This window comes from Harpia harpyja, chromosome 1, assembly GCF_026419915.1.
Source record: "Harpia harpyja isolate bHarHar1 chromosome 1, bHarHar1 primary haplotype, whole genome shotgun sequence".
NCBI lineage: Eukaryota > Metazoa > Chordata > Aves > Accipitriformes > Accipitridae > Harpia > Harpia harpyja.
In genome coordinates this window covers 104,134,518-104,197,024 of record NC_068940.1, presented here as the reverse complement: position 1 = coordinate 104,197,024, position 62,507 = coordinate 104,134,518, and the positions used below count along the sequence as shown (strand labels likewise).

The 62,507-nt window shown below is 46.8% G+C and overlaps 1 protein-coding gene and 1 long non-coding RNA gene across 2 annotated transcripts; one reads left to right on the top strand and one right to left on the bottom strand.

Annotated features, from left to right (window-relative positions):
* Window positions 1-8,733: 8,733 nt before the first annotated feature.
* On the bottom strand, window positions 8,734-38,177 carry GARS1 (glycyl-tRNA synthetase 1). The gene is made up of 17 exons (XM_052807863.1): window positions 37,957-38,177; window positions 34,246-34,347; window positions 31,174-31,276; window positions 29,892-30,033; window positions 28,788-28,876; window positions 27,249-27,325; window positions 25,344-25,489; window positions 24,143-24,292; window positions 22,414-22,576; window positions 21,347-21,511; window positions 18,607-18,719; window positions 17,933-18,073; window positions 15,966-16,051; window positions 13,642-13,751; window positions 12,181-12,274; window positions 11,056-11,246; window positions 8,734-9,079 (listed from the first exon to the last, which is right to left on the bottom strand). Exons 1-17 carry the CDS (start codon window positions 38,125-38,127, stop codon window positions 8,954-8,956), a joined length of 2,169 nt encoding a protein of 722 aa, XP_052663823.1. The 5' UTR covers window positions 38,128-38,177; the 3' UTR covers window positions 8,734-8,953.
* Window positions 38,178-38,862: 685 nt separating this feature from the next.
* LOC128143693 (uncharacterized) lies at window positions 38,863-40,528 on the top strand. Its single transcript, XR_008235854.1, has 2 exons — window positions 38,863-39,603; window positions 39,816-40,528. It is a non-coding gene; the product is annotated as an uncharacterized LOC128143693 (long non-coding RNA).
* The last annotated feature ends 21,979 nt before the right edge of the window (window positions 40,529-62,507 follow it).

Below are 62,507 nucleotides of genomic sequence, written 5' to 3'. Positions count from 1 at the left end.
GTCTCTACAGCACAGATGTAAACATCTGAGCTGGTCCTCCCCTATTTAAAATCAAAGGAGAGAAAGAGGGAGATGGAGAAAGTGATTTTTCTGCCCTATTTAGCTGTCCACTCTGGGATGAGACTCCAGGACTTCATTGACTCTACTGGCTACATCTTCACAGGCTGCAAAGGGGAGCCAGGCTCGGAGGGAGACATCCCCATGGGTTCATGGTGGTTTTAGCCCAGAGCAGCCAATTTATTTGGGAAAAGAGCAGGGGCTGTAGGGACACAGGCTGCAATGGTCAGCAGTTATTAGACATGATTGGCGCATGGAGTCAGCACTGCAGGTACCTCCGATGCAAAAACATCCCAGCCCTTAACAATTTGTATGCTGTGCTGTGCCGCGCTGATGAAGCTCTGCCTGCAAACGGTCCCGGCTGCGTGTGGCTTCCCGAGGGAGCGAGCTGGTGCAGACAGGGGTGTGGAAAGGTTGGTATAATCCAACGTCACGTCACAGAGGGACGTGATCATTTCCCAGGTATATTTTTTATGACTTTTTGTTTTTATTTATTGGTAGGCAGAAGGGAGCCGTGCAGGAGATGGAGGAACTAGCAGGAGTTGTGGACACCCACTGAAATATTAACATATGATCGAAGGTTATTTGCTGTTCTTCCCTACATTTCTTCTACAAAGTAAAATAAATTACATTTTGCAATTGTCCTTTTTTTTTAGTATCATGTACCAGCATACTTTTGCTGCACAGGATCCTCCAGCTATGGGATTCACCTCTTTCCCCTAGATTTTTTCTGTATTATTTCCTCTGATTTACAGATGGTTTGCCTCTATTTTCATAATAAAAATCTGTACTGAACAAAGCTGTGCTTCAGTGGTGTTGGATCATCCTGAATGGGATGGAGGTGGGGGAGGTGAGAGCTTGGGATAGAAGCATCCACCTGGGACCAGGACACCAGTGTCTTCATCTCAGTTCAATCCTTCATCCCATGGCAGGTCTGAAAGGGGATTGCATGAGACTGAGGTTTCACTGTAGGAATCACTGAGAAGGGTTTTAACTTTCCAAGTCTCTCTATAAACATTTGGAAAAGCACATGCAAGGTCCTCACTCATCTTGATGTAAATCACTCTGCAAAAATCAGTCATTAACAGAGGCAAAATGCAGGTGAAAACCGTGACTGATGAGAAATCTTGTCTCCCAGTATCTGGGGCATCCTGCTTGTCTCCTCCTAAGATCGTTACTGTTTGCTGGTGATCACAGCTTTACAAACAGCAGCTCATCAATGGGGAATGAGCAGCAGGGCAGGAGACGAGAACAAGACCTCTCTTGTTCGCCTTCACACCTTGCGTCATGAGCATCCTAAAGCCACACTTCTCCATGCCAGCCCAGTGCCATGCTTCCCGGGACACGAGAAGACCCTTTTTTAAGAAGCTGGAAGTAGACACGGTGGAAAAGATACAAAACACTTTTATTTAACAAATCCTCTGCTGGTGCGCTCAGCTAAGATGCTAGTCCTCAGGCACTCCCTTCCCAGGATTTTCCCCAGACTTTAATTTTGCTTTGTGGTTTGTGATGGCACCTGGGCTACACGTTTGGGGACCTCTCTAAGCCAGATGTCTGTCACAGGCCATTCGGTGACACAATGGGGTATTTCTTTCCAGTGTCCCTTAGCTATTTTCCAAGCAATTCTCACCAACCAGGTGAATTGCCGGATCCTCCAACCTCCATCAATCCCCATTTCTGTTTGCACCAAACAGCCGGTCGAGATGCTCCTTCCCTCCTACGGAGGAACATTTGTTATTCAGAACAAAATATGTTGCCGTGTTATTTAATCAAGTCAAAATTCATAGGCAGCATCTGTGCAGAAGATAAAATGTTTGGGGACAGTTTAGTCCTTTTCTTATCTAAGTGATTAAGGTTATGTAAAGACTTTTAAACACAGAGATGGAGTTTCATAAGCAAGGGACCGAAATAGTGCCAAGTAGCCAACCATCTCCCCTTGATCACACTGGATTAGTACAATTAATCTGTAGGTATTAGTGACCAGCAGGGGTTTTGCCTGGAGGATATAATATATGTTTATTATTCATATCTGATTTCCCCCAAGAGGCAGAAAATTCAATCGTGGCCTTTTCTTTTCATCATTATATTTTTGCAAATGGGGTTGCAGGATTTGGAAAATTACCGAGGGGTTCCTGATCAGAGGGGGGACAGTTAGCAAAGGGGGGATGAGACCCCTGCTCATTTTTATGTCTTCTGAGAACGATGCAATCGGGAATTGCCTGCTGGAAGAGCATGAACCAGTGTGGGACCTGAGCCAGGACCTGCTGGGGGAGCGGGAGGGTAGCAAATATCTACCAGTATACCCAGCCCTAAAGGCACTTTCCAGACACCCCTGCTATTGCTGCTTAACACTGGAGGAAACCAGAGCTCAGAAATATGAAATTATTTACCTGGAGGAGGATCAGGAATCCTTATTCTTGGGCTCTGGTTCAGTTGCTGTAACAACACATCTCATGTAAATAGCCCTTTCACTAACATGAAGCTCTTGAAGAAAGAGCAGAGCTGTGCTCTGCTCCCAAATTGAAAACCGAAAAGGAAAGTCCCTGACAAGCTTTCTTTGCATTGGGTTTTGGGGAATAGGTGTTGAGGGTTTCTTGCTTTTCTTGCTGCAAAGCAGCTGCATTTCTCATCAATTTATAAATGAAGACGTAGAGGCCTGGTCTGAAGCAGCACCTGTTTAACCCGATTACAGATCAATGGCTTAAATGCTGCTCTTAGCACTATCTCAGTTAAAGGTTGGCATAGATGGATTTAGCTTGTCTGGGTTGATTCGTATGCTGACCACTGGGAAAACAACTGACTATGACTCTGGTTCTTCCCATACCTCCAAGTCTTCACAGACCAGACAGCGGCCACCAGAAGGTGCAAAGGAAAGAGAGGAAGAACCGCACAAATACACAGTGATTTTTCCTCCAAGTACCTATTTCGAAGCTGCCACCTGCCAATTTTATTGATTATTCACCAGTTCTTGTACTAGAAGAGAGAATAAACCTTTCTTTTCTACTGCCCTTCTTCACACACTTCCTGAATGTGGGGATGACCCTAAATACTGTCTAAATCCAGAGCTAGAGTCCTGGCAATGCAAGCTGAGATATTACTTAGAAAGGACCAATGGGCTTTGCCAGTGCTTTTCATTTTTTGCAGCTTTATGAAATGAATGAGCAATGTTCTCCCTTCCCCTTGCAGGGGAGATAGCTGCAGATTACAGCAGAAAGCGGAGTGTTACATGATCAGCTCGGATAGGAACATGGAAATGAGCGTGGCAGAGCAATGTGGAGTTAGATTGAGGTTCAGCAGCTCCCGCTTATAAATACTTAACTCTGCCTATCTGGCGCAGAAGGTGAATTGCCGGTCACAGCAAAGATAGGAATCGAAAAGGTATAAGCTGAATTTCCAAAATACATCTGTTGGAGCCTTCTTTGTTAGGACAAGCCTGTCACCTTCAGCTGTTTTTTTATCAGAGGGATTTTTGCAATGCACAGGCTAAGCAAGGTTCACGCCGCTACCTTCAGGCGTTGGCTGTGCTCCCCTCCCCGGCATCCCCCTCCATCAGCGGAACAAAACCAGCGGTTTCGTGATGCCTGTTTGCAGTGCCCACTTAAGATTGAGACAAATCATTGCCCAGACTCCGCTGATCATGGAGGCAGCCCCAGAGGCTACAACCATCCATGCTGTAAATAATGGCCTTTAATCAGAGGGATCCTCCCAACTCCATAAGCTCACGGCAGGGGGATCCAAACTTCGCTCTTACATCCCAGCTATGCACGCCCCTGAAGATGAACTGCTATGAACTACATCTCTAAGACTTTCTTAGGATCGTTGTCTTGCATTAAAATCCGGGCTGCAACAGCGTTTTCAGCCACTGAGTTAACAAAGAGCATGAGAGCAACGCAGTGCTGGAGGTCCAGGGTTTGCAGCACAAGTGAAACACCCAGAAGAGTTAAAAATAAAACATAGGGTTTCAGTGTCTAAATACTTTTCTTGCATTTGCTATTTTTTGCCTGACAGCACCCTCTTCTGGGAAGTGGGTGCTGCTTGTGGAAGGGTGCACCCTGCTCATCTCGTATGGGCTCCTCAGAGCCCTCCGGGGTGAATTTAAGCAGAGTGGCATTAGACAGTCTCTTCTGAGCTATTTTTTGCAGTTCCCTTTGAAGATCGCTGCACGATCGAGTGCTGGTCAAAGTCGCAGCACCCAGTTATTTGGTACCCACTAGCTGATGGGTGCAGCCAGGAATCAGCACAGACACCGGTAAAGCCCGGCAACTTGCTGCTTTGCAGTGCTGCAGCAGCAGGTAAATTCTGCTCCGTGCTGGTGAGGACTGTCCTAAAATTTTTAATTATGTCCTCTGACACGTCCCAGCTGTTTTATTTGTTTGCTTGAAACACAGGCGAGCAAGCAGCTTTTTGCAAATCGTGTGCATATCAGGACAAGAACACGCGTTCAGCTGGCTACACCTCACAGCGACACGGGCTGTGAGCTAAGAAGGGGATGAGCAACTCGGCTTCCCAGGGACGCCAGGCAGGGCCGGGGCAGCCACCATCAGCATCTGTCTGGCCAGGCTTCAGATTCCACCTCCTCCAAAATCAGCCTCATCCCTTGACCTCTGCGACAGCAGGAGCACCTCAGTCGTGGCTAGCATTGGTCAGGTCTCCACTTGAACAGATTTAACACAGTGCAGCTGGTTCCAGGGCTTTTTTGTATTCTAAATAACAAGGTTTTTAACTACAAACCACATGAGGGGCTTACCTGCATCCTGGGCTAACACTCCGCTTTGAAGGCCAGGCGGTGCAGTTGAGACACAATTTGCTAATTAGTTCCCTGGTGATAGTTTCCCACTCACGGCTGTGAATTTTTATTTGTTCTTACATTAGGGATATAGTGCTGCTGCATTTGTTGGCAGCGTGGGGGTGTTTAATTACCTTTTTCAAACATGGACAGCAGCAGGGGCTGGGGAGATGGATGAAGAGTAGTTGACCTGGCTTTCCAGCCACTGCTCAAAAGGCAACGGTGGGCAGTGGGAACGGTGGGAGAGACTGGGTCTGACACCTGCTTGGAGACAGGCAGGTCCCTCGATGCAGCCCAAAACCCAAGTCATGTCAGGACTCTGCTCAGATCCTCCAAAATGAGGACACCCCAAAGCACTGGTAGATTTGGAAGGCCCTGCCTGCCCTCTGTACTCCTCTCCCTGCCCGTGGGCTGCTGGCTGGGTTCATACAGCACCTGGCACGCAGGCACCTTGGCTTGTCTAGTCCATGTTTCACTCAAATTAATAACCAGGCTTCATTTATTACATTAGCTCTGTGCGTCTTGGAGCATTTGCCAAATATTATGACCCTCACTCATCCCAGCAGAGGGGAAAAATTTGACACTGTCCCACATGACATCCTTTTCTCTAAATTGGAGAGACATGGATTTGATGGATGGACCACTTGGTGGATAAGGAATTGGCTGCGTGGTTGCACTCAAAGAGTTGTGGTCAATGGCTCGATGTCCAAGTGGAGACCAGTGATGAGGGGCGTTCCTCGGGGGTCAGTACTGGGACCGGCGCTGTTTAACATCTTTATCGGTGACATGGACAGTGGGATTCAGTGCAACCTCAGCAAGGTTGCTGACGACGCCAAGCTGCGTTGTGCAGTTAACATGCTGGAGGGAAGGGATGCCATCCAGAGGGACCTGGACAGGCTTGAGAGGTGGGCCTGTGCAAACCTCATGAAGTTCAACAAGGCCAAGTGCAAGGTCCTGCACATGGGTCAAGGTAATCCCAAGCACAAATACAGGCTGGGCAATGAGTGCATTGAGAGCAGCCCTGCAGAGAAGGACTTGGGGGTGTTGGTTGATGAGAAGCTCAGCATGAGCCGGCAATGTGTGTTTGCAGCCCAGAAAACCAACCGTATCCTGGGCTGCATCAAAAGAAGCGTGACCAGCAGGTCGAGGGAGGTGATTCTCCCCCTCTACTCCACTCTCATGAGACCCCACCTGGAGTACTGCATTCAGCCCTGGGGTCCCCAACATTAGAAGGACATGGACCTGTTGGAGTGAGTCCAGAGGAGGGCCACGAAGATGATCAGAGGGCTGGAGCCCCTCTCCTGTGAAGACAGGGTGAGAGAGTTGGGGTTGTTCAGCCTGGAGAAGAGAAGGCTCCGGGGAGACCTTATAGCAGCCTTCCAGTACCTAAAGGGGGGCTACAAGAAAGCTGGAGAGGGACTTTTTGCAAGGGCATGTAGTGATAGGACAAGGGGTAATGGCTTTAAACTGACAGAGGGTAGATTTAGATCAGATGTAAGGAAGAAGTTATTCACTGCGAGGGTGGTGAGGCACTGGAACAGGTTGCCCAGAGAGGTTGTGGATGCCCCATCCCTGGCAGTGTTCAAGGCCAGGTTGGATGGGGCTTTGAGCAACCTGGTCTAGTGGAAGGTGTCCCTGCCCATGGCAGGGGGGGTTCTAACTAGATGATCTTTAAGGTCCCTTCCAACCCAAACCATACCATGAGATTCTATGAAACTGAGACGAAGAAAGCCTCCTAGCAGGATCTACAGGCACACATCGCCACAGCTTACAGGTTGCAGGTACATGGAGCAGCCCCAGGTCAAAGAAACACCCCGGTGCGTTAGCCCTGCTCCAGGTCAGTCACCTCTTTCCATTAGCCCAATTCAGGCAGAAGGCAGACCCGTAGTACTGCCAGTTTAACTCAAGGATGCAGTTTGGGGAAGCAAGGAGGAAAACAACAGTTGAAAGCGGTGACCGCATGCTGGCTGTCACCACCAGGATGAATTCACGCAACCAAGCCCAGCAAAACAAAACAAAATCAGCAGCACGGTGATTTATGGGCATGGTGAAATCCCCACCCTGTGTCTGCTCCACCCCCCTCAATGCCCCTGATCTATCTGCTTCTAGAGCAGTTTAGCTAAAACTAAAGGAAATTACTCAGAAACGTTCACTCATTACTGTTTGTCTGCCAATCTGGAGAAGGCATCAGCTGCTAGCACAGAGAAAGCAGCTTCTAGTCACACGAGTCAATTGGTATTTTCAAGCAACCTCTTCTGCATTCCTTTTTTTAAAGCCTTTCCTTGCTGAGCATCAGATCTTACACAAGGCTCTAACACAGCTAAAGCTTCCTAGAGGAGGTTTATCTACCTGAAGCTGACAAAGCCAGCAGAGGCAGATGCCTTATTTACACCAGGGCTGAAGAAAGGTTGGAATACAGTCCTCAGATTTAGTTATCGGGGACAGACAGGCAAGGACAGGCAGGTAAATTGCAACCTGCAGCTACACTGCTCAGGTCCTTCCCCTTGAAACACCAACTTTGCCTCTTCCCACTGGGAATTTTTTGGGGCATCAGATCAGAGCCTCTCAAGAGCATCCAATTTATTTCACAGCTAAGGCCCTGCGATTCAGAGGCATTTCTTATTAGTTTATTTTAGCTAAAGCTCTCAGGTCATCATTTGATTTCACTCTGCAGCATTGCCTACAGTCACATTTTAAAAAGAGCTCTCGCAAACATGCAAAAGACTTAGCCAGTGCAACGATTTCCAGCTCGGCTTCCCCTACGGCCATGTGGCAGAAAGAGAAACTGATCCCTGTAGGAGTCACTCCAGGGAGCCGGCTGCAGGCATATGGCAGGGAGAGGTCGCAGCTGAAAGCCATGCCTGCTGCCAGGGCTCCTCGAAGCTGCACGGTGCTTGCTCTCCCAGCCCAGCACATCACCTATCTTTGCTGGTCTCCAATCAGCTACATCCAGCACAGTGTGAGAGTTCATGTTTTCTAACCTGTCTTTATACGAGTGTTTTAAACCCAAGCAAAAGCTTGGAGGAGAATGCTTCCCTACCCTCTGAAGGAGAGGTTTCTAGCCCAGGGATAGAAACCCCTGTGATGGCAGTACCAGAGCCCTCTCCAAGGGCTGGAGGACATCTGAGCAGGCTGAGAAGAAATGACATGCAGACCTTGCCTCTCCGCTTCTCAGTAGCCTGAAACACAAGTAGGTGTGAGGCCTCTCCTAACTGGTCCAGATCAGGCGGGGTTTAGTGCTCCCCAAACACCAAGGTGCCATTCCCACCTCCAGCTGCAGCAACGCACTCTGACAGCACATGGGTTTAATTTTCTCCAGTGCCCAGGGCAGTCAAAGGGTACCTGGCTCTTTTCCCACCTGCTTAGGGCAGTCTCCCTTTCAGTCCTTGCTGCCAGAAGACATTTAATGAAAAAGCGACCCTGCCAGCGCTCCTACTCGCCAAGCTCCTAGCTGCTCGCTCCCTCAGCCAAGCAAACCAACCATGCCAAGAGCAAGAACTGGAACAGGATTTTCCACCCGCTCTCTGTTCTCCTGCATGCAAAAGCTCCCAATTCTGCAGAAACAGGTATTAAACACCTGCAGCCAAAAGAAAGCACTGAACCCATCTAAGGTAGCTGCTTGAAGCACTCTGCAACGGTGAAAGGAGGACCAACACTTTGATCACCCCTTCATAAACAGGAGGCCAAGCAATGAGTACCATCTTGCACAAGAGTCCAAGGTGATCCGAATCCAGATGAAAGGATATATGGTGCCTGCCTTCCTGAGGGGCTGTAACAAACCTGTAACACCCACAGCCATAAGCACGAGGGAAGAAAAAAAAAAAAAAAAAGACCAAAAAAAGACATTTCTGAAGAAAGTACAAGGCTGCATGAACACAGAGAAGCAGGTATATATAATGGCGTTTTTATTCATAACACCTTTAACTTGGACTGCAATTATTTCAGGTTTTAAAGTTAAATTCAGGCAGCAATTGAGAAAAAAAAAAAAAACAAATAGTCCCTGTGTGCACAAACAATGCAGCTTTGAATAATACACGATAAGTTTATTTCATATTAACATGAACAGTAAAAAGTGGACATTTGACAGGATTTTACTTCAGGTCCTTTTCTTTATTCCTCTATTGTGTCCTTTTTGCCAGTCTCTTGTCCCTCAAATTGTGGATACTTTGCCTCAACGTCAGCCCAGGTCACATAACCGTTCGCCAGGTCACGAATGATGGCAGGAAGTTCAGAGATCTGCAGGCAAAATCACAAAGACATATGAAACACAAAGTCATCAGAATCAAGTTGCTCTGTTGGATACTTGGGGAACATGGGTAATGTTTACATCAGCAACAGAACAGATGCAAGATATCTTCTTGCAAGATTATTTTTGGGGAGAAAACCCATTAACTAGGAGGACATCTTAAATCACAGTCTGTGTCACCTCAGCAAAGACTGCTCAGTTATTCAGGGTGAGCCCTGAGGGAAATGCAACTGTCAGTGGGGTGGACCACAGTGTCCTGGTTTCAGCTGGGATAGAGTTAACTGTCTTCCTAGTAGCTGGTACAGTGCTATGTTTTGAGTTCAGAGCGAAGAATGTTGATAACACTGATGTTTTCAGTTGTTGCTCAGTAGTGTTTAGACTAATGTCAAGGATTTTTCAGCTTCTCATGCCCAGCCAGTGAGAAAGCTGGAGGGGCACAAGAAGTTGGCACAGGACACAGCCAGGGCACCTGACCCAAACTGGCCAACGGTGTATTCCATACCATGTGACATCCCATCCAGTATAGGAACGGGGAAGTGGGGGGCAGGGATTCGCCGCTCGGGGGACTGGCTGGGTGTCGGTCGGCGGGTGGTGAGCAATTGCACTGCGTATCATTTGTACATTCCAATCCTTTCATTATTGCTGTTGTCATTTTATTAGTGTTATCATTATCATTATTAGTTTCTTCTTTTCTGTTCTATTAAACCGTTCTTATCTCAACCCACGGGTTTTGCTTCTTTTCCCTATTTTCTCCCCCATCCCACTGGGTGGGGGGGAGTGAGTGAGCGGCTGCGTGGTGTTTAGTTGCTGGCTGGGGTTAAACCACGACACACAGCAAGGCTCATCCCTGGTAGCGTTATGTTACAGTTTTGGAAGGGAAAGAAAACAATACACACATCCAAAAGATGCTGTAAGCCAAGATTTAGCCAGGCCCTATTTACTGTAAGACCAGGACAAAAGAAGCTGCTAGTTGCCTTTTCTTTGCTCCTCATAGAACACTGTCACGGTGCAAAGGATCAGCTTAGAGAAACTAGTAAATCTGCAGAAATTGAAGGATAACAAGGTCTCGTCTCTGCTGCTTGGCATTGAGAGGTCATCCAGGTGATACAGAGACAGATGGGTTCCCTGAGGAACTGGCACTGCGTGTTACACTGAACCAAACCCACAGCCAGCTCAGTAGCCCCGAGCAGTACAGGTGCTTTTGTACAGAGCGGAGCTAGAACTAATCAGCCTTGCAGACGAACGCTAACTCCTCCTCCTCCAGGAGCCAAACTGTGTTCCTGGTGGGGACCAGGGAGAGAAGGACACGACAGAGGTGCCAAGGCCACACGTCCACGGCTCCGAGCAGGTTTTGCTCGCCCGCAATGAGACCGCCATAGGGAGGTTTGCTATTCCAGTCTCTGTATTATGGCCGTACTAGCAGAGCAAGCTTAGGGCATAGCTTTTGGGCAATGGTTCACCAGTTTCTCTGGTGCTGCACAGGCAACACGGGCAGGAAGCAAGCTTTAAGGAGTTATGTCTGAGCTGCGCTTTGTCAGCCAGCCTGTAGCAGGCAAAGATCTTCCGCCTTTTGGTGCCTGTGGATTCAGAGGAGCCCTGCCTTTGAAAGCCAGACACAACCCAGCAAATGCATTTAATCAGCAGCCTCTACTTGGAAAGAAGCACTATAAAGAGCAGTGCAATCACCACAAGGCATGGTTTTCAATTAAGATCAACACCTCTGCATCCAAGAAAAACAAAAGCCTCTCCTCACTTTAGTAGCAGGGCCAGCATCTTCTCTTTGACCAGTATCTCTTCCCTGGGGATTTCTCAGAATAGCTAAATTGCCTATGAGAGCTGGAGGCAGCTCCCGAATAGACCAGAGTCATTGCTAGATCAGAAATAGCAGCTAATGCTCTCCCCTAGCCCATAAGAAACAGACTCGGCTCTGTCAGGAGCCAAGCCTGTCTGCCTGCCCGCCCTTTACCTCGGCTCGGATCTGGCGCATCGAGTCGCGGTCTCTCAGGGTGGCAGTGTGAGGCGTCCGGTTAACAGTGTCAAAGTCGATCGTGATCCCGAAGGCCACGCCAATCTCATCAGTCCTGGCATAGCGCCGGCCGATGGATCCAGAGGAATCATCCACCTTGTGAGAGATGCCGTTCCTGGTGAGTGCTTCAGCTGCAAGAAGCAGAGAAGGGGGGATCACCAAGACTCATTACATACTCAGGAGGCAACATGATCCTAGCAAAGGCCTCCGGAATCCTCATGGCACTACCTCAAGTGAGGCACCATGTGTTCTGGTTTCAAGCAGCAGCACAGACCCCTTTTTTTTTTTTTTTTGACAGAAGATCCAATGGTCCAGTCTCTCCCAAGACTACAAGCTCAAACCCACCCCATAGGTACACTGCTACTGTAACAGCTCTCCACATTGCATCACTCGACTCTCACCCAAAGAGCAAAGTCACTGACTTCTTCAACCTGTCATTACAGTCCCACAACTCTGCTTTAACTCAAAAACACGCCAGCCTTACATGTATGCAAGGGCATGTCCATCACGGGGAGGCGAGCAGAACTGTCTGTCCCGAGCAGAACTGATGCCAACAGCAAAAGGCACTGTCTGACATGCAGCCTATGTTCCTATCTTTCACTTACTCACTTTTACATGGCACCAGTGGGCATTTTGACAGAAATGCTCGGACGCTCAGCAGCTCTGGGACCAATTCAATAAATTAGCTGGCCAACAAGAGTGAAGAAAAGAACTTTATTCAAAAAAACAAACAAACAAAAAAAACCCCAAACAAAAACCCACTGCTCCTGACAGCTTCTCCTAAGCAGTGGGAAAGATATCTTTTTGACATAGAAGGAAAAAAAGAAGTCTTTTACACTGCAAACCAGCACGGGGAAGGGCAGGGAGTTGAGGCTAGACTGAAGAGTTTGATGGATACCCAAAGCTGACTAATACCAACCAAGTCAGCTGTTTTAGTTCGATGGCTCTCCCTTTGCACATGAGAGCCACGTGATCCCACTGCTATTTTCTCCCTATAGCACTGAGGAAGGGACCTCTCTTCCCAGTCCACATCCCCATTGGACCCACAGTGCTTAAGACACTTACATAATTCCTTGACGAAAGGCATGAATTCCTGATTCTGGCTTAGAGGAAGAACGGAGCACTTGAACGGTGCTACAACAGCTGGGAAGCTGAAGAACTAAGGAAAAAAGAAAAAGTACAAATAAATACAAGTTTAATGGTTAGGCCAGATTCTCAGGAGGTGAGAATAAGCACTGACTGAGGCTGGAGGCAGGGTGACTGTTCCAGGGGAGTCACTGGCCTTCTGTAAGACATTAGCATTTAGGGTCCCAGCAGTAGCACCTCACACCACTGAAGCAAGATTGATTTTCTCCAGCTGCCCTCCACTCCCCCTTCCCTCCTGACGGCTAAATGTTACCTCCCACCAAAAGAGGTCTACCAGAGCCCTCCCTGAAGAAAGTGAACCTCATCTGAATTACAGAAAAATGAAGCATAGAGGGGTCTTCCCAGGAGATTTAGTCTTATGCACAGTCTAAACCAAACTCCATTTGATTCCCACACAGACTCCACACACATGGAGCATATGCAGCTCAAAGGTTTTCAGAACCCTCCACAGACACCCTCAGAAAAGAAAAATGTGCCAAAAGGGGGAAAAGGAGGAAAAAAAAAAAATATATATCTTTCCTGGCAATCAGCAAGGCCTGTAAGGGTACAAAAGTAATGCAATTGAGACGTACCACAATACAAAGCAGCCCGGGCTATATAGAAAGTAAATGGGTACTAGAAGGAAGCTAAGTCCGATATTTTAGACTTCATGAGCAGCTTGTGACTGAACGTCAAGTGTGTCCTAACTCTGGGCTCCTGAATCCTGTTCCCCCCACTCATAACTGTATCACATCCTGTGGCAAGCAGAGACTGTTATTTTTCTTTTCTATAAACACAGTCTAGCAGCCAGAAACAACAAACGGGAACCAGCATCGAGTTTACAGCCAGCTTCCCATGGGCCACCAGCAATGGTGCAGAGCATCACAGTTTGGGCACTGGCTGCAACAGGCTGGTGTTCTGTAACACACACTTCCCTCTGGCCCCTGCTACAGCAAAGTTTCAGGCCAAGATTTTAGGGGTGCCCAGAAACAGAGAAGGTTGAATTTCATGGGGGACTGAGGACACAATTAGTCTATTGTCCATCTTGCTGCACAGAACTATGATTCCAGGACAAGCAGCAAAGAGAGAGGAAATAAAACACTGAAGAGATGCCCTTCTCTGAGCCATGGGACATTGCAAAGTGTGAATCCAGAAGGAGGAATTTCTCGCCCCCTTGCCAGTAATAGCAAGAGCCTCACGCACACACAGCCCCAGAATGCTCTCAGTGTGCATGTATAAATGACACGTACGCTGGCAAAAACAGCAATTCAACAGCCCACCTGGGTTTTCCCATCTCTACTGTGTATTGTGCAGTCTTATTTTAGCCCTTCCCCTGGATGTCAGGGAAAGGCAAATGCTTGCAGCTGGTTTAAGCTGAGGCCCAGCAACAGGAAAGCTCACCGTTCTCTGCTCGTCTCCTTCCCGGATGTGGAATGTGTGTTCGAACACTGTGTACATGATCCTCCCAATACCAAATGACGGTTCAATTACATTTGGGATGATTTCTTCCACTGGAACACAGAAGAACCCATGTCATCATTAAAAAAGAATTTACACACAAAAAAAGATGTGTTTACTGAAGCTGCCTTTTTGCTCAGAAGTTCTGATTACATGTAGCTAAGCACATGGAAATAAAAGGTTAGACATGCTCTAAATACAAATACCTGAAGTAGAGATTTGGACTTAGTCCACGTACAGAATATATTTAGGCTGTAAATAACAAGTCAGGGCCGCTTCTCTAGCCCTGAGAGCAAACAGCGTAGCACAACTTGCATCCATGCAGATAAACCCTCTTCTCCTTCACAAGAGCGAAGGCTCATCCAAACCGTTCACTGGGAACAGTCCCCACTCCACACCAAGCCACAAACTATGTCCAGGCATTGTCTGGGAGAGTGCTATTTGGCATAGACCAAAACTGCGCCAGGGAACATGCTAGCAATTAAACAGCCTGGATAACGGCAGGGTAATGCTCAATCCCTGGCACACTTTGGTTTAATGTACAGACACAGCCTTAGTATCCAGCAGACTGAGCAGAGAAGCATGGAGCTTCAGATCCAACTCAAATTCTAGCAGACTCCCTCCGTATTCTTGAGTTGTTCAGCTGCCTGCTTCAATGTTCGTCCCCTCCCTCTTCTCCATCCCCCTCCAATGTATCACAAGAGTGGGAAAGAACGAGGATCAACCAGTTACTGTTTGCAAAAATTCCCGGAAGACATGATATGCTATGTTATTATACACCCATCATTCTCTCAGTCCTTGCCACACGTCTGTCAAAGAGGCTTTTTCCTCCTTCTTCCCTCTGTGTATGAAAGGACCTCAGTGGACAGCTGCCCTGCTTAGACAGTGCAGCTTTTTAGAAAAAGCTCAGACAGCTACTGGAGAAGAAACAACAGTTATAGGCATCAGCTGCTTTTGAAAATCAAGGGTAGCATCCAGCTCTCCAGCACTGCACCCTGACTTGCTCCCACTCTATGTGCCTAGAGAGCCAATCCTCCTCAATTAAGCACCTAACTCAGGGTGGGACTTTACCTTCCCAAAAGGATGGTCTTGTTTTATTTGTGCATTGACCAACCAGTTTTCAAGACAAGAGAGAGGGAAACCATAAGCTTTGCCTTCTGCTTGCAGACAGCAGCCAAACTGCCAAATGTACAAATTTAAAACCAGCAACTGGGGTTCTACTTGCTGGCCCCCAGCAATACTATAATCCCTAACAGTTACAACTCTGATTCCTTCTTCGAAGCTGTGACAAAGCAAAGCCTGGCACAGCAGCAGCACGCGCTGACTGAAAGACACCTGGACATGTCAAAGGCTCAGCAGCTGCAAGAACAAATATATTCTGTGCATGCTACAAGTTATTCTACTCCTTCCCAGGAGCATTTATCATAGTCCCAACCTAGGGCAGGATGATCCACTAGTTAACAGTATGAACTGGGGAAAAATCTGCCTCAGTCTCCAGCTCTGTCAAAGACTTCCCAAATGACCTTGGGTGAGGTGCTTACAGAGCTGGCTGGAAAGACAAGACTTCTTTGAGGAACTAAATCCATGCATTTTGGAAAGTTACCTTCTAGCCCCATTTACCATATCAGGACAAAAGCTCTGTGGAGATGCAGTCACTGACCAAAGCTGATGTGTGATTATCAACTACCAGGGGAACTGACTGGACTTGTCAGCTTAAAGAGTCTGGTCAGGACGGCAGCCTGGTGAGCTGGCAGATGCTGGAAGACTTGGCTCCAGGCAGCAGAGTGACAACAGGAGCTCTGAGCACAGGAGATGTGGCCATAGCCCTACCAACAGACTGCCACAACCCATCTGCTACACTGCAACGGACTTGAAGATTAAAGCTCCCAAAGCTGGTGCACCTTCCCCAGCTCCTCCATCACTACAGCAGCTGGTTCTTACCACCACATGGGACCTTACAAATCCCAGAACATGCAACTGAAGCAGCATGAATATAATACACCACTCAAAGTCTATTAAATGGGTTACTGAACAGACCAGGCGAGAAGCGGCCAGACAGGCCTGCACCAATGGTCACTGAAATCCCACTGCTGTGTGAAAGCTTTCCAACTCTCAAATTGTCGAATTTCAAGGAAATAACATTTGGCATTTTTCCTGTGCCATGGTACAATACTAACAGGACAATGCAACTAATAAAGTTCACATTCAAAGTGTATCCTGATCTGCCTCTTATTTTTGATGATCAAACAACAAAGATACAAATTTACCATGTAACGTTTTCTGAAATCTCTTCACAGTAACCATGTCCTTTGTTAATTTAAAAGTTTTCCCTTCAGTTTCAACAGTGAATTCCCTGCAAAGGAAAAAGAAGTCACTTACAACTTGTTTATTTCTTGCTATAGCTTTTATTTCTTTAACTGCATCGGTTGGCTGACTTTAGGAATAGGGCAAGAGAAGCCAGGGCAAACCCCAGAGATCAAAGAAACATGTGGCATACCCATTAAAAGAAATTCATGTTAATAATAAAATTACTACATCTACATTAAAAGCAACCATTTTCATAATCACAGTGAACTTAGTTGTGGTTAACAGCCTGAAGCAAACGCAATTAGGAAATGGAAGAATCTCAGGATGAACCATATACACCAAAAGAAAAAAAGAGGGAGGCACACAAAACAGGCACTTGCTGCAGACTGTACATCTTGTCAAGTGCACGGACTTCTCATGAAAACTGACTTGTGTCAGAAGGTACCCTGCATTTTCACAGATACCAAACAAGGGGGAGGATACAGCACAGTTAGTTTATTGATTATTTCTAAAGCTTTTGATATTACGGTCCTTTAACTACTTCCTCTCGCTCCTTGCTAACTTGCAACTAGCACACACTCCTTGCTGAGGAGACCTTAGGCTCTACTGACCGACCCCACTTATGGGAAGCAAATGTCTTTATTATTATGTGTCCTAACAGAAAACTGTCACTGTAAACCTGAGGACTTCACATCATGGATTTACACAAACATGGCCATATGAAAGGCAGGTCTAACATACTGACACTGTCAACATGTACTCAGCAATGGTACCCTCCTTGCTGAAGCATTCAGATCAACATAAGATAAAACCCAATATGTTTAAGAAGTGTGCACTAATCGCCTGCATTTGGACTCAATACCAAATGGGCTGAAGCTTATAAAGGTCTTGCTCTGAATGCAGCTACAACTGGATGCTGAGTTTAAACACAGTCATGATTTGCAGTCCACTATCAATTCAAACCCAGGATACTGCTTGTAACTCATCTATTGAATCATTTCAGTGGGGTTCTGGATGAACTATGTTCACTTTCTTCTGATTTGGATGCGTGTACACATCACCATATTCTGCAACAGTTTCTCTCCCCATTTTGAGTGCTACTGGTTTTTCTACACTTTCACATTCATAGATATGTAAAAGAAATAAATCTTAGCTCAGGGGGAAAAAAAAAAGAAAAACAAACAAACAAAGAAGATGTAAACATTACCATTCTGGAATGTAGTCATTGATCCTACACCTTCTACCATTTCAAGCAGGAAATAAAGTTTATTTTTTATTATTGCAACATTAGCCTTCTCATAACATAGACAGCTGTTGGCCCGCTTCAGCCAAATTTGACAACTATAGAGATCTCTTACATTTTCAATTCCTGCATGTGTTAGGAATACAGGCAGACAGGTCGAGGAAAAACATACAAATTGCTGCCCCAGTAGATCAAAGGCTGCAACACGTCCTAAAGCATATCAACAAACATTGGAGGATACTCAGACAAGTTTTGGTTCTCATTTAACTATTTTGTTCCATCACTCACAGAATTATTTGATTGATTTTAAAATTAAGTTCAAAACCATCTGCCAGCCCTGGTCAACTCTCAAACCACAGTAGGGAAGCTGATAAACGCTTCCCATTTCGCTGAGGTGTCTCTCTTATGGGATGGTCCTACTAAAGCCAGAAGCTCATTCCCACGCAAATAAACAAATATTTGAATACCATGGTTACACATTTATGTGCCTATATCAAGAGATATGTTTGTCAATGACCAGCAATGAGTTGGCAGAAGGGACAGCACTAAAACATTTCAGATCATCCACTTAGCCTACTCTCATGAGGAAGCTGGTTTCAGGTGGCTCAAATTAATCCAGCAGCACTTTGGGAACCCTCATCAGAGGTGTCAGAGAAGGATACCATGCACACACAGCCATCTCACCCTTTGTCATTGAGCAGCTGCTCCATCTCAGTGACGTAACACTCGTCACATGTGGAAAGGTATTCCATCACCACCTTTGCATCCTTCTTATACGCTTTGCCAATGGCTCCCTTATTTGCCTCAAACTGAACAATGTTGACTGTTCTGTACGAGGCAGTTAAGGAGTCTGAGATGACAGAAAGCAGGGCCTGGTTCTTTTGCTATGTCAAAGCCAGTTGCTACGCAACACAAAGAAATCTCCTCTGCTACTGGATTAAGGAACTTCCCTCCAAGACAAAAGGAACAATAAAAAATACTGAAGGGCAGAAGGTCACAAATTTTGAAAGAATACAACTTTTTTTACAAGTACAGCTAGCAGGAGAGCCATGGAATGACGTGGAGCAACCTGGAATAGTAAATCCACGTTCACATTGAAACCATGCCTCACAGTCAAAAGAGAGCCTAGCATTAAGCTAGAAGAACCCAAGCACAATAGTAAATCCCCTTTCCCCACCTGAGTAGTCACCCACATGCTCAATTCTTTGCAGGTTACATCCCAAAGTCACACTGCTCTGTAGCTCTAGGTTTCCCTGTTAAATTTACAGTTGTAACTTAAAATAGAGCTGCACAGCTCTCCAAGACATCTCACTGTCAAATCACTTTTCATTTCAAGAGAATATGGTTTATTGTGAAAGGATATAGGTTCTTTGAGAGGCTTCTCAGCTATAAGAGGAACTTTGGTGGCACGGGCATGGCAGGAGAGGTCATAGCAGGAACGATCAGCACAGCCAACGATCTCAATCCAACCCTGAAAAAACCAAAGTGGAAGCTTTCACCAACTCACTTTTTTGTCCACTTAACCATCAAATATGTTTATTCGCCCTTAAGCCCTCCCTGCTCCCATGACTGTTTTTTCTACATAATTAACTCTGTTACAATAAGCAGCTCTCACTCACTAGTTGCTCCTTCATTTGAATGATTCCATTTGTTTCCAGAGGAAACGATCAGTTATCTAACCAGTGCCTGTGTTCACGGCCAGGTTTTCCACATGGCTTGGCAGAACACAGCACTGTGCCAACAGCTTGGGGCTGGGGCCAGAGCACACAGTCTTATCACTCACATGCTATAGGCACATGAGACATCATGCCTTCGGGGCTTTACCACTCTGCAAGTATGGAACAGACAGTAGGCAACCAGCCACGCTAGAGTGGCCAGAAGCCTGGCTTACGAGCTAGTTAAGATACAGATTATATGCAAGGGAAGAACTTCTTTCAACATTTCAGCATGTATAGCAAGGAGGAATCTCAAAACACCATTCACACATACAGAATTGATGAAGACTTCCAACAGTTGCAGCAAATACAGCCACCACCTGGATTTTCTAAAAGACAATCCCATATAGGAAAAGGCACATCAGCTGCTTTTCATTCACTCTGTCACACCAGCATGGCCATGCAGGCAGCCAGATGCTGTGTGGTTTTCCAGTCTGCAGTGATATAGCAGGGTGTCAGGACCCTGTGCTGGAAAAACCATGGTGTTCCAGAACATCTTGGGGAATTTTTACACAAATTAAACCATTAGGGTACTACAACTACTTCTCAGAAGGTTTATGTAATAACTTTATAGCATGGATTTTAAACCATTCAGTGCAGTTAAGTTCATACTACTGAGTGCTGCAAGTTGGTATAAACATTTTTGGGCAGAGTTAAGTGACAAATCGAAGCATAAGTCTAGCGCACAAGGTGGTTTTGTCATGCTCCTGGAATTGCTGTCTTCGCCTCTGGGTTAGGCTGTTGGACATACTGCTCTGTGAGTGTTGTCCTGATCCATGACAAGGCTTGCAAAGTTTATTAATCTTATTTACATGGTGTGGCCCACACATGTCCAGCCTGTTTTTGGGCTGGCTGGAAAGAGAAACTATGAACATATGGAATTCAGCTATCTACATTCAGAGGAAGTCATTCCTTCAATCGTTTCTACACGGCTTTTCTATATGAAGACAAATCACTCATCCAAGCTGCAGGTATTTTTTTTCTCATCTTAAGTTTGGTGGAATTTTACTGGCTGCTATTCCTCTAACTAGCTGTAATGAAACATCACTAGTGATAAGCCTGTTTCAGCTCCTTAAAAGAAAAGAAAGAGAGAAAAAGCCCACAAAAAACACACAGACAAACAGTACTCCACACACAACCTCCTCACCCCTAGGTTGTAGGAGGTTCTTCCTGCCCATAAATAAGGCTGGCTGAACCATCTGAAGCCTTGACCCATTCCCTGTGTGGACACCTTTGGGCTGAGCACGCTACCAGTTTGGCTATCAAACTGGTCAGGACCATGGATGGGGTCTACGCATATAAGGGTCACTGCAATGTCACAGGCTAGCCCCATAGACCTCAGCAAAATCCCTTCAATCTTTCAATCCTTTATTGGAACTAGACCACACAGAGTTCTCTAGATATTTTCAGGAATCTGCACATACTCTAGACTTCTTGGAAAGGGTAACAGGGCAGAAGAACATTTGCTTCACTACACACAAGGAAAAAATAATGAAATAACTTTTTTTTTTTTTTAAACTCAGATTCTACCTAAAAATTAGATTCTGTACCCTTGAAGAGGGGAATGACTTCATAATCAATACAGTCTAGTTACTACACTTTCTAATAGATTTCTTTTGAAACTGTCATTCCAACTGATATACTTGGCTGAGACTTACTGAAGAGGATGAAAGCTCTCCAAGAGAATCTAAAATGAGTCTAAGAGCCTTGCCCCTAACTACCTACTGCTGGTTTACCTGAAAGAAAAAAAGATACATTTTTCAAAATCAAGCCAACAATATATGAGAAAAACAAAGCACCCAACGAGGCCTGAACCGAAAAGCTCTTAGTGACTCAGCAGGAAGACAAAAAATCCTTGGGAAATTTCTCTCCCAGCACCAGCTGTCTGAACTGGCAGGAGTGAACTCTCATTTCTCACAGCTTGGAAGTGGGAAAGGAAAAGCAAGCATTCTAGCAGGAAGGAATCTGCCCTGGAATAACAACTCCAGCAAAATAAATCCTTCCCCACTGCTGTTACAGGGGTTATAGTCTTTGGAAAGCACCAGGACTTGGTTTCCTTTTATTCCAGATGAAATTCAACCTGCAAAAAGTCCCCAGGCAACTTCAGGCTCCAGCAAAGGAGTCTGAAGCATGGACCTACAAACAAGCATGAACAGTTCAAAAACTTTGTGCAAGCCCACTGGAGAGACCTGACCCATCCCCTTAGTCCTGGATTCAGAATATTTCCACTGTAGTAACTGTGTTCATACCAACGTGGGGCTGGACAGAAACATCAGATTCATAGCCCTGGTCTTAAAAACCCAAGAAATAAAACGGAGCCCCTTCCTGCACTATCAACAGATCTGACAAGGAGTGCCATTTGCTGTTTTGCTTTCCAACTTACATACGATGTTTTGGACTCTGCATCCCAGCAGTCACAGGCATAATGAGCCATCTCATTCTCCATATGCTGTCGGAAGCGCAGCTTCTCTGGGGACACACCGACCTTTGTAAGGAAGAGGTAGATTCTGCCAATGAAGTAACCGAGAACGGAGTTATTGATCACACCCTGGAAAGGGAAAAAGCAGAAAGAAAAAAAACAAACCACATAGACATTAATTCCTAAGGAAACAAAGTAATGATTTGTGGTACTTCTGCAGACAACTTGACACATTACAGACAGAACTTCTTGCAGCTGCCTGTGATAAAGTACTATGTCTCCCCTGAAACTATTACATCTTTTCAAATTCACCTAGTACCACTGGGAGTATCTCCATCTGAAGAAAATAGTAAGTTATTATTACTCTAGGACTCATCACTGTCTCTGAAGATCACCTACTTGAAAATACCCTGCTGTATGCAACAGTGCAGTCACTGGTATTACAAGAGTGCATGGGAATTGCAGTTATGGCTCAGGACCCCACAACAGCTGTACCCTACAGTTCACAGTTGCAATACAACAGGGGGGTGGTGTTCTTTTTGTTGTTGTTCTTTTGTTTGGGGGGGAGAGGGGGGAGTAGGTTGGGGGGCTGGTATTTTGGTGGGGTTTTATTTGGTGTTTTGGGGCGGTGGGAGGAGGGGGTTGGTAAACCTACTCATTCGTGATTTGCATGCATGGAGCATCAGGTCATGAAACCCCAACGTGCAAGCCACATACTGATGGGGGTCGGCAGCTGAGTATTAGTTTCCCAGTCACTGCTGAGCTTTTGGCAGATACTAGTATTCCTAACTGTTCCTCTCCCATTAGCTAAGTGTGAAGCTTAACCTCTAACCACTCTCCCAGCACCACCAGCAGCTCTCATTACTGATAACAAGGGCCAGGCTTGGATCTCAATCACACTGATTCACTGAAGAGAACTGACTTAAATCTGGGAGCAAACCCCAGCTGGCACCAACAGAACAGTTTGTAATTTAGTCATGAGAGCAATATTCGAAAGAGCAAGCTCCGCGTGCTTGCAAGAGGAACGTTACCTGTTGGACAGCATCTCCCAGCCTCATTATATGGGCGGACTGCCCGCTGACCTGGGCCTTGGAAGAGTACAGGAGGATGTTGAGGTCTGCCACATTCTGAAACTTGGGGTGATTTTTCTCACTGGGATCCACAAAGTGCTCGATTTCTGCCATGGTGAATTCCCTAATGGAAACACAAGCAAGCATGTGTATTAAATATTTTATGTGTTAGCCACAGCCCCTCTAATAAATGATTATGCTTTAGCCTCTCACAAGCAAGTCAGTAGTTTCAAAACATATGCAAACCCAGAGCCAAGACAGCATATAGACTAGAGCATGAACCAGTCTTGACACTGGGTTTAGTTTTACCTTCAAATTCCTAATAAAATTTTCTACAAATGCGTCTAGAGATCTCCATGCCATGGTTATCACCACTGTGATTCAGAGCAGAGAATACCACCTTTGGAAATGCTTCCAGAAGTCTCTGGAGTTTTTCCAGACTGCTGTGATGCCCATGTTAGAAGCATACATTTCCTACAGGGTGAATGAAGACTAATCTGCTCATTAATTCAGTAGCCTTAACTCATATCAGAAGTGCTCAAAATAGCCAGGTGAGATGATAATTTCTTGAAGATAATGATACTGCTACATTCAGCAATGGTGTACATTCTAAGAACTTGGCTTTAATACATCTATATTCATACATTGATTCTTAGCCTTCCTGCTTAAAATCACTTTACACTGAATTAGCTTGTTACCAAGAACCTTTAAAAAAAGCTCTAGGTGATCATTAACTTTAAATCACAGGCGTCAGGATGTAATCTGCTATGATAGCATAATAACGCAGTCTCCAATAAATGTGCCACAAGCGTATAATTTATATTTGACTGAAAATGCATTTCAATGAGAAAAGTTCTCATTTCCAGATGTGCAAGAGAGAACAGGAGGACTGAGAAAATTCCAAAGAGTTGCCTTAGTGCTAACGATTCCACTGCCTCTCAGTGACATTTATGGCACCATACTAATCAATTACCAAGTTTACAACACAGACAGCCTGTTGTATGGCAGAACCACACTGACTGTGCATGGCAGCTCTTGTTCCAAATTAGACAGAAGAGACTTCTGTTCAAAATAGTTCAGTTAAAAGAGAGATTATCCTTAATGAAATGCAATAATCACTTTTATCCTGAGATAGAATGCTTTTAAAGTAATTCTCAATAACCCTGAGCTTTCCTCCTTGACTGATCTTGGGACAGAAACACATGTCCCAAGTCACGTTATCTTACAACTTCCTCTCTGCAGTAAGCTGCAGAACTGAGACAAGGAAATACTGCTGCAAAGTCAATTGCATTTTGATTCCAGATTTCAGTTTTCAAGTAAATCGCATGAACATAATTAAACAAGCAAAGCTGCACGACCTGTAGAGAACACAGCTACCTTTAATATGATCCATTCAGATTACAATGGAAGCCACATTTTGTTAGTAAAACCCAGTTTAATCTAGGCGTTTCTAATAAAGCAGCTATTTCAGAGATCCTACTTCTTACCAGCCAGGCTTAGATAGAATTCTGTAGTTAAAACCTTAACTATTTGCGTTCGCCTGTGAACCCCAAGACGCACCAGGCACATTATCAGGAGTCCTCTGGGAGAAAGCACTAAAGTGAAACAATCATGTACAAACACTGGAACAAAAGGAAGGTGCTACCTGCTCCCAGGTACCCTTTCTGTTGAAAGAGGAAATTTGCAGTACCTCACTCTGATAAGGCCGGAGCGGGGTGAGATTTCATTTCTGAAGGAATTTCCAATCTGGGCAGCAGCAAAAGGCAGTTTGCCTTGGTTAAACTCCAGAAGACGTTTGAAGTTGAGGAATATTCCTTGTGCAGTTTCTGGCCTCAGATAGCTGAAAGGAGACGGGGGAGAGGCAAAATCAGGAAGATAAAAGGGTGGGGAAAGCAGTGAGAAAAGAAAAACACAGTTACTACAAAACTTAAAGGTGGTACTTTTTCTCTTGAGTCTTTTAACTCCAGACACAAAACAATGAAGCAATAGACTGAGAGGAAAAAAACCAAACATCGGCTGCAGCCCAAACACAGCACTCCACAGTTACTCCCAAAAGTAAACTGGATGGCTTGGCTGCTTTTGAGATGCAAGCATGGAACGGAAAAAGGTGTTTGAATGAAATACAGCGGCCAGTGACAACAAGGAGATCACAGGGAATGCAGCCTCCTTGCCTTTCCTATGTAGGCATGAGCTGTACCAGGCTGCTAACAAACACGGATTTTGCAGGCAAACCATGACTGCACCTCTGCTGTTACACAAACTGTGAAGTGGCTTTAGTGTAAGGCCTCTACAACCCCTACAGCAACTTGAGAGTGCCACAAAGAATACCACCTACACAGACTATTTCATCTACTACACTGGAGAACACATGCGACGTATCTCTGATCCCATCCCAGAGCATATGCAAGAACCATATTCTCCACTCTTCAGCAGAGGTTTCAGTTTTAGTTTCAGAGACCCTAAGTCAAGACAACAGCCTCTACATTCTCACACACTAACTACAAACACCTAGCAAATGATGCTACGAGTGGATCACCCTGCTGAGTAACTTCATCCTGAAACAGGTATGCTGAAGCGGGTTCTCTATAACCATGAAGTCGCTGACAATTGCGGACCCAGCGTTAATTGGCTTTATGGAAACTACTCCAAGCTATGCTAGGGCATAGCTGTGATCCACATAGTCTAGCTGCTTCAAGTATTTTCGTAATTCTGCAACAGCTCCTTGTTTCTCCTACCTTTCACCAAGAGTACAAGGAATGCTAACCTGCCAGAGAAGACCAGAACTGAAAAGCAGGGGAAAGCTACTCAAGAAAAAATTGTTGAGACTTAATTTTTATTCCAAGTGATCTATGAAGAAGGGAAAGTGTGAGCAGAATGAGATTAGCACCTACCCAGGCATGTTTCCTCCAGGCCCAATGGAGGTCTTGAACATCAGATTGAAAGAAACAGGAGGGGACAGGTCATTCCCAGTGATAGGTGATTTCACGTTGTAGTTCACAAAGAGATCTGCAAGTTCTTGCTGGCCATAATTGTCCAACTAATTTCAAAACGTAGGAGAATTGTTTTAATTACTAGACAAGATAACAGGAATGAATTATGTCCTCTCCATCTTTTACTAAGCATGACCCACAGCTCTGAATCACGTGCCCAAAATACTCCCCTTTAACCTAAATCTTCAAGCAAGCTAGAAGTTTGAACCAATGATAGAAGAATGCACTGCACAACTGCAAACCCATATTAGTAATATAGATCCACGACTCAGTCATACCACGGAAAGTCTGAAGGCTAGATAGAAATGCAAGCACTGAGCATAAGAGTGGGTGTAAAGCAGAAGAAAAGTCATTGGGACTGCATCACCACCCACTAGTAGCTTCTTTTTAACAGTTTCAGCTAAAAACATGGGGAGCAGTGTGTTGGGAACTAAAAAATACAGCAATGACAGAGGAGAAAGCTAAAATTTCTGCAGGGCTTTGTCTGCATTCATTTCTCTTTCTTCTGCTGCATGAAACACAATATTCAAGCTATGCATTAGATGCTCTCTTTCAGAGCTATTCTGCATTTTAGTTAAGTAGAGCAAATCTGCAGCACAGGGCTTCTTGGTGAAAGATTTTTCCATTTGGTCTGGAAACAATTTGGTAATGACTGGACACTTTCACAAGTGGGATAATGTCAGCCCCTTCCAGGCACCTTCCTTCCCCTCTCTCTGGAAGATGGGAATCAAGCACTAGTAGAACCAGAGATCTAACTGCAACTTAACCGCACAAGAGCTGTGACTTCTGGCATTGTTTTGTGCATTTATGTACTAGCGTTTTGCATACGTACATTTAAATGTAGTTTCTAGACTTAAGTACCATAAAGGATCTATACTGAACAGTACAGCAATGGTTTAACACTCAAGTTTAAAATCAAATGAGCTGCTTCTAGCATTAATTGTCATGATCCTTCATATATCAGAGAAAACTCAAGACAGGGGATAAAAAGCTTTTATTAATACAGAGATTCCCCTGAAGTATGGTCAAAGTTCAGTGTTGTAGTGTGGAAAACCTAATGACAGCTGCTTAGTGATGCAATACACTGAAAAAAAAAATTGGTCTTTCTGGAAGGAAACGTTCATTCTATGCATGGCTCTGGAAGCATTTATCTTAGAAGTCATGAGAACAAACATTAAAAACAAAGCAAGAAAAACAAATGAAAAAGTAAAGGCAAGTGTCTGTACAGCTGCTCAGGAATGTCAGCCGAGGGCAGCAACTCTTCTCACGGTAAACACAGGAAAAAACTGTGCGGGGTGCTACAGACAGAGGAACAAATCTCAAGTGCTTCAAAGCCGAGACAGCTTTAAAACATACCAATTCAGTGCTAAGGTCATTCAGAAAAACCCTGACAAAACTTCTCATCCATCTCTGTTCCTTTGTATCATAATCCTGCAGTGAGGGATTTACAAAGGTAAAGGGGGGACTCAGAAGAAACAGTCTTTTTGCCAGGATGTGAAGTGGAACAGAGCAGACCAGATCCAAGGACAGAGCTTTAGCCCTACCAATCCAACATTTAAGAGACTAATATAATAGCAATAACTCTCCAAAGCAGCAGAAGGAGGGAGATGCAATTAACCAGCAAGTTTACAGTATTTGTTAACCAGTAAGTTTTCCGTATTTAGGAGCATGTACAACCTACAAGTATCTCTGAGGTAAAGACTTCTGAGCATGTTTCAAGACACATTTCCTCTGGACTTGGTGCATCGCACCTCCTCTGTTACACACACATCCCTGAAGCATTCACGTGCCCATGCAGGCACCTACCTGCGTTAGAACATTTTCCATTTCTGCCTTTTTCTCTGCTGTGCACTTCTTGTCAGACATAAGCTTTTGCAGGTGAGCTGTAAGCAAGAAAATTATGTAGTGAGTTTATACTGCAACCCCATCCCTGACCCCAATCTAAAGCTTGACAAATCAGGAGGATCCTCCAGCATAAGCGTAAGTGTATGTCCACCAGTTGTCTTGCTAGGGTCTATCAGGATAATTCCACTCACGTCATCAGGGTAATGCTGATCTACAGCTGAGGCGCTACACCAGTTTGCTGTATTGGTGTGCCACTGGGAAAACAACAGGTCCTTATCTAGTTTCTTTCCAATACTTGTTCCTCTAAACCCAAGCAATGGCTTTGTAGTCCCTTTCTCCTTATTTTCTTTCTACACAGACTGGAAATTAAAAGCAACGTCTGATCCCAAGCCAGCAAGGCTAATTTTATCCAAATGCACTCAGAGGCACGTACTGACTTGGTACAGTAGGGTTAGACTGCATTCCACTTTAAAGCACAACATCCTCCATGAGATACAAAGGCATACAGTGATGCCAAGACTTCCCACTCTCATTTGAAAAAAAGCAATCTGACTTTTTAGTGGCAGCAACAGCAGGTGGCTGTTCACCAGTGATGGGCTGCAGAAGAGACAGGGACACTCTTGTTTATGATGCTGTTCAGTGTGCAAAGTGGGCAGACGTTAGATGGGCTTCTTTTGCTTTTTTTTAATAAAATGAAAATTCTAACTGAATATTATGAAAACAGCTTTAATGCCAATATAGATTGTTCTACATACTTAACTTCCAAGGAAAAGGCTAGAAAACTAGACAGCACAACCCGCTTAAACCTAGAGCGGAACAATCCTTCCTTTCACAATGGAGCTGTACATGAAAAAGTTTTCAAATAAGTTTCTTATTTGTAAGATTCCTTCATGTGACTTTTTTGTTTGGTTGGGGTTTTTTGTTGTTTTTTAAACAAATTTTAATCAATAACCAGAGAGAAGTGTGAGAATTTTGCAAACCTAAGAAATGCCTGAAGTCTATTTAGCATTCCCAAATGTCAGCCGAGTTCTAAAGTATACGAAAGTCAGCAGCTGCCATGTAACTGACCTTTGCATAGCGAAAGCATGCTCTATCCCCTGAGATGGTCATTAAATCATTTCTCAGTTCTGAACAAAAGGCAACTAAACTCAAGAAAACTAAGACCAGAATATGGTAGAGAACAGCAATGTCGTTATATAGGGAATCCTCAGCTTAGACAACACAGTAATCTTTTATGGCCTGATGACAGAGGATTTTATAAAAAGGGACCCAACTACAGTTTTACTAGAGATCCTGTACCTTGTTTAAGACACTAACACAACATTTGGGTGGAGCTGAGAACTTATGGGATCTTTGGTATGGCATGATTAATGAACTATGAATACAAGTATGAAAGACTGGCTACACCAACTGGCCTTCCTTGAGAAACATACTCTTTTCATACATTTGTACCACGGCAAGAAATTCCCAAGCCCACCTAGCCTTGGAACAAAACCAAACCTTTTAAGAGATGATCAGCACGAAAACATTCCCCATTTTTCACATCTTTCACCATGAAGTCAGCAAACTTGTCTACATGGCCAGAAGTCCTAGAAAAGATGATACAAAAAAGGAACATGAAAGCTGCCAGACGGCCCCGGGTACTGTGTGATCCCAGTGGACAGACCATTACCAAAGAGAAGTCCTTCAAACTACGTGCCCAAACTGCAGGCTCTCTCTTGCTTCAGGTTATAGATTCACACTAAGCAGTACCATCCCACAGAAAATCTGATCCGTGAGAAAGTTATCAATCCATCCAAATCTTAAAATGTGTCACTAAGATGACACCTAGTGCCTTTAGGAACTACATTGTGATTGAAGCAAGACACAGATGCAGTTGTGAAGAGTAACCAGTAGTTCAGGTGGACAGGCTCCCACTATTTTATACCAGTGCTCCATGAAAGCTTCTGCCTGTTATGCCGTGACCCATACAAAGAAACGCAGTTGACTCAGCTCAGGCTCTCAGTCCAAAAGCTCCTGACGTATTTAGCAAACCTGTGGGTAGTTTTAGTGGAGATACATGGAGGTGAAACGGTCCAGAGTCTGAACTATGCTCTCACCCTGGAAGACGGTCCCTCTACCTGGTCTGTGGATAAAAAGAGGGTTTCAATCCCCAAGGCTACAGAAGCATCATTTGCATTCAGAGCTCAGTTAACACATTGCATATTGTCATCCCTCTGCAGAGACGGGAAGGATGGTCAAGCAACATGGCCACTGTCCTAAACTATGACCCCGGTGTCCCAGATATAGGCAAGTCACCTAATTCTTTTTCTTGTCATCTTGATCTTTCAGAAAAAGGGATAATGGCATTTTCTTACCTAGTGGGACTGTTAGGAGACATTAAGACATTAGACTTTCAGACACAAGTCCCACTGCTCTCCCTTATTTATGGAACAACAGCTTCTCACACTGACCTGTGCACTGATACCTAATTATTTTGCACTGCAACAAGGTATGAAATGGGGTGACCCAGTCTCAAGATCCCTGTGGGTAGTTCTACAGAAGACTGTAAAAAGCAACTATGACCAGAAATGACGTGCTGCAGAAAAAAAGACCCATATTTACTTCAGAACCGGCTCTGGCGTGAGCATGGTACAGTCAATCTCCAGGATTTGCTCTTCCTGAATAAAGTGCTGTCTCCATGCTTGGATGATGTTGTTCTTCAAAGCACACCCAACAGGCCCAAAGTCATACAGACCACTGACACCTGCAAAGAGAAAAAAGTAAAAAAAAAATGTGGTAGGTGCAAGATTGTATGAAGCTCCATTGTTTAGAGGAAATGTCCTCCCTTTTCAGTGCTTCCATCAGTTGGTTTAAGTCTGATGTCATTTTCTAAGCATGAAGCATCAGCTTCGCTGTGCTAAACAGAATACGGAACATGGCTCACTGTAGAGAGCTTTTTACACAAAGACCCATGACGTAAAGGCTGAAAGTAAACTCTGTGAAGCACCTAGTCAGACACTGCCCTATACGCTAACCAATGCAGTTCAGTTAGAGAGCACGCTGGGGCATCAGGTAGCGGTAGAAGCCAAAACTGATAAATACCTGCAACCAACAACTGCAAAAGCCACACTCCCTCCACCAATGGATTACATTTTGTGGAGAGTTTTGTGGGAGCAATCTATCTGAAGGAGGAATCAGAATACAGAAGAAGTGATAATGCATGGGCCAAAGCAGTATTTTACTGTCAGTAATAACACGTATCTGCCAATCACCCGTTTAGACACAAAGATGAAAAAAGAAATAAAAAGCCAATAAAACAACCCAGAGTATTTATTTTAGTATCTTAGGTGAAAGAGCAGTAACCATACAGGCACTGTGCTGTCCCTCGCCTGCCCCACGCCACCTCAAATCAGCTACCTGACGAGGTTCAACAGCCACATTTGTTCGCCTGTTCAATAAAGTTCACTGGCAAAATTCACTAAGGTAACAGGTTCTAAAGTTCACAGTAGTTTTGAGCATTATCTTTCCAAAGAAAGCTCAGACAGAGATGAATGGTTACGAGGAAATAAGCCGATCACCCCCTTAAATGCCAAAACACCTTACCCTTCTGCAAAGAAACCATGTTCTACAATGTAATGCTCAGAACATGCATCCTAAAGTCTACTCACTGACATCCAGAAAGCAAAAGACAAAATTTGAGGCCCCCCCTCCCCCTAAAGACTTTAGGAAGGGGGAACTTGTGAAAGGCTTACAGACTCAAGCAGGAAAGTTTAAAGCCAACTTTAAAAAAAATTCTTTTATGTTGCATTAATATAACATTGCAAGACTACAGCGTTTCACACAGCTAGAAAGACTAGAACATTAGCCTAAAGGGATTAAAATGCAAATTTTTTCAAATCCGTACCTCCATAAATAGAAAAGGCTTGATCATAGAAAAACCTCCTTTTCAGGGTGTCTTCCATTTTAACTCTGTCCACAATGTCATCTTTGGGCTGTAAGGCCAGCTCCTGTAAATCAAGTAAACTGAAAACAGTTAATAGCTCCTGTTTCTGAGAGGAGGAGAAATCTTCTCCATTCACCACACTATGAGTCAAAAGTCTGTAAAGACCATTTTGAAGCAAAGGTATCCTGCCAACACGCTCATTTTCCAAAGAGGAATAGTGACGCTGAGATTCAAGTGCTCAATTACAAACATGACTGTCTCAATTCTGCATTTTACACACTTGAGGTGGACTCATCTGCCCTAACTTTCAGACAACTAAGTCTGAGCTAGTTATCCTCAGCTTTCTTTACAATCACTGGAAAGAAATGCCAATTTCCAAAGCAATTCTTCTGACCTATTTCCCCTCTCCTGACTATAAAAAAAAGCTTGAAGTGACTAGCTGAGGCTACAAACATCTAACTCTTGGCATATATGAAGCTTTCAATAAAGCGTACCTCACATGAAGGAATTTTGACTATGAAGATTACGAACATCATCATCCTTGTGCTCTGCCAAAGGTGTGTATTTAGCTACTCGTACAAAGAATATCTATTCGCAAAATGTAGGCTTTCCCAAACATGGCCCCCTGCACTCAGAAAATTTAGTTACAGAGTGCCTAAATGCCCTGACTAGATTCTGTGAAAACATTTTAAAACAGACTCACTACTTTATCTGAAAAAACTATGATTTTTGCAACCACTCCATTAGTGAAATCAAGAGACTTGAAAGATTTGCTTCAAGAAAGATGTTTTGATAATTAAAGTAGAGTTAAGCCAAGAAGTTCAATAAATTAATTCAGGTCCCCCTAAGAGGCCAACACTATCATTTTGAACAGCCTTTTGGTAACAAAAAGTATCATATGACCAATAATGTCAAACTTTTCTTTTTTTAGCACCTATAAAGACAAGTACACGTGGTCTAATTTTAAAAGCACTGTACCTCTGCTGCTCCCATGAATTAGCATAAGCCAAGGAATAACTTTGCAGGAGAGAACAAAAGAGTCAAAGGCAGACAGAAAGCACACATGACAGCAAGCACCAGTGTTGTCCCACACCAAAACAGTACTTTTAAAGCACGGAAAGGGAATCCATTTGGCACTCTGCCTAAAAACATAGAATCACATTTCACAATGAGCAGGGTTTCTTAACAGAAAGGATGGCTTTTGCCCAGAGATGGACAGAAGGAGAGCAACAGTGACACAGCCCAATTCTGAACTGGCAGGGAGAAATGGCCAGCAGCACAGGAGTAACTGGAGTAGGTACAGAATTCCGTAGAGCCCCTCTTCTACTACCTAAAGAGAATAGTTAATGAACTGGCGCAGAAGCCAAAGAAACAGTCTCTATCCAGCATACATTCATAAACATAAATAGATTCATAAATAGAAGGCAGAAAAGTGACTGTTGTTAGCCTTCAAGGGGAAGAATGACCCTGTATAGGAGCAGAATCATCTACTGACTTACAATATGGTTTGAGGACATAAAGCCAAGGAATTTTGAACACTCAACTGCTTTGCCCTGTTCAAAGCTTCAAATTCAGAGCCATTCTGCTATCTTTAAGTAGGAATCACAGGGCTTGAAAACTGCACCAGCAGCTGCTAAAGCTAACGAGCATTCACACTGCTGCCCTCTGCAAAAGGTGCAAGTGACTGTGATGCATTGCTGGAAACACCATCAAGAGAGGAGGACTATATTGGAGTGCTGCACTCACAAGAGCAGATGCTGCATTTGCAAGGTCATTCTTGCACTGACAGGGATACAGCCCACACAAATTGTGTAACTGGCAAACACGCCTCTACACTGCATACTACAGGCACTCTTCCAACAGAAAGGTGGGGCTCACAGGGATACCAAGACTCCTAACCTGCTTTGCTACATCACTCTATGTCAAGCTTCCAAGTGCTGGGAAACAGAATTGGGAAAACATTTAGAAACTATTTACTCCAGGACAACCTAGCTATCAATACAGGTTTCATGCAATGGTTTCAAAGCACAGTTCTGTGCTGAATACTAAATAAAAATGACATCTTTTTACTTGGGTTAAATGTATGCAAACAGGTAGCCATAATGCCAGACCTGACGGAGAACACTAACTGTTCGCCTCACATGACCCAGTAGGACAAACAGGGTCAACTGGTTTCAATTCAGGTACACTGGTATTCTCACAGTAAGTTAGTTGCAAGCAGTGATGTATTTATTTATTTATTTATTCATTTATTTTTAAGAGTACCACTGAAGCACAACTACAATCATTTTTATATGAAATACAAATTAGAAAAGAACCTCGCAGTTTCCTGGGTGAATTTGCACACTAGACTCTTTTTATACTTCAGGAGTTTCTTTTTGTTGTTTCAGTCCGAGAAGCAGGGGGAAGCTTGCAGGATAAGGAAGTGTATTTTTACTTGTTCATTGATCTAGAAACAAAACAGTCTTGAAGCTCCATCTTTTCATTTGCAGACAGACTTTTTAGAGCATCATCGCATCTAAAAAAGGGGACACGATTTCAATACATCCCTCTCTTTAAGGCTGAGGAAAACCATAGACTATTTAAAATGTCTCCAAAAACTTTGTTTAAACTGTTGCAAAGAAAGTGGTTTCTAAAGAAACACGTTCTATGCCAGTCCTGGAATTTAAATGCTGCACAAAGAATCTGAAGATGAAACTCACTACAGTGAGCAGCATGTCCTCTCACTGCACACAAAAAAGATCTATGCAGTAGACAAAGATTAGCGACATCTACACTGAATTTCCACTTTGTGAACAAACTGAACTCATATTTATTTGTTCGCACACTGTGATTTAATGCTAACAGATATTAGCATAAAAGATAAAGAATGAAACTGCCACTAGTTGGAAACTTGCAAACTATTTCAGAAGTGATTCAGTCTACCCTCCTATGACTGTTTAGTGCAAATCAATACTGTAAAAAAGCATTAAGTAGAGATTTCAAGGCTTTTCAGATAAAACTGTGGAACTCAAATTTAATTTCCAGACTCACCTTTGCTTCTAGGACCCTCTTCCGAGCTTTGAGCTCTGCTACAGCTTTGTCTATATCCACCTGGGGAGCTTTCTCTTCCTTCAGCTTCCTTACCAGTTCTCCCTAGAAGAAGGGGACAAAACACAAGACACAGATTCTTTCTCTGAACGACATAGACAAGAACTCTCCTTGTTTCAGCTCTCCTGGCAATCCGAAAGGAGGGGTTTGTCCCGCCTCCCCACTCCCCACGCAGGTGAGAGACACTTAAGCATCTGAGTTAGCAGAACCAGACATCATTAGAGAAATTCAGCCCCCCCCCACTACTGTTAAATCCCAGACCTGTTATTAAATCTCAGTGTGCAAACATACTCCTGTATGTACGACTTCACAGCAGATTTCCACAAATCCTAGTTATCTGTCTTTGAGGATGCACTAAGTGGATTCTCAGACAGTTAATACAGGCTTTGTCCTCTCTTTCTCGGTAATAAGGCTTCTTTTCCTTCTACCCCTTCCCCTTTCTTCAAAATTTATGACCATTTTAGACTTCTTTTGCTCTCATATCTGTTCAAAACTGGCCAGTAAGTACACAAATTTTTAGAAGAAGGTCTCACAGAAGACAGACATTTTTAGCCTAATGTCTAAGCAAAGAAGGCATTGCATTATCTGTAAAAACTGTTACTGTTTTTAAAACTCATCCAGTAACTTTGGGAAATAGAATAAAAAAAAAGAATTAAAAGAAAAAAATCAAAAAACCTACAAAAAAAAAAAAAGCCTAAATATTTCAGAGCAGCAAAACCCTGCCATGGGCTTACACTGAGGTCTTGACCTGAGTCAAACCACCATCACCTTGCTATGGTTCCACAAAGGTGTCTCTGCCCTGTGGGGACGATTCTCCCCCTTCATCCCAGGGAAGTTCTCAACCCCTAAATACCCAACAGCATGCTTTTCTGCATGATCCTCAGCAGTAATGCCCAGCTTGCTCTTGGAGATAAATTAATTAATAGTCTTCCTTTCAGTCCACTCTTCTTCAGCCAAAACCAAGGTCTATCTTGAATTACTGAGAAGGACAAAGGAGCTGACCCAGAAGGAAAAAGCATGGAGATGTCAATGGCTTCTCAAGTGGGATGTTCTAAGAATGGGATGCTCCAAGTTCAGCATTTTTCTTGCATCTTGCACTTCTCCATTAAACAAAAGGGAAAAAAACAAAAAAACAAAACCACAATCCAAAGAGATTACAACATTTCCACAATACCAGCTTTTTCATAAATTCTGAGCTTTTCTGACATTAATATTACAGGCAACTGAGAAACCAAAGAGAAGAGAATACAGAGACTGCCATTCAATAAACAGATCAGAAAAAGTGCCTCAGAGACTAAGGGGTTCAAAGGCTAATTTTATTAATAAAAGGAGGAAGACTCAAAAGACTGCATTAAAACAAACACACACAAAGAAAAGAAAGAAAAATAAGAATCCTGACAGGCTCCCTAAGCCCGTCAGCTACAAGAACGGAACAAATCTGCTGTTTCCTTCCTGTTAACTCGTTATACCAAAACGTGAAAGTTTCACTCTAGGGCTGAGGACTTAAACTGCCATTCCTGGGAAACGTGGCAGAGGGAGGGATCTGATCTTTTTTTTTCTCTTTTAAAGTAGTAAGTCCAAATTGCCTTTGTTGAGCTAGGGGGTCAGCAGTGGAAAAACATCAAGGCAGCAGCAAAGCAGCTACTGCTGACTCAACAGAGCTATCACCCTGCTCATTGCAGAGCATCTAAAAGCAGCATACAGCAACTCTTTGTCCTCATCTATAAGTAAAAGAGTACTCAGACATACGCAAGGAGGAAAAAAAAAAAAAAAACACAACTGAAGCAAATAATTACATTTGCTGACAGGACTCAATCTAATTAAAGCTACAATCTTGAGCCCAACCCAGAGGAGGAGTGCACAGCAGCACTCGATGTGGCAAATTTTGCTGCAGCTTTGTCCCATAGACCAGTAAAGCAGAGAGGGATCCACCCCTGGATCACGGCAGCTTATTGCATCAGGCACTGCTGCAGGAAGATATGCTGCTCACTTTCCTCCCCATAGGTTAAGTGTCCCTTAGGTTTAATTAAACCGCTTCTCCACAAGCTGTTACACAGGGTCCCCTGCATCGTAAGGTATCAACGACCCCAATCTTCGTTACTCCCTCCCCTTCTCTCTTGTGCAAACACCTCGGTGAATTACTACTGTCAGGTGCACGATACAATATCCATGGTCCTAGCTATACAAATTTACCCACAAACCTTTCCTTGGCACCCCACACTCCTGTTTCAATCCCACAGGCAGCCAGAAAGAAGGGGTGCATTGATACGTTAAAGGCAAATGACAGCACCCAAGATACGGGATTTTAAAATAAATAAATAAATTGGCTAGTTCTAGAGATCATAATTTTATTTACAAGAAGCTCTCTTGCCAAGGCATTATGCTGTACAATGATTCATAATAAAAACTCACTGAAGTGCTGGTATAATTAGAGGGCCATAAATCCACTCATTTAATGGGAAAACACATGCACAAATCTATGAATACACGGGACACACACGTAGCTATGTGTCCAGCTAAGCAGAAGACTATGGATTCAGCCACTTACAGGAGGCACGCGAGGAACCCACAAGCACAGGTCTTGCTGCTAAAGCAGGGAGGAAGGGGAACTTCCATGTGCTGTGAGCAGGCTCCACTGCCATCAGCATACACAGCAAGGGTACCAAGATCAAGGTTCACTTAGGAAATAAAAAGACAACCAAATCCTTCTCAGGTAAGAAGGAAGCTAAAGATAATAGCTTCATCTGCGAGGGAGATGGAAAGAATGCCATGCAGTCCCAGCTAATAGGAGACAGCTACGTATCTAGACAAATAAGAATGATGAAACGGAAAATGTGCAAATACATTAATACCCCTTACTGCATCAGGCAAATATGCAACTCTAAAGAATACCATTTACCTCCGAAACCCAACACCAACTCAGCTCTAAAGGGAAGTCATCGAGTGACCCTGTGGGATGAGGAAACCTACGCAGGCTGTTTTCTAGAGAAAACGTGAAGAGCCAGCTCCGGGGCCCTAAAAGCGTGACAAAGTCAGCCCTAGCCTGGGCACAGAAGACACATCAAGCCCAGGAGAGGCAAGCCAGGTAGACTGACGCACAGATCCAGTTCTGCAAGACAGCTCCAACACACACCATCGCGACGGGGAGGGGAAAGAGCCGGCTACGGGAAACCCACCCACGCTGCCACCCACGCACTCCCTGCCAGCCCCCTTCCCTGGGCCGGAGCGAGACCCACCCGAGGGGAGACACCTGCAGACCCCGCACCCAAGGGAACCGACGCTGGCCAGAAGCCCCGAGCAAACCCACGGGGACCCTCTGCTGTGGTCCCACCGCCGAAGCCCGCAGGGTACCGCAGTGCCCCGCACCACGGAACCGGAGGGTCGCAACCGAGGGCCCTGTGGGGCTCAGGGGAAACACCGCCACCGGGCCCGGAGCTCCGGGCAGGGCTCTGTCACACACCCGACCCCCCCTCAGCGAGATCCCCGTCCCCCAGCCGGGACCCCCCCCCCCCCGCCTCAGGCGGTTCCTCCCCGGCGGCTGTCCCCCCTCAGGGGCCACCCGCCTCAGCGGGACTCCCCTCAGCCGGGGGTGCCCCCCCCCCCCCCAACCATCACCACCACCACCCCGCCCTCAGCCGGGCCGAGGCGGGTTACCTGCTGCCGCACCGCCTGCCGAAGGGGCGCCAGCAGCGCCTCGGCTTGCGGACCGTCCATGGGGGTCGCGGCCGGGGCGGGCCGGGAGCGGAGCTGGGCGGCGGGCGGGCAGACGAGGCGGCGCAGGCGGCGTAGCAGGGCGGGCAAGGCGCTACGGGGCGGCAGCGGCATGGAGAGGTGCGGCGCGCCGCCCTACCCCCCCCCCCCCCCCCCGCCGCCTTGCATGATGAAATCCCGCCCGGCGTAAAGCCGGTCCCAGCCCCGCCGCCGCACTTTCCGCACGGCCGAACGGCGTCCGCCCACAGCCGCAGATTCGGCACGGCGCCGTACGGCGGGCCGGTAGAGGGAGCGCGGGGACGGCCGCCTCACACCCACGGAGCTCGCCGCCATCCCGCGTTCCCTCGGCCGGGCTGCGCCTGCGCGGCAGATACCGCCCCGCAGCGCGGGTGCTCCCGTGAGGGACTGCCGTCCCCCTTCCCCTCCGTGGGTCTGTGTGGAGCGGGGGCGATACCTGCTGCCCCCCGCCCCGGGACACACACACACACACACGTATCACCCACCCCCCGGCCCCACGCCGGGGCTTTGGACCGCTAGCACCCACCCGGGCCGCCTCGGCGCCGTGTCTCCTCGTCCCTCAGCCGGGTTCCCCCCCCCACCCCGCGCCGTGGGGTAGGGAAGCGCTGGGGGCCGTGTGTGTGGAGGGCGGTGAGGGGGGGGGGGGGGATGTTATTTTTTCAATCAGCTGCAGCACTTGAGCTCCAAAGGCTTTGTAGTTTTAGGGCTTGGCGGTGTTTTGCTTTTCGCTGATCCACGCTGCCGGGACCCCTCGGGTCGGGGTGAGGGCAGCAGGCAGGAGGCCAAATCCTGCTTTCCCCTGCGGACACGAGTGGGGGGGGGGGGGGGGGCTTCCGTGGGAGGAAGGACAGCCCCACGTCAGAAAGAGGAGCACCAAGTGCCACAGGAGAACTTCCCATCCCCAAGAACTAAAGCCCTCCGCGAAGGAGAACCCAAACACCGGTTCCATAAAACAAAATTTTAAGACCAATTAAAAATAAATAAAAAAAAAAATTACGCTTCCCACGCATGCTTTCCCCACTGCCCCCATCCTCCGCCCCATCTCCCCTTCGCCCCGGCAGCGTCAGGCGCTGATGCGATGTTGGCGTAATTTGGCGTATTCAGGCTGCTATTTTGTACCTGTCTGTTTATTTGAGAGACAGCCTCAACCTCGTAATGAACGCATCTGAATATTTATCTGCTTGCTCTGAATGGTATATTTGTATTTCAAATGCTTAATTGTTATTTTTATTTAGCTGCAAATTGCTGTTTTTATTTTGCTGGCATACCTACTTGGAAACCGCTCTAGCATGAGGCTAACACCGAGCTTTTCTCTACTCCTGATTAGTTTTTTTTAATTAATCCAACGCTGATAAGTGCGTAAGGACTCTGCAGCCCTATTCTAGATTGCCACAGCGATCTAAGATGTGAAGACAGTGGAATCAGCCCCAGAAGAAACTGGCTGATGCGGAGGAATTGGGAGAGGGCAAACCAGCCAGGACCATGGAGGAAACCTGGGCAGGACCCGGGGAGATGGGAAACCCCAGTGACCAGGAGCAGCTCAGTTCTCCTGTGCCGAACCTGGAGGACCAGGTAGCAGTGCTTCTCCAAAATGCCTTTCTCCCCCCCCTTCCTAGAAGATTTCCTCTTTTTCCTCTTTTTCTAAGCAGGCTTGGTCCCCAGAGCAGCACCGTGGAGCTGCAGCCGAGGATGGAGACGGGCCCGGCTGGTGCCTTGAGCCTTTTTCCCTCTCTAAAATCCTTCCCCGCACACGCTGCTGACCCCAGCAACTTCTCTCCTTGCAGGTGAAACGCACCTGGGACCAGTTCCCAGCACCGTGGCCGGCTGGTATGGGACAACCTCAACACAAAGGCCAAAAAGACCTTCTCCCTGCCCATTCCCATCTAGCTGGGGGTGCAGCTCTCCCACCAAAGGACTTTAAAAAGCATCTGGCCAAGAGCATCTACGGAGCAAGACTGAGCCGTAAGACCTGGCCTTGTGAATAAATCCTTCATGACACATTTGATTGCCCATGGGTATCCTCTGGGTTCACACGAGGATTGGACTGTAGAGTCAACTTGAACTTTTAAAGTTGTGTTGTTCTTTTAGGTAAATGAACAAAGCAATAAAAGAAGAAAGAAAAGGAAGAAAAAGGAGGGTGGACACATTTCCTGAGCAAGGTTAGAGGAGGGTGGGTGGGGAGTGCACAAGGAAACCCCGACTGCCCCTTTTGCAATGGTACTGCTGAAGACTGACAGCGTGATTTAGGGTCCTTGGACACAAGGCACACTGCTGGATCCTTGCTAGGGTGTGCAGGAAGGGAGGAGAATTAGGCAGTGTTTTGCACCAAACTGTAGCTGCAAACGAGAGACCGTGAGCAAACCGGACCCCCAGAACTGGGTCATACTCAGATACTGGACCTCATCTCCAAGCCAATATCAGTAGGAAGGGCTAAATATTTCTGGGAATCACCAAGAAGCTAATATCGGAGCTAAAAATAAAGTTTTATATCAGTGTGGAGCTGCGTGGAAGGGCTTCGTGCATCCACTGCCGATGGAGGACTGGGGCACAGGCCCAGTATGTGCCCGTACCATCCCCCTTGGGTCTCGGGGTGCTGCCAAACTGCTCAGACCCACTCTGGCGCAGAGGATCTCTGTTGATCTGATGCTGCAGAGAGTCCCATGCCTCGTGACGGTTTGCAACGAGGACCCAGCGCTGGCTTCATTTTTGGCACCCCCATGGGCAGGTGAACCACCAGCGCTCGCGGGCACACCATCGCCACTGGTTAACATCTCACGGCTGTCCAGAGCCCAGCTTTTCCCCCCCTTTTAAATCTGATTCCAGGTCTGTGCCTCTTTGCACTCAACAAGCACTTGGAGGGGGGGCAGTTTGAGGATGCCCATGTTCGGTCTCTGCAGCCCCCCCCCCAAAAGGATGCCATGGGGCAGGATGGGATTGTAGGGAGCGCGTTACTCCATTCTGTTCCGGGGTGGCCTTTGAAAAGCCATCTCCATTTCCATCCCTGGGTACGAGGCTATGTTGTGGGAATGAAATGGGAGATGTCACCCCTGTGGCACAGGGGAGCCCCCAGCACAACACAGGGGGGAATTTATTGCATGAGGGAATTTGCAGGAAAAGGCAAAGGAAGAGGGGGTTCGGGCATTCCCCCCACCTTCAGCTTGCAAACTTTTGGGTGCAGAATCAGAGAGCTATCAGCACCCCCTGAAAAGTCTGGGGGGTGTTAAGGGGCTGTGTCCCCCCCTGCTCCTCCCCTCTGGGTCCCCATGGGGGCCAGCAGCAGGGTTGGAGCGGAGAGGCCACAAAATGGGTGGCAAGAGGGAGGCTGCTGGAGACGGGAAGGGATGGTGTGGAGGGGAGAACCCTGCTCTGGCCGTGGGGGATTTCTTTTAACGGAGGGAATGGAGGAAAAAATCCTCCGCAGAGGCGTGAGGAGGGGCAAAGGAGCCGTGCAGGAGAGGGGGTGAAAAAATACACACGCAGAGGAGTACACGGCTCTTTGGTTCAGCCTGGCTCTTCAATTTGCAAATACATTTATGCTTCACCGCACTTACGTCTCGGTGCATTTTCCTGGCAGATGCACAAGACCCCGCTGGCAGCCCCCCCCCCCCACCCAGAAACCGATCCCCCTGCGTGCAGAAGGATGAGGGAGGGGGAAGAGAAATGTCGGAGGGGTTTGGGCTTTGCTTTGGGGTGTTTTTTCCCCTGCTTGGGCTGCGAGGGTGGGCACCCCGGCCCCGGTGCCGCTAGATGGCAGGCGGCCCCTCGCCGGCCGCCCGCTCCGCTCCCCGCAGCCCCGCCGTCCTTCCCGGCCCCGGTACGGGGCCTCCCAGCTTTCCAGCATTCCCGCTGGGTTTTTGGGAGGCGCAGCCTGGGCCAGAGTTTCCGTACAGGGATGCTTTGCAAAAAAAAAAACAAAAAAAAAAAAACGAGGGGCACCCGAGCCTAAGCAAAAGGGTCTTTCGCAATGCGGGGCGACGGTGAGGACGGTCCTCCAAGGCTCCGACGCGTCCGGGCTGCCTTTCCCCGAGACAAAATCCTTCCTTTTCCTTCCCTCCCGCCCCCGCTTTTGGTTTCTTTCTGGTTTTCTTTTCTTTTTTTTTTTTTCCTCTCCCTCTCCAAAAGGCTGCCTGCTTTTTCCAAGCTCATTTCAAGCATCAAGGTAGCAAAATCAGACACATGCATCCCTCTGAACACAAGCTGAGCCGCAGCAATGTGCATACAAGGTTCAAGACGATTTCCCAGCACCAGGGGATTTTTAGGCTAGCAGTAAACTAAGCAGGGCCTGAGGCATGCACATAAATGGCTTAACCTGGCTTTCCTGTATAGGGCTGCATTTTTTTAACCTCCAAAACAGGGTGGCTGCATTCAACCTGCTTCGAGCGTACAATCCCCAGCTCCTGGTTTTCCCCAAGCCATGTTTGAGGGTTCTCTGGGGAGAGAAATAGCTGACCTGCTCCAAACCCATGGCTCAGAGCATGCAAATAACCATGGAATCAATCTGTCCCCAGGCCCTGTTTTCATCTCTGGGTGTAAAGTTAGCTGCAACAACCATCTCTGCTCCTTTTGGTGCCTCCCTCCTCCTATGAACTGTTCAAAGGGTGATGCTGCTCTGCCCCTGGGCCCCAGGATGCTGACTACAGGAAAAGATGCTCCGAGGGTGCATCTGCATCGTGAGGCTTCCACGTGCTTTACTTTCATCAGCCCCATTCTGGATACAAAGAAGGGGGGCAGACACACTGGATGTTGCTGAAACTCACCCCTTCTGGGACAGGGCTTTTTTTAGACTGAAATAGGAAGTGCAAACCTCACCCTGAGCTTCCTCTAGGGTTTGGTTCTTCCTAGAGGTTTCTCCGTGCTGGAAATTTCTTTTCTGCACCTCTGGCCCTGATCCAGCCAAATGCTTAAGCACAGGCTTAGCTTCAAACCGCCTAGCCCCCTGCACTCCCACAAGTGCCTTCTTGGACAGGTTCCCTTGTCCCTTTTTGCCTTGGGAAAGCTCAGGCCTCTCCATGCTCCTGCTGTGAGATGTTGGGTCTCCTCCTCTCACTGCCAGCAGTGGGAGGCAGGAGTATCAGCTTGCTTTGCTGTGCACCAGCCACAAAACTAGCCCCGTACCTATGCAGGGAGAGAGTTATCAAATCCACGGCATATGCCGTGAGGGCATGTGAATGCTGCACATTAAGACCTGGGGTCCCCAAGCATGAGCACCTGCAGCCCTGAGAACTAACGTCAACGGCTCAGCCCATCCTCATCCTCTTTGCTCTTCTCACCAGGGGATGGTCAGGTAATGCTTAAGTTGCCAATAGTGCCTGAGAATATTTGATACTGGCTGAGATGGCCAAGCAAAATCCCGGTTGCTGTCACTGACAGGGATTCAAAAACTTGCCCCCGTGTCAATGATGTGCCCCAACACCCGATCTTCAGGGACTGGGACCACCAGTTCATTTTGGCACAGGCCACCAAAAAAGTCTGATCCATTCACAGCCACCTGACAGCTTGGACCTAGGCGGTCTCCCAGGTTTGGCTGTGCAAGAACTCTGATAGAAATTCAGATTGGTTTCCCGACCCTTCCACTGCTATGAATTTAAATTCTGCAAACCCTGATGTGAGGAATTGAAATGCATATTGATTAAGGGCCTTTTATGGATGCCTTGCAGAGCATATTAAAAATTATTTAAAACTTGCATTCCAGTATTAATGACTCTTGTCTCCGGCACTTTGCAGTGATTCAGTCTTGACTTTTAATTGAAACGCTTTAGTTAAGACAAATTCCTTCAGCCAGAGAAGATGAATTGCCCCTTCAGGTGTGCACCGCAGAGGGGCTTTCGACCTCAAGGTTCCCAAATTGCAAAGCGCCTGTGACACTCCTGGAGAGGAGTCTCTGTCCTTCAAGTGGGTGTGTTGTCCTCCAAGGAGCCATTTCTTTGGACTTCCCCTCTGCCTGCTGCTGATTTGAGCAGGGGGGGCTGCAGAACAAGCGTTTCGCTTCTCCAGCACTCAAGGCAATCACAGGGGAAAGATTAATAACCTCCCTCAGCGGCCAGTAACTGCACCCACGCGCAGCGCTCAGAAAACGGTGGCACCTCACCGCTGGTGATGCTCTCACGTCCCGCTTCCGACAGCACCAATGCATATACATGAGCCAAACAAATCTGAGCCAATTAGTGCTGTCTCCAGGTTGAACACCTCGTGCCTCCTTAGTCATGTTTTCGTCTGCTTCTGCATCTGGTCCCAGGTGGCTTGTTCCTAGCCTTGAAGCTCAGGTCTGAAAGGGCACCTCGGCTTGAAAACATCCCCCGAGAGGATGGGGCATTTTGTAAAAGGAGCAGCAAAAGATGTCACCTTGGGGCTGCCAGGATGAATACAGCCCAGCTCAGTGAAGACAGCAGCTTATTTAATATTTGCTGCCTCCACGGTGGCCGACATAGGAGACAGGAGTCTGCATTGCAGTTTGGTGTAGAAGACGACTATCTTTCATGTTATGGAGACTTATTTCAGTGTTATCCTCCTGCTCCATGACTGGAGCTTTCAGCACAGCACAGAAGAGGGTTTGTCTTTGTATTCCCTTTGCTTCCAAGGAGAGATAAGCCCAGAATAAGTGCAAGGCCCCAGACGGGTGGTGTGATGTCGGATCCGGTGCTCAGCCCACCGGGGTCAATGTCTACGTGGGAAGCTTGAGCCCCAACACTCCTCGCTCTCACTGTTTTGTGAATACAGACAACTGCATCTGTGAATCCGCCTCCTCTCCTGAGCTCTTAAAGGAAATCAATATTTTCCATCCAGTCTGTGGCTATTGAATGTCAATCAGTGCCTCCACGCCCATGCATGGGCCCAGAGCTGGGGGGGACTCCGAGACCACAGGGATTTCCAGGCATCAGCACAGGATAGGAGAGTCCCCCCATGCATCAGAGGGGACCTCTGACCATGAGAGCTAGAGATTAGTGACTGGCCACGACCTATTACGGTTCTGGTTTAAAAAAACCTTACCGCATCAGCTGATTGCATGCTAAATAGTCATTCGATTTTTTATGACTACACATAAAATGTGAACCAGCTGGGATCCAAAGTGCTTCTCTCTACCACAAGTGGCTTTTCTATAGGTCTCATCAAAGCCACCAGTCACCGGACACTTCCCCAGGGACTGAGTTGTCCACCCAGACCATCACACATGCAGTACAGCAGTGCTTCGTATGTACGTCCTGAGAGGAGTCAATGGCCACCAATGTAATTCAGGTGGTGAATAATCATTACCCCATAGAAGGATATAAAAAGAAAATATTTTGCTATGTGCTGCAATTTGTTTTTTTTCAGAGCCATAAATATTTGTTTTGTTCCTTCTCTGTTTTTAGCTTTTTGGTGACTTCTTGTCCCACCCATCACAAAGCAAGCCCCTCCTCATATCAACCCAAAAATTAATTTCTTGACAACAGCTGGGATGAGCCCCAACCTTCACTGTCCTGCTCTTCACAGGGACCCTCCTGAGGTGATGCAAACCCATTGCTCCCTAAATGGACCCAACCTGATCTGGCAGAGAAGCTCCTTGTGGGGCAGCAGGGAACCCCTAAATTTGAAGATAAGCTCCAAATCGATTTAGGCTGAATCTGCTAGAAATAAGCAGTGGTTTAATTTCACATCCAAAGAGGGTCCATGCCTCTTTTCTTCCCAGGTGGTAAAAATACTGCTCCATATCTGATTGTGCCATTGTGGCATTTTACAGGGCAATTGAGTCAGGGTGTGTTTCCAAGGCTTTTTGTTGTTGTTGTTAATTTTACCTTCTGAGCCACACAGTAATGGGCTTGACTCTCTGGGTCAAAAGCTTGGCTTGAAACCATGGGGTTCATCAGACAACAAAGCAAGTGTTTGCCCCTGTGATGTCAGGGAGTTAAAAATCATGATCTAAAGCTCCAAAACCCAAGCTGAGGCATCCAGACCTATTGTCCACATATTGGCCTAATTCTCTCACATTTTTAACCAACAGTAAGAGCTATAAACTCCAAGGGTAGGCAAAAGCGCATCCACATACATCTTGACCAGCTTAAGGAGCATGTGTGGTGCTGTAGTTTGGGTGTACAAAGAGGACCTTGCCAAAGACTGTCCAGACTTTCCAAATCACGGTGCTTTGTGCACATGGGTAGATCTGAATGTAGCCGTCATGAAAGAGCCCATCAAATAACTAAACACATCCTACTCTCTTCTCCTCCCCAGGCTCCAGTGCTTACAGATGACAACGGCATTACTGCGAGGCTTCCAGTGGGCTGTAAATTCTGATTAAAGATGGTCGTTATTTATAATAAATGGTGCACTCGGATGGAAAAGCTCAAGTTACTCCTCTAATCGTGCCCAAGGGTGGCTGTGTGCTGGGGGACACCCTCCCCCTCACTGTTGTACCACAGCACTATCATCTTCCAAAGTGATTTTGAAATGCAGTGATTTTGGTTTGCTTTTGCTTGGACTCAAAGAGTTTTGTTGTTCAAGGAGAAAGCAAGACTGGCCTCTTTTTTCCCTTCTTTTTTTTTTTCCTTAAAGGTAACATTTGGAGTTTCTACGCACAAAATGAGGGTGCTGGTGGTAACCTTTGCAGAGACGGTACATGTTATGTCCCGGTGGTCAGTACCCTCATGCATCTCCCATCACAGAAATGCACGCCCACAGGCCAGGATGCTGCTGTCCTCCCTCAGGTGCTCAGCAGCAGAAGGTGGTGGGTGGGATGGAAATGTCCTGCAGGTGAAGGACCAGTTGCAGGATGCCACACCTAAAGCTGAAGAACAGCCACTCAACACCACATGATGTTTTCATCCTAGTGTTTTTGCTGAAAGTTGAGTGGAGATACTGCTGCATTGCTATAATACTAGGCTGCTTCAAAACTCAGACCTACATGCAGATCCATGTTTTGCTGAAGGATCTCACCTTCCTAATGACTCACATTAAAGTACTCAACCCAGACGCTCCTTACCACTTTGGGCAATTCAGAAGCCAAAAGTGAAGTGTTGTAGCTTGAACTCATCTTTAATTATCTGGAGTTTGTTCACACTAAAATCAAACAATCAGAGTGAAATGTCCTGCCAGCATAGCCCATAATTCACGACTGTGTTGATTTTCTCTCCTAGGCTGTAGCCTAGTGACATCAGTAAATAACATTACTGTGACATCAGTAAATAACAGAAGACTGGATCCTGTCAAAGAAATCAAGGAGGAGATATCAGAGGTATTGGGCAAATGCTCTCCAAGGGACGTGGAAACTGTAGCAGCCTGCCATCACACCGCAAGAAAAATAGAGTGAAAGCACATGAGATTTAATTCATCAAAAATATGAGTTTAACGCAGATTTGTGTTCATATATTGTAGCATCTGGAGTTTCCAATGAGTGTGACCACATCCTCCTTGAATTCAGCAAGCCTTTAAAAGTGAACCACAAAGGAAACACAGAACTGATTTATTTAGGGAGAAAGAAAAGCTTTTGTTTTCTGTTATTTTACAGAATGCCATTCTGACAAAACCCTGCTTCTTCTGGGACCTGTGCTACGTAAGCAGATCCTTGTTGTCCCGAAGGACATAACCCAGTCTCCCATCTTTAAGACACGTTCCACTCTCCCGCCTTTAAGACAAGGTAATAATAGTTTCCTGACCCACCAGAATAGAGAGGAAAAATTAATAACTATTTGTGTTATTGTACTGCTAGAGCATCTGAATAGCCTGGCAGAATAAGGAAACCAGATCTTGCCTGCTCTTCTCTCTTCAACCTAGTGACAGACCACGTCAGGGCATCTTCTTTGATTTTCCATCTCTCAGCCTCCAACAGCACCTGTCAGCAGCCCATCTGTTGGAGAGAAAACCCATTTGGCTCCACTCTGTAGTTATTTAAGGAAAGGGACCACAAATGCTTACATCATTCAGGAGTCTGAGCCCCATGGGAAATCATCAGGTTTTGATTCTTAACTCATAGCATAGACAGGAAAGTCACTGAGACCAAACTTGAGCATTACCTGGTGGCGCAAAGCTGGTGGGATATGTGTTCCCATGGTCCTGTGGCCATGCTTTTTTGCCAAATCCAGAGCACGTGATGCAGTGTTCATGGTGACTGGCAGCCTGTCCATCCCACCAGCCACCGCGGCCAGCACTGCCTTGTTCCCCAGCACACCAGGACACACAGGTGCTCATGCATGGTGGAGAGGTTTGTGGAGGGCATTGCTTTGAGGATAAGGTGTTGTTTCTGAGCCACTGCCTTAGCAAAAGCCTTGGAAAAAGCAAGGAGACAGGATGCCATTGCATTGTCAGGCCATGGCATGGCACCACTTCCACAGCCCCACTTCCCAGATGCCATCTTCAGCAGTGCCATATAGGAACAGTGACCCTAGAAGTGGCCTTTCCCCAGGAGACAGGGTGGTGGAGATAAACACCGAGTCTTTGTGCTGGGGATGGCTATCATGAACGGCAGATGGTGCAAGAGGAAGCAGAGCCAGCAGGATCAGCCAGCATTTTTCCTAGATGATGATGAATCAAAGCCAGCAAGCTGCTGGCTCTTGCCTTGCATGGTGTCCAGTCCAGGAGACCAGAGAGGACTGATGGCAGAGGGTTGGGCCGCGAATGTGGGAAGATCTCCGGAGGAGGGAGAGCCTTGAAAGCAGGAAAGTGAAGCTCGGGGAGACGTGCTGAACTCACTCTGGACTGGGTGGGGCAGAAGACCAAAACATGAATCAGCTACTGAGCACTGAAACCAGGCTAGTCTTGGTCACTTGGAGTTGGCTGCCACTGGCTCACCTCATTGCCAGTCAGTTCAACGCAAGCTGGACAGGATATGCCTGGCAAAGAGCCTGCTGAAGTTGATTAAATCACCGTGCTGTTGCTGCCTGAAACCCTTACTATACCCCTTTCTGTAGTGGCTTGTGCAGCAGTACACCAACACCCTTGAGCATCTCCCAGATGTCTTCTCATTCCTCCTGGGTAGCTGCTTACAGCAATGGAGCGTGCACTTGGTTAGTGTAAAGGAAGACGGACCACTATATTGATCGTTGCTCCTGTACTGTGATCTTTTCTGTTTTGCCCTCCAGGATGTAAGAGCAAGAAGGACTGAAAGGAATGAACCGTAGCTGAGGAGAACCAAAACCACCAAGGGCTTTTGTGGATCTCTCACTGCTCTATGGGATCAGGAAGGATGAATCATGAGGCATGACAATTGGCTTACTCATGGGACTGTGGGATACCTGATGCCCCTGAATAAAGCAATGTTCCGGGGAATCACTGGCCATACCCTGGAGCAATACATCTAGCCTAACATAGTGCTCAAAGGACCTCTCTGTGGTAGGAACAGGGCACCCTACTGGTGCCAGCATATTTCCCAGTGTCCTTGGCCTTCAGACAGATCAGCCATGACTGTATGCTTCTCCAAGTCTCTAGGTCTACCCCGGAGGACATGGGTAGAGGTGGAGCAGCAGCCCCGTGTTCCTAGCCTGCACCAGTGACCAGTGGAGAGGTGGCCAGGAGGGACAGCTAGCTGAATCTACGCAAGCCAGGTAGGTCTGCCTGGCTCCTAATGGGAACCTGGAGAACATCAAGGAACAAGATGTCCCTGCAGGTCCTGTCCTATTGCTCCACAGGGGCTGGCCTGGGCCTCTCAGACTTACCAGCTCTACCTCATTTTCATTTGTGTAGGTGAGTTGAGTTGCTCTAGAGTCCCAGTGTGTGGGAAGGTCTTCCAGGGAGTTTCACAGGAAGGAACAGAGGCAAGGGCAGTCCCATCCTGAATATGAGCGGAGAGCTTTATCACGGCTGGTGGTTACAAGAAGTGGGGAAATATGGCAGTAGGTCAGGAAAGGCTGGGTGAGTATCCAGCAGAAAAGGGCAAACCCAAGCCAGTTTGCAGGGAATGACAGAGTTATCTAGAGATTTGGAGTACAGAGAGCAGGAAGATAGGTGGAAGGCTTGGGGGAGATGAGTCTGGGCTAGCTGCAGGGTGTCCCAGCAGGGACATTAGCAGAGCAGCAGTGAGATCTTATGGTAGGAAATCTTTCAAACGATACAAAATCTTTAGAAACAATAAAACAAAGTCATTTTATACTGGGTTGAAGATCTGGTTCTTGTGGTCCTAGTGTTTAGATTTGGCCCTAGAAATCAGATTGCTGCGCTGTTTGATGATAATGGCTTTAGGTGCTTTGAAAATCTCACATATATTCTACAGCATAATTGGTCTAAAATATGTTTTCCTTGTTCTTCTGGTGCCAGTGTCAGTCAGACCTCCTAGGTTTTGTAACCTGCTTGTTTACACTGCTTCAAGCGAGATCAGAGTTAAGCCCCTGGATGTGGTGGTGCCTTTCACCACATTCTTCCTTTAGTCTTTTTTTCTGTCTTTTCCGCCCCATCCCTGACAGGGGAAGCACTGTTCTTTCCGTGCTCCTTGTTTCTGTTTGAAGCAGTCATAGAAAAAGTGACAATTAGGAAATAAAGAACCTACAGTATCTGCTTTGGCAGGGACAGCACATCCCACTGCTGAGCAGCGCCGAGTCAAACCAGCGACTGCCTGCCTGGGTCAGACAGAGATATTACTGCCTTATATTCTCGGATCTGCCCGAGATAGCATGGTGCACTGCCACACTGCGGAACGAGTAATAATCCAACGTTGAAGTCGAGCAATACACATTTATAGTAGTCCTGTAAGGCACAGGGAGTTGGACTCGATGATCCTTATGGGTCCCTTCCAACTTGAGATATTCTACGATTCTATGATTTCAGGACGCTCAATTGCAATTCGGAAAACAATGCTGATTAGAAGCAAATGGCAAGGCCAGATAACTTATTATTTGGGAGATCAAGTAACCATCTGGGGCAGGGTAACAGATATAAACTTCGGCCTTCCCAGATTATTGTTCTCTGCCAAAATGATTAAAGGTTGCTAAGCAATGTCAGTGTATTTCCCCAAAACTGAAGGAGTGTAACAGAAGTGAATGAGTTCACTGCAGTTGAACTGAACTTATATCAAGCCTAAATATATATAATCATTGCTAATGATGTCTTCTGTTCCTTAAAGCATGCCGGGCACCTGCAAGATCTAATGAAAGCCAGGATCCTTTCTTCATGTCATTTATAGTGCAGAAGTCTTCTGGATCAGCCAAGGTGGACCTGCAGCCCCTTCTCCAGGTCTTGTCTGGCCCTGGTTCAGTGTCCTGGGCTGTTGCTAAATGCTGCGTCAAGCCCCCTTTTCCTTTCTTTCCAAATCCAGGGAAAATGAAACCCAATCTCAGACCATCTTCCTCCACCCCAAATGATAAAACAGAAAATCTTATCAAAGCACAACTTTATGAAAGGGAAGGCAGACAAAGAGAGAGGGAAGAAAGAGAAGATAACATCCTAAACCATGAAACAAGCCTCATTTTCCCAAGGATCCCACGCAATAGCTTCTCCCTCCTTATTTTTATGAGGCAGCAACCAGGCCGTTCCTATCAACACATCACCTTCATGTTTTGTGGGACCTCCACCCTCTTGCCCAGGGGAGGGTGCTGGGTCTGAAGGTCCCTCTGGAGCTCCTGCTCTCTGCTAGTCCCTTCTGTCCCTGCTCGTCACCTCGCTCATCTCCCCAGGACACTCTCTGGTGCCTCCATAGGACCACAAGCCTAGAGAAGACCCCAAAACCAGCATTGCCCCAAAAGGGGGAATTTCCCTAAGAGGCTTTTGGGACTATGGTAGAGTGACCAAAGAAGTCTGGAACTGCACATGGAGGTGACATGACAAACAGGGGTAGTAGATGACAGAGGGTCCAGGATAAGAGACGAGGACCTGAAATTGTCCCGTGTCACGTCTCACAGGGACACAAAAAGGAGTCTGCGGTGCACAGCAGAAAACTACCAGTGGCACAGGGACCATCAGCGCTTGCTGGAGGTTCATCTGTGCCCACCGGGTGAGAACCAGCTGGCAGTGGAGACGTTGAGTAACGTGGGGCTGGTGCGCACTCCTCCGCTGCAGCCAGCTCCGTGCAGTTCATCTCTCCAGATTTCCTAGTATTTGTTCTCTTGTTCTGGGAAGAGAGAGCTGCAAGAGGCCCATCTCACAGGGATGTTTAGAGAAAGGAAAGTCCATTGTGTGAAAGAATTTGGTATTTCAGGGTTTGTTTTCCTTCTGACACAGAACAAAACAGCACCATGTCAAAACCCTTCGTAAGGCAAAACAGAGCAAAAAAAAAAACCAACCAAAACCAACAAACAGTGGCGTTCAGTTTGGACGTGGTCTGTGGAAGGGTTTCTCTTTGCTTTTTGGCTTTTCGATCTCAGGATACCTACTACTGCAGCTATTTCAGGAAAAGAAAAAAAAAAAAGAAAAAAAAGGAAAAACAAAATCCATGCTAGAGCAGAGATGGAGAGCCTTTCCCTGTGCCAGCATCCGACCCCGGCTCCGTGGGTTTTCTGTGCGGTGGCACTGGGATCCAAGCGGCTCCCCTCTTTCTGCCCTAGGTGGGAAGCAGAGCTGCAAAGGATCCTCTGAGTCTTAAGTGGGAAAACCAGGGAACGGGCAGTGCAGCAACCCTGCAAGACATCAGCAGGGTTGTTTTACACCAGCTTTCCTCGAGCAGAAGGACTCCTGCAAAGCAGTCAAGAAATTTTAGAAAGATTGGACGTAAGTGTTGGCTCCCGGCAATAAAACTGGGGGAAAGTCACTGATCTGGACAGTGCTTTGGGTCAGACCCTGCAAACGTCTTTCAAGTCAAGAGCTCCCAGCCCAGCTTTCCCAGCCTCCCTGATTGCCCTGGATGGCCTCGTGTCTCTCCTCATGCTTTCAGCCCCTGGGACGGTGATATTTTGTGGGTACTGGTGTTTGGATGAGTTTCCCCCGTGGGGCAATCCAGGGTGCCGATGCCTTCAGCAGCGGCAGAGAGCAGCTCACCACCACCTCTCTCCGCGAGCATTTTCCGAGCGCTTGGCATGGCGCCCGGCCGCCTTTCACTGCTGCCTTTTCATTCGCGTTAATTCACTGCGTTTCCTTTCTTGCTCCTTGTGAGGAACAGAGGGAGAGCTTGTTCCAGCAGACGGGCCCCATCCGCTCCACCCGGCTCTGCTGGAGCGAGGGCTGGAAAAGAGGGATGGAGGCAATGGGGTATCTCCCACCCCTCCGGGGCCCCGCGTGCCGCCTGCGTGCTGCTTCCCAGCAAATACGGTAAGCGTTCAGCCTAAAAATGTAAGTCTGATCTCATGACACAGGGTGGCCCTGCATTCCTCACCTCTGACATAACCCACTGGGAGTGTGCTCCGCAGAAAAACACAAACAAGATGTACTCGCGGGCTGGCGGCGAGGGCCAGGCGGCTGGCAGATGTGCTCCAGAGCCCCCACGCAGCCCCCCGGGTGCCGCAGCCCTGCTCCGGCACAGCCTGTCCCCTCCTGGGGAGGGAGAAACCGCAGCCCTTGCTGCAAGGACGGAGCCGTCCGTTGCCTCTTGCTCCAGGCGACACGTGGGTGCGTGCCCCAGCATCCCCCCCCCCAGCCCTGCGCCCCAGGAAGGGGGGACGGTGGGAAGGTAACTTGCTGTGTGGTTCAGTATCATCCAGGGAGGCGGCTGAGCTCCCCTGGGATTTTGCTTGGCGAATGCCTGAGGGCGTTTTTAAGGGCTTGCGGTGCTTTTGCAGTTGGTTGGTGGTTGTTATTTTTTGCCTTGTTTTTGTTTCTTTCTGGATCTGAGTCTCTCTGGGATAGGTTCTGCTCTGGGTTTGCCATGGCCGTGGCTGGTGCAACTGCACTGGCATCAGCCTCCCGTCCCTGTTAGCCTCCCAGTCTTATCAGCAGCTCCGCAGCGATGCCAATGGCCCCGTTTGCTCTGGGTGCATCACGCCCGGGTGCAAGCTGTGCCCCACAGAGCTTGGCACCCAAAGCCTCGGGTGTCACGGGGTGGCGATTCCTCCCTGTGCCCAGACAGGGCACTGGGATTAAATGATTTGCCAAGGGTCACGCGGAGAATCAGGGCAGGGTAGCGATCCGAGTCCTGCTGCCATAAACAGGAGGCTGACTTTCCTCCCAGCCAAACCCTCCTGCAAGTACAGGCTTGTCTTGAGCAGGGGGCAGATCCTGCTCGGTGCGGAGCTGACCTCCCATCTCACCCAGCCATGCCACACCACTTGTTTACTTTCTATTGCAAATGCCCTAAACCTTGACAACGACCTATTTTCCCTTCTGTTGCGCAAAGCTTCTTTCCTAGAAAGAGGCTTTGTAACGCTCAGTCCAACCAGCCCAGCTCTCCTCCGTGTATGTAAAAGCAAACTTTAAATGACTGGCAGGTTTAGCTTAGCTCCAACACACCCAAAACCCACACGCAGATGAGTTGGGAGACTCGGTCAGATGCTACCTGAAACCATCCTGCGAGACTGCCAGGTTTGCAGAGGAATCAGATAAGCAATAAGTCAGCCTTCAAGTCCACTCCTCAAACTTACTTTTTCTTACTAGTGCTTTTCATCCGTCTGCTCCTGCTCCAGCATTCAACAAAGCTAAGAGAAAGCTTCTCACTTCTCCTCCCTTTCTGTTCTTACCTTTCCCTGGCAGAGAAAACATCTGATTTTTTTTTTTAATTCCCTTTTTTAAAAAGGGAATTTAAAAAAAAAAATTCTCCTCCTTTCTCCACAATACTTCCAAGTTTTCAGGATTACTACTCCTCTGGCAGAGGATGGTTTGCAAGAGAAAACAAAACAAACAATGGTAACAAGAGAAACAATGGTTCAAATTTGCTTCTTCAGAGCACACAGTGTTTGATCCCGGAGAAGAAGGAGAGCGCCTTGCTCATGGTTCCAAGCCTCTTTTCAGCCACCCCTTCATCTTGGGGCTCTCCATCCTTTCCTTTCCCATCCTTTTCCTTTCCTTGGCCGTGCTCAAGCTGTTGGTAGCATGAGGTTGTCTCCTCCCCACACTGGTGATCGCGTACAGCTCCTTCTACGATTTCTTCTCCATCTCTAATCTACAGCCCAGCTTTTTAAGTTAACCCAAAGTCAGTGCTGGTTTATTTTAACATGCCAGGCTGTAACCTGAAGCTAGAGACATAAATTCAGCCTAGCAAGTTCCCCTTGGCCAGCTGAGAGCACAGGTTAGAGATTAATCCAACAGCAGCAGATGGTCTGAGTTGAATGCTTGCTGCTTGCCCACGGCTGCTCTTTCCCATCCCCTCGGTACCTGCAGCCTGGCTTGGCATCTGACTGTGCTCTCGCCTGTACAGACAACTGCTCGACACGAAAACAAAACACAAATTGAAGCCTGATGTACCGGGGACAGGGTCTGGCTGTGAAGCAGTTCGTGCACCCGCCAACACCTACACATGTGCACACACGCATTTTCCAACAGTTGAAGTCCTCAGACTCCAAATCACTGCCAGTGGCTCCTAACGTCTCGGTTGTCTTGCAGGACAAGGATGCTGGTGAGGACTCGGTTTAAGCCGGAGAGGCTCTTCTCCAGGCCTTATCCCCAGTTCAAACCAGCCTGAGGTGATACAGCGAGTAGAGATACTGGGGTAGGTAACAGACCCCCTTGCTCCTTGGGAAACCACATGACTGGTGTTTAGAGGAATGAGTGATCGCATAAGCGACCTGTTCTTCCCTGGATGTAAGACTTCAGGTTGAACCCCTGGATGGGTTCTTGTGCCCAAAAAATAATAGATCTTCCCTTCTCCCTCCCTTTCCTTTCCCTCTCTACCTGGCTGCCTGTTTGCACAAACTTTGTAGGCTTCAGCTCTCCGGGACTGCAAAGGTACCATCAAACGAGGTCGGAAATGATCACCAGGTCCACAAGCGGTGAACAGGAGGCACACACAGAAATAGCCTGATCACATCTGCCTGATTTCCTGCCAAAAATGCCAGGGACTACTGGGACGGATGTTAAAAAGCCAGCACCCTCCCAAGGTGCTGATGAATTCTTTGGATATGTTACCTGTAACAGTCTATGGCAAACCCCCAGTTTTCCATGCTTCTACACCAACATGGGCACCGTGGAGGCAGCTAGAAAGTCAGCATGAGTAAAAGCCATCACTTTAATTTACCTGGAGACATATAAATCAGGTGAGGAGGTGGTGGACATTTCTTCCTGCTGTGGACCTGATAGAACAGTCTATGGGCCATATGGGAGCTTTGAGGAAAGCTTTCCCTGGTGTGAGGGTCATGTAAGACTGACATAAGCCCTGGTATGAGGGCTGGGAATAAAATAGGGGCATAATGAGGGGGTTGCTGAGCTACAAGAACAAGGCAGATCAGAGATGGTCCCAGACACTCTTCTAGGTCTTCCTATCCCGGCTTCTGGATCCACGTAAGAGAGTTGCAAAGCTGGGCTATGGCACCTTCCCCCAGCATCAGCTGGAGACACTCAGGAGGAGCAGCCTGGAGGGTAGCCAGATGCCTGTCACAGAGGAAAAGGCCACTGAAAAGGCCACATGCAGGAGAGCTGCAAGTGTTGCACTTAAAGGTATAGTGGATATAGGTGGCCTGAGGAGCCGTACAGATCCCCTCTTCCATCCCTGCTGGAATTAAACGGAGCAATAATTTCACTTGTAGTTCTGAAAAGCATGACGTGGGGATTTTCCATTACTAAGGGCAAAACTTGGAGAGGGTCACTGAGGCATGGTCACTTCCCCGATGCCTCCTGCCTGGCCGAGCAGAGCTGCCCTGCTCCTCTCCTCCCATCCTCATCCTCCAGCCCCTGACCAAGGCAGGGGGTCTCACATGTGACTGGAGAAGATTTAATACGCTTGGAGGAGGGAGCAGCCTACAAGATGGGTTTGTAGGCATTTTTTGACGTATTCCAGCTGACTCCTTTGGGGTGGTGAGATGAGCTGTGCCCTAAAAGGGCCATCCGTGGCTGTAAGGGGAGCGCAGGGAGACTAACGCAGGGACTGCAGCTGTGACCTGGTGGAGCATCAGGCAGCCCATGGCAGCACCTCTCAGCATCAGGCCACTTGTGCAGGCTCCTAAGAGCTGAAACTCTTTCCTGAAATATAACACGATCCCTATGTCACCTATGTAAGCCCTGCCTGGAAAACCCAAGAAATAAAGAGCCCTCAACTGGAGCTATTCTTTGAGCTTCGGTAGCCCTGCAAATGATTTTCCCAGGTTTGCAGGCAAGTTTTGTATGTGGCATTAGGCTGAGGTGATATGAAATACAAGTGGTCTTCAAGAGAGTATTATCCAGTCATGGTATTTTATTTTTTGCCTGCTTATAAATGCGCATTGAATGCAAACAAGTAAGAAGCTGGCTGGTGGGCTGATGTCTGTTCTTGCTTGTACAGGGATTATTGGGCACCTGGGATTTTCAGTGGCATGACACTGTTAGGGATAACAGACACTGAGCGTCTTTGCGGATCTTGGCTGTGAGGAGAATCAAGCCCCTGAGCCACAGGCAATGGACTGCTTCAGTGTCCCTATCACGTGCTGGAATAAATCATTTGTACAGCCAGTCAGCTGTACCACAGAGGCATCTACTTTTTGTAGCTGATGCGCTGTATACAGTACTTTTGCCTGTAATAATAATAATGAACAGTCAGTCCCAGCAGCCCATCTGCAAACAGAAGCTAAAAGTTGGGTCCTATGATCAGACCGGGGCTGGGATGTTGGCAGTACCTTTACCACTGAGACAGCACTAACGTATTTCCAGTTTCATTAGTTTTCTCCATTTTAAAGCTGAAACCTTTGGAATCAGCAAGTAGGGGAACGCCAATGTTAGCATTAAAAAAAGAGAAAAAAAAAAAAAAAAGGAAAAAAAAAGCCTTCTTTTAAACACCCAAAATGCACAGCAAACAGAGGGAACTAAACCATGTCCCAGAGTTATTATCTTGCTGTAATTCTGTGCACAGCTACAGGATAAATAGCCTATTCCTGGAAATGCTCTTTCCATGGTTGCATCTACGGGCTTAAATTTAAGGTCAGACTACCTGATTTAACAAATTGAGGACTATCAGCTGATCCACAGTAACTAACCAAGTTCACGTAGGATTAATACCATGCCTCCTGACCTTCTACCTCAGTTTCTGAAATCATCTCCCCTAAACCAGTAGTTCTCCAACCCCAGTGCCTGGGCTGTGATTCAGCAGTATAAGGAGCATCCTAAAAGACAGCCCCTAAAATATTCAGGCATAAGCTAAAACCTATGCTTGGTCTCCATACCAAGCTTGAAATTTCCTTTCACATTCACTTTGAACTAAAGAGTGCGAGGGAGAAAACACAGCCCTGTCTATAGCCACTGCTGGACAGAAAAGTCCCATTACTGCCTTCCCCATCGGGCAGGAAGGACCTTCAGATTGACACTGGAAGGTCAAATATTTCATTGCTATTTGTTTTCCATGAAACCGCAGCCCACTGCTTTCCAAGGCTGAGGGGCGAGCCCCTCTGGGCTCACTTGGGAGATGTCACGGACTTGCTGCCATCAGCAGGTTTCTCTGGTGAGGAGAAGTCAGCCGGCAAGCTGCTGGTCCTCGTACCGCTTGTGTGCTTGGAAATCTATTCAGCTTTACTAGAGGGCAGGAAACCAGCACAGCTTCGTGAGCCCGGCATGAAAACAGTGGCACTGCAAAGGTCTGCCATTTTTAATTTTTCACTCTGATTTCCTCTTTTTCAACCCAAATGTGCTGACAATTGGGGTTTTTTCTCCCTGAGTTTTTCAGAGCTGTAGGCATGCAGCAGTGCGTATGGGAATCAATGAGGTTTGTGCTGTTAGTTGATCCAGGAAAGGACTGATGTGGATAGCAAGGCAATTTTCAAGACCTATAAGGAGAATTGCATGGCCAGTATAATTGTGTTCAAATAGTAATTTGGTCTCTAAGCCTCTTACGGAGTGCTAAAATACTACCCCGGCCATTAGAAGACCTGGGATGTATGACATGGAGGAAGAGACCTGGAGCCAGCAACCCCAACACCCTTGGCTTGGTTGTGCCAGATGTGATGTAGGAGGCTGGAAAACCTCAGGTAATTGCTTGGATCACATTCAAACTGCTTCCTATGCAGTCTGATAAAGCCTTAAACATCAACGGGGCTGAGGGGACGGGTGCGAGCAGTATCATCCAGAACAGCAATGGACCTGGTGTGCTCTGCAGCTGGTGGGGAGCTGCAGGACCCCATTCAAACAACTCTTACATGGTGCTTTTATTTCTTCACGCTGATGATGTATAGAACTAGGGGTCTGGCAGCCCTGGAAATGCAAAGTCCTGAAGTAACCGTGGTTTTCATGATAACAGTAGGTACAGAAGTCTGTAACAAACTCCACAGCTGGCAGTTTGAGGAGAGCCCTTGGTTTTACAGTGCTGCATATGGTGGGCAAATTTCTCCCAGCCCTATACAGTGACCAGTTCTTCCTGATGTTTGCAACTGGAAAACTGCAAAGAAAAAAGCGACGTCCTAAGCCATTTGCTACAAAATAAAGCAATTAAGGACCGGAAACACTTCCAAACAAAGTGCTACAGAGACATGACGATATTGTTAATTTTGTCTGGACCTGAGCCCAGGGCCTGTGACTAGACCTGTCGTATACCCACACCTTCAAAGCCAGAGCCTGGGCTGTGCTCGTGTTCTCCTATCACAGGGTGAGAGCTTTCCTGGAGCTGCCGAAAGAGCCTGAACACTTTCTTCTGTAATCTGTCGTGACTGTCAGGGTGCCAAGAGACATGCCAGACCTAGACCCTGGGCCAAAATAGCTATGTAGACATGCCCAGAAAGGAGAGCTGGCACAAGGTATTGTATAAAGTGAGATATGTGAAGCTGCAGGCAAATAGTTTGGTAATCACGCAGGTAGGTTAGGCTTGGAAGAGGGCAGAGCACCTCTGCTCACCGAGAAAGGAAGAGGCAAAACTTTATCAGCTTGAAAAAGGGTTGGAGCCTGTTTTAGTGGGAGCTCAGGAGAGCTTCAAGGGGTTAAACAAAAATAATTGCCCCGGAAAGGTTGAGGTGAAGGACTCGGTGATGTCCCAGTGAGGCCACAAACACCTTTTAAAAAGAGGTTTTCCCAGAAAAAAAGATCACATTCCCAATACTGAATCGCATTTCACGATAAGGTTCAGGATTGACTGGAGGAAGGAGCATGCACCTTGCTCAGTGTTTGTGCAGGGGCATCCTCCACGTGTCTCTTCACCTCGATGTTGACCTAGAAAGTTAAACCTCAAAGGACGGGAGAGGACAATTCAGTCCCCACAGCTGGAGGTAACTATGGCAAAGTGAGTCAGCGAGGCAGACCACAGACACACTGCACAAAAGCATTGCACCTAATCAGCTTCAGCAAGTTGGGGATATATTCCTGAAGAGGTTGTTACCAGTGCTCACGGCCATCCAGTCTCCTGCTGAACATTTTTGATCAAAGTCTTTCCAAGCTGATCTATTTTCAGCCCAACCCACTCAATACCTTGATTGCTACACAGCTCTTTTAGCTGCTCTTAGGTAAACATGCTGTCGCTCCTTGGCATTTTGCCTCGCTAAGCCCAAAAATACAAGTGGCACAGAAAATAAGAGAAGCTGTTCTCCTTCGCCAGGAAAAATTATGCTATTTCTGAAATAAACTGTTTTTAATACACCTCACTGGCCATGCACGTATACGCATATGTATAAATATACTTGAACTGGAGGTCCAGCTGTTGGCATCATTTATGCCTATATGGAGACAGAAACAGGGAGAGAATTAACTACATATAAACCCAGACATACCTTCAATCCAGTCTGCATCTGAATGCAGAGTCTTGGTTATGCTGAGATATCGGGGTCTGACTCCCATTAAAACAGGTTCACATGTACTGGTCCAAGCTCAAACCTGTAGGTTATGGTCTGTTCTGGAGAGCTGCTTCTCCTGCGGCTGTCCTTAGGGAGGGTGACCACCACGATGCCCGTGCTGGGAAGTGCTTTGCACCCCATGGTGGAGCAGGGGGTACAGAACAGATACTCTGGGGACCGCTCTGAGCTAAGAGCTCCAACTTCACTGCTGGTGGCTGTACACACTAGACTTCTGTTGTCCCTTCCTGGCTCGCACCCTTGGTTCTCCACGGGCTGAGGTGGCCCCACGCAAGATGAAGCTCTGCACAGGAGGCATTTCATGGGTCCTTCCTCGGTCAGCATCCCTGGGCCTGAACCAGAGCAGGCTTGAGCAGATCAAAATCAGAGCTGAATCCACAGCAGATCTTATTTTTGAGGAATGACAGTGACACTGGCCAGCTCTTGAAGTCACGTTTTCAGTTTTCCCCTTAGTAAGTAAACACATAAAAGTCAACAACAGATGGGAGTATCACATGGAGTTATGCAGGTCAGCACAGACTTCAGAGACCGTGCGAGTCTGCAGAAGAAATAATTTGGAGGGGGAGCAGCTGGGAGATTATTCTCAGAGATTGAGAAAGAAAGCAAAAAATACTGGCGTGAGCAGCCTCCTCTGCGATATGCAGCTGAAAGTTTTGGTTTCGTGGAAGAAGACAAAGATGGGCAGATAACAAAGCAAGCCGACAGCTCCTGGGTAGGGAAGATTTTTTCTGTTTTTCTTTGACTGGAGACTAGAAAATGCAAGCAAAAAGGTGTTAAACCGATAACGAAACAGGCAGGAGTAAAGCAGGCAAATGCAAAACAAAAGCAGATTTTGTGTGACAAGAGCAGATTGAAGTGATGTGACAGAGAAGGAGAGCTTTTTCAGCAGCTTATATAGTACTGCACGGAGTCTGGGGTGACAAATGAGGGATTCAGGCGAGTGGAGTGCTGCAGTAATGGGCTGTTACATGTGGAGGAAGACGGAAGGGAGGAAAGGGAGCAGAGGACACCTATTAATAAAAAACCCACATTCCATTTAAGATTTATTGATAGCTCAGAGCCAGAGAGTCTTTCATGCCTTTGCATCTTTGAGCTAACGTTACCCAAGAGTGGGTAGTGCTGGGGATCTGTTATGAGCCATTGAATTCAAGTGGAGAAGAGCTCCAGCCTTTAATAAGCAGAAATGAAAAGGCTTTGGTTAATAGAGATTTCAGTCTGAGAAACCTAAGCTGTAATAGCAGAATAGCATTAGTGTTTCTAAAAACACAGCTGGTCATTTCTGAACACGCAGTATCATGCATCGAAAATGAAATCACTCAGTTGAGGACCTCAGCATGGTGGCTCTGGATGAATTCAACGCTGGATGAAAAATTAATGGTTGCCTTGGGACCAGTGTCTACTAGATAGTGACATTCAAAGGAAGGACGGTCCCATCTGGTCATGGGGGTGACAGTGCAAAAAGATAAAGTGATCACGGTGGACAAGCGGCAGGCCATGAACTCACCCCAAAGGAGGGTCAGAAGGGACTGGTTTCATCTTGGAGGTGGAGGGCTGAGTCAATATGAGAGGGATGAAGAGGTAAGGTTGCTTCCATGCAGGGTGTTAATGAAACAGGTACTACGAAGTTCCCAGGTTCCCATTAAAATCAATGCTGGGAAGTTGGGGATGGTGAGTCGCCAAAACAATCTGAGAGCTGGAGGTAATTAGCAGAGGGAGAGGGTTAACAAACACAAGCTAAAGTTGGGAATGGGCTTGATTACAGCTAAG

Coding starts and splice junctions, on each gene's coding strand:
- GARS1 (XM_052807863.1), bottom strand. CDS start 38,127: ATGCCGCTGCCGCCCCGTAGCGCCTTGCCCGCCCTGCTACGCCGCCTG. Junction 18,074..18,606: donor CCTCTCAAAGAACCTATATC/CTTTCACAATAA, acceptor CTCGTACAGAAC/AGTCAACATTGTTCAGTTTG. Junction 9,080..11,055: donor TGCGCCAGATCCGAGCCGAG/GTAAAGGGCGGG, acceptor TTTTGCCTGCAG/ATCTCTGAACTTCCTGCCAT.